This window comes from Spermophilus citellus, assembly GCF_964194105.1.
Source record: "Spermophilus citellus genome assembly, chromosome: 6".
Lineage (NCBI taxonomy): Eukaryota > Metazoa > Chordata > Mammalia > Rodentia > Sciuridae > Spermophilus > Spermophilus citellus.
Genome location: NC_138187.1, coordinates 22,236,176 through 22,305,843, shown reverse-complemented (window position 1 = coordinate 22,305,843; position 69,668 = coordinate 22,236,176). Strand labels below are relative to the sequence as shown.

Here is a 69,668-nt window from a genome sequence, read left to right as displayed (position 1 = left end):
AAGGGAAGGGGGACTTTCATAAGAAAATACTTCCAACAATGGGTCTCAGTATGTGCCAGACCCTGGATATGATCTCTAGCACCACCAAAAAAAACTGTTTGCTCTTGGCTACTTAACTTCTGTTCACCAAAGTTCATGTTCAACAACTGGCTGGCAGGCATAGACAAGTTTACTTAATTCAATTTCACAGGTTGAGTAGAAAAAAATTTTTTTGTACCAAGAATTGAACTCAGGCACTTAACCACTGACCCACCCCACCCCCAAGTCCAAGAAAAATGAGTCTCTAAAGGTCTGCAAGGTCATATGCTAAGCGGTTGGGAGTCAGTGTTATATAACTCAATATCCTACCCACACCAGACTTCCCACCCATAGCAATCATGAATCTTCAAGCCTAAAACCTCAAAATACCATAGGCAAAATATAAAAGTGATCTAACTAGACCAGCCTTCCTATAGCAGATTATCTACTGAAGATCCAATTCCCCCAAAACTAGGTAGCAGTCCACTTTCTCATCTCCTTTAAATACAAGGGACCACCCTCTACATTCTTTTCCCAGCCTTCTACCCACCTCACACACCATCTCCAGACCTCTTCAAAATTTAACATCCTATAAGCATTTAAGCAAACAAGTTTGGGACAGAAGTGTGCCCCCTTCAAAACCTCCTGCACAACTGTATCAGTATTAAAATGCTAATAGAAATGGTATCAAAAGTGTAAACTCAATTCTGATTCCTAATCTCTGATTCTGAGACGGCAACATAACTGCTGCCCCTCATTTTCAGCTTGTAAAGCAAATGGCCTGGTTTTCTAGGGTTTACCATCACAACTCTATAGAACCTCCATTGGCACTAAACAATGGAATGAAAATAGGTACTCTAGTTATTCTCCCAACTTGGTAATGTGCTTCTCTCCCATAGTCAGATTTTGTTTGGGGTTTTTGTTTGGTTTGGTGGTTGTTTATTGTTGTTGGTTTTTTTTTTGGAACTGGGGATGGAACCCAGTGCTTTGCAAATGTGAGGCAAATGCTTTGCCACTGAGCTACATCCAGCCCATCATGGTCAGATTTAATACTGCTCCAAATACAAATCTAATTTGTTTGAACCTCAAGAGCCAAGAATTCTTAAAGAGTAAATCTGCTACAAATGGTAAACAAAAACCATCATGTAAATTGTGGCAAAACTCCCATAGACAGGCAAACCTGGAGCAATCAATACTCATCACATCCTGTATTTTCATTTACCCCATTACACACCCAATTTTGCCATGACATAAATTTAAACTCTACTCTCAAGGATACCACTTGTCCTTTTCTCCCCTAGATCAAGTATCAAATACTTTATTTCTAGTTCCTGCTGGGCAGGAACAAATCATTATATTCCTGCTACACAGCATGATCTCAGAGGCATGCTCTCCACATTCCTGTCACGGACATCAATCCTCCAGGAAAGTGAAGAGGGGGAAGAGTAACAAATTTTAACTAAAACGATGGTTTTTAATGGGAACCAGAGGTATGGCTACAATCATGTAGTCCAACACAAATCCATGGGTGTTCAGGAGGTGGAAGGTTACAAAAAAAAAAAAAAAAAAAAAAAAAAAAAAAAAAGGGTAACACTGGGTACAGGAAGAAAAGCTGTTCCAGAACCTCAGGAGCCAGGCTAATACGGCCTCTCCCTGCGATCCTGTCTGTGCTCACCCCTAGGGAAAAAGAAAAAGTGTCTGTTAGGTTTGAATTACCAGCTTCTCCACCTACTCCATACCCCCAAACATTCTACCAGACCCTCTTAAGTCTCAACCAAGCAAATGCCTTATCTGTAAGTAAAATGGATCTAAAGAGTAGTTCCCCTGATTTTCCTCTTTTCTCCCACCTCCCCACCTTTCCCAGCTCTTTTGACAATCAAGGGACTGAACCCAGTGCTGCCCTACAATCTTGCTAAGCCTCACTAGGTTACTGAGGCTGGTCTTGAACTTGAAATCTTCATACCTCAGCCTGGGATTATAGGTGGATATCCCTATCTCTGTCTGGCTCAACCCCAAACCCCCCCTTTTTAAATTTTTTAATGAGAGTCTCAATTAATTTGTCCAGGCTGATCTCAAAATTGGGATCCTCCAAACACAACTGTCAGTATTAAAAGTATATGCCATTGTGTGCAACTTTTAGCTCTTTACAAAGAAACCATTTTCAACACAATTTTATTACCCCATGTCCTCTGTTCAATTGCTTTATTTTCCTTTTTATACTCTTACTCACCTGGAGTCCATCTTGCCAGGGCCAAAGCCACCTCTGTCCCCACCTCCCCGGCCCCCTCGGAAGCCCCCACGGTCCCCTCCACGGCCCCGGTAGCCGCCCCGATCATAGCCTCCTCTGCCGCCACGTCGATCATCTCCATAGTTACCCCCTAGGACAAAAGAAATATATGAGATCTCTATCCTCCTACCTTCCCCTAGCCTCCCTGCTAAAAACTAAGGGATTTTTTTGTCTTACCACCCATGTGGGAGCCTCCTGGTCCCCCTCCTGGGCCATCTGGTTTAGGAGCCTTACACTGGTTGCATTCATTTCTCCAAGAGAAGTTCATGTTCTCACATGTACTAAGAAAAAGAAGGCAAGTATTTTGGAAAAATACATAGAGGAACAACTAGAATTAACGAGACTTAAGAACAGAAGAATAACCACTAAACCCCAGTCCATCACCTTTCCTGATATAATATTCCCCCACATGCAGTTGTTTCCTATGATCAACCAGTTTGAAAAATCATACAAAATTCCAAATTTTTTAATAGCAGGCTTTCTGAGTTGCAGCATGATGGAATCTCTTTAATTCCACACCATCCTGGACCAAGATTCACACAATTTGTCCAATAGATTTATTCTGTATATATCCTTACCCCACCCACTTAGTAGTCCTCTAAACTATCAGACCCACTATCTCAATATCACAGGGCTTGTTTTCAAGTAAGCATTCAGGATTTTGATACTCTAATTTCCAGCACCCACTTAGGGATCTTGGATCGATAGTTATCTCCCATAGGTAACAGCAGAATATATACCAACCTTATCTAACACACTCTGAATCCTCCCTCAACCATGCAACCCAACTTTCTTAGTTTAGAAATATACCCAAACAATTCTACAATAAGAGTACTAAAATTAAAAAAAAAAAACTTTCACTCACGGATTAGGACATTTCCAGTCCCCAGCTCGTTGCTGACCTCCACCACCACCACCTCCACTGGGGAAACCTCCCCGGCCACCGCCGCCACTGCCACCACCTCCATAGCCTCCACGGCCCATGGGTCCTGGGTGTAGATATAAGAAGTCTGTTCCACTTTCAAGTTTGGTTTACCATCTTTTCCATGCAAGCCCTTACCATCTTCAACATTCACCACCAGGAGGTAGTAGCTCACCTCCTCGCCCTCGGCCTCCACGACCATTGCCACCACCCCGATTGAAGTCTGCTCGGCGAGTAGCAAATGAAACCTTGATAGGATTCCCGGAAAATTCTTTGCCTAAAGAAAATAAAGGACGTATAAAAAAATATTTTAAGTGAGGCATGTAGCTCTGTGATAGAATACCTGCTTAGGATATATGAGGGTTCTACCTGCAGCATCCTGAGAAAGACACTTGATTCAAAAACACTTGGTACAATCTAAGAGTATACCTTCCTAAAAAAGGTTATAATCTAAAACATGAGCAAAAATTAGACTACACTGAAATTATAAACTAAGTGGTGGAAGATTCAAAAGAAGCCTCAAAATGTAACATGCTTCCTAAGGTTAGACACATACCTATGCCCACACATCCTGTTTCCTCATACATACCATCAAACCAGTCAATAGCTGCTTTGGCAGAAGGTGGGTCATCAAATGAGACCGTTGCCTCTCCCTTCAGCTTGCCGGTCTCCCTGTCTGTGTACAAATTAATCATAGGCTGTCCAGTTTTCTTATTCGTCTGAAAAATGCAAAGTATTATCAATTTTGGAGGATAACAATGAAATTTTCCCTTGGTATCCTTGAGGGATTAGGATCTTCCAAAATCCCCCATTATCCATATATTCAATTCCATTACTTAAAAGGACCCAATATTTGCATGTAACACACATGCTCCTATATATACTTTTTATTGGCCAGGGGATGGGGGCAGGGGGAGGGATACTGGGGATTGAACTTGGGCACTCAACCACTGAGCCACATCCGTAGCCCTATTTTGTATTTTATTTAGAGACAGGGTCTCCTGAGTTGCTTAGCACCTCGCTTTTACTAAGGCTGGCTTTGAACTCGCGATTCTACTGTCTCAGCCTCCTGAGCTGCTGGGATCACAGGTATGCGCCACCACTCCTGGCTCCTGAATATAATTTATCTCCTAGACACTACACTGAGCTAGACCCTAAATTCCTAGGATCTAGGCCTATAGCTCAGCGGTATACCACTTACTTAGCACGCAGAAGCCCAAGAGTTTGATCCCAAGCACCACAAATAAAAATCATTGATTATTAATACCTAAGTGTAAATGCTATGTAATTGTTATACTTCTTGTTTACGACTGATAAGAAAAAATGTATGGACAAGTTCAACTCAGACACATCTATTTTTCCAAATATTTTCAATTTTGAGTTTGGCTCAAAGCAGAACCACTGGATCCAGACAGCTTCTGGGATGGCAATGTTTTAAGTGAGGCATGTAGCTCTGTGATAGAATACTTGCCTAGGACATGAGGACCTGGGTTCTACCCCCAGCATCTTAAGACACTTGATTCAAGGACTAACACACCATCTTCCCCTTCCAGAACTGAAGCTTTTATCTTTCTCAAACTACAGCTCTCCCCTGTGGTTTTAAATTAAAACCAGAGTCTACACTGTCTTGGGGGACCTTTCTTATCACTTATTCTTTTTGTGCAATTTCCTAAAAAATGGCAACAACTACTGTTCTTTGTTCACCAAACGAAGCTGGCAACGACCATTAAGACTTCCATTTTTGGGGCCGGGATTGTGGCTCATCGGTAGAGCGCTCACCTAGCACATGCGAGGCCCTGGGTTTGATCCTCAGCATCACATAAAAATAGATACTGTGTCTAACTACAACTAATGAATATTTAAAAAAAAAAAAAAAGACTTCCATTTTTAGGGGCTACGGTTGTGGCTCAGTGGTCCGTCCACCAACAACTAAAAAAGAACTTCCATTTTTACTGCTGGCAATCACTATGACTGATTTTTACTAATGTGTCAAATCCAAATGCCTGCCAACCGATAGAAACTATATACTCTGTTCCACAGTACCTTAATAATACCAATCTGCTTGAAGTAATCAGCCACAGACTCAATTGTAACATTCTCACCCAGGCCTTGTACAAAGATGGTGTTGTTGTCTGAATTATCCTGTTCTGCTTGTTGAACACAGGGGAACATGAAAAATTTAAAAAGGAAAAACCAAGTTAAAATATTAAAAAATTAACAGCCCTTCAATTCTCACATTTGAATATCCATATGGGTTTAGTTTTACAACTATCCATTAGAACATTTTATAACACTGTACAGAAACCAGGACTCAGGAGTTCACTGCCCAAGATCACAAAATTCATCAGCGCTTATCAACTTTCAACTGAAGATCCCTAAGACAATTTACATGAAAAAAAAAAAGTAAAGATTTTTTTAAATGCTGTCCAGTTCTGGAGTATGGTCCACAGATGAATTGGCATCACCTGTGAATTGTTACAGATCCTCAGGCTCATTACAGACCCTCTAAATTGCTGAAGAATTATTCATTTACCAAACATTTCTGATATACTCATTTATGAATTGTTAAGTATATCTAAAACACTCCTCCTTCTCTATCACTGTTTTTTTCAGTTTTTTGTTTTATAAATTTCAAAAAACATCTAGGTAAAGTCTAGATACTACTTTAACAACTTTCATGCCACCACCAGTGAACTCACCAGAATCATGGCGTGATCCTTGATCCCGAGGGCCTTAAGTGACACCAAAAAAAACAAAAACAAAAACAAAAGAAAAAGAAAAAAAGAAAGAAAACAAAAACAAGGAAAAGAGCAACTGTTAGTCAACAGGAAAGACAGACAAGGAAAAAAATTAATACCAAATTCATATTCTCGCAAAGTATCAGTTAAGTGCTCACAGCCTCACTCCAAACCCTGTCCTGGGCCTGCCCAGAGGAGAATATCATCGGCAGGTCTGGGGGAGACACAGGCCCATTTCTTAAGATCTGTAACCTGAGTCCCCACAGGGACAACGCCACACTTCAGAAAATGCTGCCTCCCCCAGCTCAGGCTGGGAAATGTCCTCAGCGCAGATTTGGGGGGGTGAGGGGAATTACCCATTAAAGTTAACAAACCAACTCATAGCTTGGCCCTTTTTCTCTCACCCCAGAGAGACATGGGCTCACCACCAGCAATGTGATGTGCATCCATCCAGTTTCACCAAAAACACTTATCAATTGTGGAACAATTTTTAATTTCATCTTTAGAAACCATTCTTAAGACCATGTTAAGTTTCCCCAAAACCACATGAAAATTAACATACATGATAGCTATTGTATTTTTAAAGCATGTCCCAGGGAACAGACCAGAAATCTTATTTCCATAATGCAGCCTCTTTTTTTTTTTTTTCCAGAGACCATCTTTGACCAATGTTTATCTGAATTCATCATATGCAAATATTGTACCCATACGCAATGACACCTACGTCATGAACCCACGCCTTTGGCTTTAATGTTGAGACAAATCAAGAAACCTTTTGTTAACCAAACCAGAAAAGTTCCAGCTTACTGGGAGACTTCTCAAATTTGCCATTTTTCCATGAATTCAGTTTGTGCTGTTTAAGACCTGGTTATTTCCCATGAGCCACACATGCTCCCAAATCTTTCTTGAAGTAGTCCACACCTTCCTTCCCAGAGCTAGTTTCTATTTGCCCATCTGAGTTAAGTACATTATGTAGAATTGCATTGACACCACTTGGTTACTTAATAAAATATATACCAACTTCACCGTCCTCAGGCAGGGCAATATTTCATGTCCTCACAGAATTAAAACATTTGGAGGTTGTTACACACACACATACACACACACTAGCCTTGGACACATACTGATCAAAAGGATCCTAAAGCCAAGTTGGCACCACGTGTTCCAGCACTCCCCCTCCAGTTTCTCAAAATGGTGGTCACTAAATGCCAGGTATGGCAACACCCCTATCAAGAGGCCTACTAGATACCTCTATTAACCTGGGTCAAACCAATTTGATACCAGACGACTGCTGAGTCTTACCCCTGCCTGCCTCCAGGTTAGCACACATCTGGCAGCAGGGTGGCATTCTACCCCACCACTTTCTGGAGGTGGTTATGGACACTTCAAAACCTTTGACACTTAAATTAACACACTAAGACATCTGCAAATGAACAATCAGACAAAGCATTGCCGGGAGTTGGGAATTTTGGAAACTCTGTTCACTTACCACCAAATTTATTGAAGCCACCACGGTCACTTCCGCTGGAGAAGACAAGTTAGAAGAAAGGACATGAAGCTTCCAACGGCTACAAAAGGGTGTTTTTGATTTTAACATTCCCCAAACATGGGTAGGTGTTTTGGGAAAAAGATACAAGTGGCTACTAAAATACATCCCTTCCTGACCAACCCTTGTCTGACCTGTGAGCATGTCACACACACGTGTGCAATTTCTCAGACACAGTTAGGAATTTTGCTTTAAAAGATTATATATCTATTTCCTCTGGAAAAAAAAAATGACCCATTTTCCTTGGTTGTTCTTCCGACGTAGCAGATGTTTTTTTCCTCGTCGTGAATGTTGACAACCCAGTAGTTGGTTTAAAAACCCTACCCCCAATGTACCCAGAAGACATTTCACACCAGGCTGGGGTAGCCCTCAACACATTTTTGTGGATTTTGCTTTGAAAGCAGCAAGCAGACCCAACCCCATTCCATAAAAAGTCAAAACCAAAGGCAATTTCCCCTTAAAGCAAGACAGACTTAGCTAAGCCCTATCCTAACTACTGAGCTGTTTTTGATCACCCTCCACCCCCGGGGTCACCCCTTCTACACTGTGAGAAGAGCGGAGTATTTTGCAATGTCACCTTTCATACCTGTGGCACATAAAATGCAGAGCAAGTTAACAGTCACATAACAGTTGTTTTTCTTTTTAAAGTTTTGCAATAAACACACGCACACAACAGAGTTTTCCTTATTTTACACATTTTTGAGATTGCCCCCACCCACCTCTGAATACTTACCATATACAAACTCATTTTAAAAAACCTACTTTTTCCAAAAAAAGTAACACTGACATTCCTCCCCTTTTCAAGGAGACAGTAGGATCCTTCAAATCCTATATATCCAACAGATTTGACAAATGTTTTAACATCAAATCTAAGGTTCTACTTCAGCAGAAGGGAAGGAAAGAAGATCCAGTTGGACAAGCTGATGCTTTTAACCAACCAGGGGAAGGCGGACAGTGGAATAAATAGGTGGGATTCCACTGTCAAGCATTATCTTGCCCCAAAGGTCTGCACACTTCAGTCAGATGACCCCATAAACCAAGTCACACACAAAATCAGTCAGTCAAATTAGTGCAAATCACGTTCTTGGATTCAAGTGACTACAGAATACGGGAAGAATAAGTAGCCAATTCCTGGAAGCTGAAGTCAGGTTATCCATTACCAACTCCCCTGGAGAACACATGGGAATGCACATGCCAAGTTTCCCTATTTCCCAGGAGTGGGATCATCGGTTTCCCTTGCAGAGTTAAGAAGTCTTTACTTCCATGTTTCTTGCCTAGGATTATCAATGACTCCAATCCATACACAGCTATATACTTTTTCTTTTTCTTTGGAAATAAAAGCATCATACTCAAACATCTACTCACAGGTGTGGATAGGAATTTAGGCTCCCAAGTTCTCATAAAAATAAAATGGGAAAGTACAAAGAAAGTCACTGCCCCAAAATCAAAGCCCTCACAGATCCCCAGAGAATAAGAATACTAACCATGCACTAGGGACTGGTTTCAAGGGAGATTCATGCACCCTCCATACTCCCCAAAGATACACCCTGACTCACAAGACACCTACCCCATGCCGCCTCTGCCTCCACGGCCACCTCCACGACCTCTGGGTTCATAGCCACCACTGCTGCGGTTATAACCACCGCCACCGCCCCTGCCACGGCCCCCTCGGTCCTGTTGGCCTCCCCCGTAGCCACCGCCGCCACCACCACTCTGGTCCTGGTTGCCATAACCACCACCTCCACCACTCATGGAGGACTGATCTTGGCCATAGCTACCTGTGGGAGAAGAAAAGATACTTTTTTTGTGGGGGCAAAACCAGGCTGGAGATGTAGCTTAGTAGTAGTGTGTGAGTGCTCAGCATGGACAAGACCTGGGTTCAATCCCCAGGGTCAGGGGAGGAAGCCAGGCCAGGCGTAGTGATGCATGCCTTTAAGCTCAAAGGCATGGGAGGGCGTGGCAGGAGGATTTGAAGTTCAAGGTAAACTTCAGCAATTCAGAGAGGCCCTCAGCAACTTAGCAAGACCCTGTCTCAAATAAAAAGCGCTGAGAATGTGGCTCAGTGGTTAAGCATCCCTGGGTTCATTCCCAGGTACCAAAAAAAAGGGGGTAGGGGAAATGAAACATTTGTAAAAGGACCAACAGTCCCAAACAATAAGAGATAATAGAAATAAAAGAATGAGATAAAAATAAAAAGAATTTAAAAAAAACTTTGATAAGGGCTAAACAATAGAATACAGAAAATAAGTAGAAGACACAGCTGAAGACCCCTTCTTACCTCCACCACCACCTCCACCTCCTCCACTGCTACTGTTGTACTGATTCTGTTGTCCATAGCCCTGGGGGGGATTATAGGAGCTTTGCTGCTGTCCATAGCTTTGCTGCTGTCCACCATAGCCAGATTGCTGGCCATAGCCTCCACTTGGGGGTTGCCCATAGCTGCTGCTCTGAGAACTGCTACCATAACTATGTGGGAGAAAAAACATCATAATCTTAGCATATCCATTATTCCCTTTCACTTTCATCCTACCCCATTCTCTTTACTAACAATTCACCCTAATCTTTTGTGTCATCCATCCCCCACTACCACCTTACCTTCCAGAGGTGCTACTGGGAGCTGGTTGCTGGCCGTAGCCAGGATAGGACGACTGCTGCCCATAAGATGATTGGGAACTCTGGCCACTGCCATAGCCACCAGTGGAGCCATATCCCTGGGGAGCTGACTGAGTGCCATAGCCTGCTACAAAGAAAAGAGAAAGGGAGTCGTAAAAGCTATGAGGAAATTTAAAACAAACAAAAAAAGGCAGGAAAAGGGTTAAACATTATATATCACTTTACTTGAAAAGTCAGTTTAGAAAATGCTAGTATCTCAACTGATCAAGTAACCCTCTTTTAAATCCTAAAATTAGCCGAGCGTGGTGGCAAATGCCTGTAATCCCAGCAGCTCTGGAGGCTGAGACAGGAGGATTTAGAGTTCAAAGCCAGCCTCAGCAACTCAGACAGGCCCTATCTCTAAGTAAAACATAAAAGAGCAGGGGATATGACTCAGTTGGTAATCCACTTGTGGGTTCAATCCAAGTTACCAAAATATTATAAATCTCAATTAATGCTCCAATTTCACTCTTTAAGATAGTTCCAGTTCCAATTCCCTTACCTATCCCACCAAAACCAAAAGATCCGTATGTGTTACCTGCATTTTAACTTGCTGGTATGTATACAACATATACCAGACAATCCACGTTCAATCCAACATTCAAGCAAATTTAACCTCCTTGTATACCACATGATGTATGGTAACCTGACTTAAATCATTTCCAAGCCAACTATTTCCTCCATGTAATAATCAGCCTAAGACTCCTCTCCTTTTCATGTCAATAAAGGAAACAGGAAAAGGTCAACATATATAGAAAAGTCTCAATTTAAGGAAAAAAGGAAATAATTACACTCCATAGCACTTTTGGTTTGAAAGGACTAAGTCTCCAAGGAATTTTAAAAGTTATGAGATTGAAAAGAAAATATAGGAACCAGTTTCAACATTTCAGCACTATTCAGGTTTTAGAAAAGCAGCATTCAGAAAGAACAGAAGTAACCCAGAGTAAGAGGGACTCAACTGTTTTGGGTCTGTCCATAAGAAGAACCATAGCTGCTCTGGCCATAGCCTGAAGTGTCTGCTGACTGGCCATAACCACTGTAACTCTGCTGTCCATAGGGCTGATTGCTCTGCTGGGAGTAGCCCTGCCCAGGCTGGGTGGGGTAGGCCCCATAGCTAGAAAAAAAGAAAAAGCTGCACTGAGGAAAAATTACCTTAGAAAAGAAAAAATGAAAAACAAAAAAATACAAAAGGGAGAATTACCTTGACCACCCTTGCCCTTTACAAACTCTGGAAGCCCAAAAATGGCACTCACCTTTGGGTTGCTTGTTGAGTATAGTCTGCAAAACAAAAACACAATCACATTATCTTCTAATCACAGAAGTAAATTCCTCAACTTAAGTGCTAGGGCCCCAGATTAAGAAAAGCCAACAAAATTTTATTGCAAGAAAAGGCATAAAAAAAAATCCCCCTACGAGATACTAATTTGTAGACAAGATGGCAATACAAGTTTTCTTACAATAAAGAAAAACAATACAAATTTCTTCAAAGAATCTGAGCAAGTTCAAAGATCTTGGTGGGCAGCTATTATGTTCTGCAAACTCAATGCCACAAGCTGCTCTAAATTTACATATATTTCATTTTCACATCCGCTTTAGGAGAAAGCTATTATATTAGTTAAGATTCAGCATAAAAGAGCACAGGTTTGAATTCAAGTCCAAGACAATGGTGTTCACAATGTGGCACCCTCAGTAAGACCAAAGAATAAGATTTGTCTCTCAAAAAAAGCCGTTCTTCACCCCTTTGACCAACCTTGGAAAAAGCCAAAGCGGTGTTTTAGCACAGAGGCAGAGAACCAAGACAACAAAGACCTTTGACCCAAAATGTCAAAGACAAAGTGATGTCCTCAGGAGGCAAAGTCACCTGATCCTCAAATCCCCAAGCCTGTGGCTTCAGATTACTGTTTTCCACAGAGATGAAGAGATTCATCAAGCTAAAAGCAGAAAACACTTTCAAAATGCTATATTAAAAACGCACTAGGCAAGATCAGTTCATCTCTCCTGTACAGGAAATGAAGCACTTCCCCCGCAGGAAAAGGCAAAACGACAGGGAGAGGGCGTGGCCTCGGGGGCCGTTCTTTTTTCGGCTCTCACCTCAGAAAAAGGGAAATTTAGGCGGGAAACCGTAGGGACCCCGTCCCCCAGTCCGTTGATCAATTTCCCTGCCCGTCCCCAACCGTTAAGCGGGCGCGAAGCCCCGATCCCGAGCCTCCGCCCCGGCCGCGTGGCAATCTGGGCGGGAACCGAGCAGTCCCGCCCATTCCCTAAGGACCCCAGGGGCAAGGCCCACACCGGACGCGCGCGGCGAAGTCTCCTGAGGGTCTCGCGACAAAAAGTCGGACCAACACGAGGCGGAGAAGTGGGATATGCTCGGCGAGAAAGGGGGAGGGGCCAGCAGAGTGCGTGCGCGCACTAAATGCCCGGATGCAGCACTGCGACAAAGCGGACCAGAGAGCGGGGTTGGGTGGGGGAGGGGGCCTATGCTAGAGAGACTTGGCGTTTCCACCCTTCCTTTATCCTTCAATCACCAAGTCGCCTCCCTCCCAACACTCACCTCATATAAACGCACTGCAAAACCAAGACTTTCAATCCCGCGAGAGTCGCCAGAGGAGCGAAACAAAATGGCGACACCGACCTGCCCCTTCTACTTTCTCCGCCACCTCCCGCCACAAGGGTGCGAGAAGACCTTACACACGAACGCCTCCCCAGGCCCACCGAAAATCAAAAGCCCAGCTGGGAAAGAACGAAGCCCTAACCAGGCGCACCACAGCCGCCTCGCGCCCTTACATACCGTTTGAGGCCATGTCCGCGCACGCGCGTACAGGCCGACAAGCAACAAAATTCCGACACGACTGAGCACCGCCGCCTCGAGGACTGAGCAACCCCGCCTCCTGCGTCGAGGTTTATGTACGCCTCCCCGCCTACGTACCGCGGTGGAATGTACCAAATATGGAAAAGGAAAGGGGAAGAAGGATCGTATTCCCAACATTTTCCGAGGAATAAATGAGTCCAAACGGACAAAAAAGAAATAACTTAGCTATAAATTGATATCCTAATGTATATTATAATTTTTTGACGAATAACTCCTGTTTAGTTTGAAGGACTAGCCCGCAACTCACGTCAACCCCTATATGTACACAATGGTATGGTCTAGCTGCCTACTGGGGGCGGGGCGAGAGGGCCCAGGCGGTTGAGGGCGGAACTGTAGTCACGGCCTGGAGTCCTAGTGTGGGAACTGAAATTCCTCTGGGTGGCCCCTTTCCCTGGCCTCACTTTCACTCTCCGTGGTGTGTTTCTGTCCTCCGTTGCCCTTCCACTGTATCAGACGCCTCGTCCAGTCCGACCACTAACCTCTCTGGTTCTAACGTTTCCTCACTACCCACCCTCTCTCCGTGTGCCTGCTTTTTCACAAAACGATTTCAGGGGCCTTTTCTTTAGTCTTTACCAGGATTTGTAGATTGTGACGTTTGACCTGAAAGAAAGCATGGACGTTAGCCTGGTTTCCTGGGTTTTAGATTTTTAAGCAAGACCCTTTCCACTTAGCCGTCGATAGGGAAAGCCCAGCAGGCCCTCCTTCCGCTTCAAGAACCATTGACGTTAGATTTGGGGTCCCCAGCCTTTTACTGGAAGGATCTACTTTTTATTTTTCTGAAGCACTACCAAGGAGCCAGTGTGCAGATCCCAGGAATTTGTATAAGGCTTAATCAATGGTTTCAAAATGTACCATTGATGTCTTTCCCATCACAATCTTGTTAAAGTAAAAAAGATTTCCATTTTATAGATAAGACCAAGAACAATCTGTGATTATAGTGCAGCTAAGGGTCAGGACTTAAGGTACCGGTTCAGGTGTGAAATGTCCCCCAAAAGCTATGTGTGCGACAATGCAATTAAGTTTGGAGATGAAATGATTGGGTTATGAGACTTTTAACTTAATCAGTGCATTAATCTTTGATAGGGATTAACTAGATGGTATCTAGGCAAGTAGGGTGTGGCTGAAAAGTACCCTGGAGGCACACCTTTGGGGTACAGGTTTTGCCCTTGTTGAGTGGAGCCCTGTGGTGCCTTGTTCCCTGCTGTTTTCCTCCACCACAAACTTCTGTTTTGATGTTCTGCCTCATCTTTGAGGATGGAGTTGGCTGTCTATGAACTGAGACCTCTGGAACTGTGAGCCCCAAAATAAACTTTTACAACTTAAAATTGTTCTTGTCAGATCTTTTGGTCACAGCAATTTAAAAGCTGACTAAAAGGGCTGGGGTTGTGGCTCAGTGGCAGACTGTTTGCCTAGCATGCATGAGGCACTGGGTTCATCCCCAGCACCACATAAAAAAAAATGAACAAATAAAACAAAGGTATTGTGTCCACCTACAACTAAAAAAATAATTTAATATTTATTTTTTAGTTTTCAGTGGACACAACATCTTTTGTTTGTATGTGGTGCTGAGGATCGAACCCGGGCCGCAGGCATGCCAGGCGAGCATGCTACTGCTTGCGCCACATCCCCAGCCCTAAAAAAATAATTAAAAAAAAAAAAAAACTGACTAAAGCAACTCCTGATTGAAATCCAGGTTTGTGTAACAGCAAGACACTCCTTTTGTTGGTTACATGGAGGCCTTAGAATGCTTGAAACCCTGTGTGCTTCCTGTGAAAGCAAGGACAAAATATGAAATTCAAATTAACTTCCAACTTGTGCTCAAAGTTGAAATTCAAATTAAATTTCAACTTGCTTAAAGAAGGCAATTTCAAACTATTGAACAAAACAAGACAAAGGACTCATTCTGGAACACATGCCATACAGCTTTTCCTTCTCACCTTCATTTTGTTTTTGGTGGGGTAAAGTAGGGAGAAATTAGGAATTAAACCCTGGGCTTTTCCCATTCTGGGCAAGCACTCTACCACTGAGCTAGGTGTGATGTCTTTTTTTTTTTTTTTTTTTTTTGTAACAAGGATTGAACCCAGGGGGCTCTTAACCACTGAGCCCTTTTTTAATTTTTTATATTGAGACAGGGCCTCACTAAGTTACTGTGGCTGGCCATGAGCTTGTGATCCTCCTGCCTCAGCCTCCAGAGCTGCTGGAATTACAAGCATGTTCCATGCTCACCATAGCCCATTTTTTAAATTGTGTTCTGAGACAGTCTCCCTAAGTTGCCCAGGTTGACCTCAAACTTGCAATCCTCCTGGCCTCAGCCTCCCTTTCTTTTTCCACCTAACCTTTGGCCTGGGTTCCAGATGTTCCTTTGTAGGTTGGACACGTTTTCCTAGAGAAACAATGAGCTGTGCCCTAGACCTGCCACAAACTACTACTTAGCTACTTATTTCAACCATAAGGGCCCCTGAATACCCCGCTACCTACTCCACCCTATTGGAAAGACATTGTGACTCTGGAGTAAGGGCAATAGAAAAGCTCTTATTCATGAAGTCAACAAATATTTACCAAGTACCTACTATGTTCCACGCACAGTTCAGGGCACTGGGGTTGCATCAGTGTTCAAAATAGATGAAACTGACAATAAAAAAGTTAGAATTTAATAACACGTTATTATAATATTTTTTAATTTGTATTAACTTTTGGTACAGGGATTGAACCCAGAGGTGCTTTACCACTAAGCTACATCCCCAGTTCTTTTTATTTTTTGTTTTGAGGCATGGTCTTACTAAGTTGCTGAGGCTAGCCTCAACTTACAATCCTCTTGCCTCAGACTCCCAAGTCACTGGGATTACAGGCATGAATCATAAAGCCTGGCAATATATATTTTTATAGACTATATAATAGCTCACATGTTGATAAGATTAACTAAGTGGCAGGCACCTCTGAGTGTTTGGAGTATAACTTGTTTTTGTTTTTGTTTTATTTTCTTCTTTCCCAGGGACCCATGTATTTTTGGCAAATGCTCTACCACTGAGCAACACCCCCAGCCCTGAGTATATAACTTGTTTAATTTTATTTTTCACAATAAAATGTTGATATATTACATTTTACAGATTACGAACTAGGCAAAGAAAGATCCAAAACTGTGCCCAAGGCAACAGAGTGGCTCATTCCTGTAATCCCAGCAGCTTGGTAGGCCGAGGCAGGAGAATCACAAGTTCAAAGCCAGCCTAAGCAATTTAGGGAGGCTCTAAGCAACTTGGTGAGACCCTGTCTCAAAATAAAAAATAAAAAGGTCTGGGAATGTAGCTCAGGGTAAATTGCCCCAGGTTCAATCCCCTGGTACCAAAAAAAAAAAAAACAGAAATTGTTTCCCAACCCAGGTGGCTTAACATATTCTTATTCCTAACCATCACACTTCATCAAACATCACTGACTAGTACATACCAACCCTTATAGCCAGGGAGTAAGATGTGAGGAAGGTACATGACCAACAAAGTGTGCTGACATCAAATGTAATTGCCTGGAATATGGAATAAAAGATTTTGAAAATCCCTCCAGGGGAATAAGTCCATCAATCAGGTGGACAATTGCGAAACACTAAAGAGAGATGGTAAGTAACCAGTGCACGTGAACTACTCAGGAGGCTGAGACAGGAGAAGTACAAATTCTCAGGCTATTCTGGGCAACTAAGCTAGACCCTAAACCCTATCTCAAAAAGGCAGGGGTGAGGTGGGAGGATGTCTACACCTGAAATTCCATCGACTCCTGAAGCTGAGGTGGGTTGATCACCAGTTCAAAGCCAGCCTCAGCAATTTATGGGGGCTCTAGGCAACTTAGTGAGACCCTATTACTAAATAAAATTTTAAAAGGGCTAGGAATGTGACTCAGTAGTTAAGCACCCCAGGTTCAATCCCTGGTGGGGGTTGCAGTATAGGGGAAGATGAAGGTGTAGCTCAGAAGTAGAGTGCTTATTCAACTTACACAACGGCTCCAGTTCATACCCAGCACTGGGGTTAAAAAAAAAAAAAAAAAAAAAAAACACCTATTCCTAGGCATGATGACCAAAATTGCTTCTAGGCATTGCCAAATGTCTCTGGGTCAGAAAAAATCACCCCAGGTTGAGAACCACTGTAACAATAGCTTTCCCATTGGATATATATATATTTTTGGGGGGGGGGGGTACTAGAGATTGAACCCAGGACACTTAACCACTGAGCCACATCCCCAGCCCATTTATATTTTATTTAGAGACAGGGTCTTGCTAAATTGCTCAGGGGCTTACTAATTTGCTGAGGCTAGCTTTGAACCTGTGATCCTCCTGCCTTGGCCTCCAAAGCTGCTAGATTATAGGTGTGTACCACTGCACCCAGTTTACCATGAGATTTTTAAAAATAAAATAAGTAGATCAAAGCACATAGCTAGGGGCTGGGGATGTGGCTCAAGCGGTAGCGCGCTCGCCTGGCATGCGTGCGGCCCGGGTTCGATCCTCAGTACCACATACCAACAAAGATGTTGTGTCCGCCGAGAACTAAAAAATAATAAATATTAAAAAATTCTCTCTCTTTAAAAAAAAAAAAAAAAAAAAAAAAAAAGCACATAGCTAGGAATACCACCCAAGCTCTATAATGGGAAGAAGGGGAACAAGGTGCTGAATAAAGTATGATACTACTTTAGGTTTGACTTTGGTATTAAGGATTGAACCAAGGAGCACTTTATCACTGAACTATATTCCCAGCCCTTTTTTGAGACAGCATCTCACTAAATTACCTACGCTGGCCTCAAACTTGTAGTCCTTCTACCTCAGTCTCCCCAGTAACTGGGATTACAGGCATGCACCACCTCACTTGACTCTTTTGGGTTGTTTTTTTTTAAAAGGGGGAGGAGAGTTGCTAACATATTTATTTATGCATAAGGTATCTTTACTAATTCAAAAAGGAAATCAACTCTAACAAAGTCATGGCAGGCAATAACAGGATATTACAGGGTGAGACCACAGAGAAGGGGTAATTCATTTTGCAGTAAGTAGAGTGGGATGGGCCCGTTTTCCCTGAATTGACATTTCAACTGTGAGTTTACAAGGTAGATGAGCATTTCTCAACATTTATGTTCATACCAAGAATGGTATCAACAGAGCCAAGTACACATCTGTAATCCCAGCAACTCAGGAGCCTGAGGCAGGAGGATCACAAGCTCGAGGTTAGCCTCAATAACTTACCAAGGCCCTAAGCAACTTAACAAAACCTTGTCTCAAATTATTTTTATTCTAAAAATTTAGAAAAAGGTTGCAGGGCTGGGGATGTGGCTCAAGCAGTAGCACGCTCGCCTGGCATGGGTTCGATCCTCAGCACCACATACAAACAAAGATATTGTGTCTGCCGAAAACTAAAAAAAAAATAAATAAATATTAAAATTCATTCTCTCTCTCTCTCTCTCTCTCTCTCTCTCTACAAAAAAAAAAAAAAAGGCTGCAAATGTAGTTCAGTGGTAGAGCATCCCTAGGTTCAATCCCTACTACCAAAGGGGGGTGGAGGTATGAACAGAGAGGGACAAGCTTGACAGAGAGTCCATTGTGACCAGTTATTTATCTGGTCCTTGTAGAAGGGCAGGAAGAACAGGCAATGTCCCTCTTCTCAGGATCCTTCACTGACCTGAGGAAGAATGTGGAGGAATGGTGAGAGTACAGGATTTGGGCCAGACCCAGACCCCTTCTAGCCTGCAGCATATCAAAGACATCCCTTCTTCAAGGCAGACTCAGCCTAGGCTTGGAAAAGAGGCAGGGGCTGGATTTCATTCAGCCCTGAGTAGCCCCTCAGAGGCCCTGTGCTATACAACAATTGTGCTATTTTATATCACTCAAAAGAAGAGTTAAAGGAAGCATGGTGGTTCTGCTGTGAATATTAATGATTATTTCCATCTGTAAATCACTCTTATCTGGGCCTAGAATATAGTAGGTATGAATAAACATCCTTTGCTCTCTCATTCTTCCTTCAAGATGTACAGCTTCAAGCAAGAAATAATTGCTTTATTATTTCCTTGGGCAGGCCCAGGACAGGAAGTTTTCCTGCCTGCTTGAGGCCCACTCAGGTCTTGTGTGTCTTGCAAAGGTTGTCATGGTAAACACAACTGGGAAAGTAAATGCCAGGCAGATAATTGGCCTGCGCTATGAAAAGACCTGCTCAAACCAGTTAGAAAAGGGCAACACAGTTCATTGCATCTGAGCTAGAGCCACAGAAAGCCTCCCTGGAGGCAGGGCCAGGAAACAGGAAAAAGAGTGCTGAGCAAGGAGTTTGGTCATGGTGAAGGTGGGAAATTGTCCCATTCTTATGACAGGTAAACTTCCAAACAGGGGCTGGGGATGTGGCTCAAGCGGTAGCGCGCTCGCCTGGCATGCGTGTGGCCCGGGTTCAATCCTCAGCACCACATACCAACAAAGATGTTGTGTCTGCCGAAAATGAAAAAAATAAATATTAAAAAAAAAACTTCCAAACAGGTTAGAGGTCTCAGGGACAAACTGGACATCCCCAAAACACCAGTACCTGATTTATAAAAATGTAAGGGAAAGACTCTGTGGGTGTTTCCACATTTTTGCCTTTTTTAAGGTCTCTAGCTCTGAAGAAGCTGGGTACCATGGTGCACACCTGTAATCCCAGCAACTCCACAGGCTGAAACAGGACAATCACAATTTAGTGAGACCCTAAAAACTTAGGGAGACACTGTCTCAAAATTTAAAAAAAAAAAAAAAGAACTGAGGGTGTATCTCAGTGGGAAAGTGCCCATAAATTCAAAATAGAAAAGAAAGTGAGAGAAGGAAGAAAGGCTGAGAAAGGGCACCAAGTTCAGGTGCTTCCTGACACATGCAAATGAATCTGAAGAAACTTGTCAGATGCTTGACTCTGCAAGTAGATGTTTCAACACAAACATGACAAGTATATATTTATATACATACACACACTTTATTTTCAGATTCATTTGCAAATTTGACAGATTCATGTGAAACTACCAAGGAGAGAGTTCTCCTTTCTCGTGGGGGGCAAGCAAAATGAAAATTACACTTTGTGTGTGTGTGGGGGGGGGGGTAGGTGGGTGTGTGGTGGTGCTGGGGATTGAACCCAGGGCTTATATGCATGCAAGGCTAGCACTCTACCAACTGATCCCTCAACCCATATTTTCTTTATTGGTTCTTTTTAGTTATACATGATAGTAGAATCCATTTTGACATAATTATACAAGCACAGAATATATCTTGCTCTAATTCATACCCCAGTACCTCTCCTTCCCCTTCCCTCTACCCACTGCTGTTTCCTTCCTGATATTGATCTTTCTGCCATTTACCCACAGTTATTTTTTTTATTTTTATTTTATTTATTTTTTTTATGTGGTGCTGAGGATCGAACCCAGGGCCTCGCACTTGTGAGGCGAGCGCTCTACTAATGAGCCACAACCCCAGCACCCCCAACACAGTTATTTTTTAAATTAATTTTCTGTGGATGTGCATGAGCAGGGCATGGTGGCACACACTTGAATCCCATCTACTCAGGAGGGTAGGATTGCAGCTTTGAGGCCATCCTGGGCAATTTAGTGAGACCCTCACAAAATTAAAAGAAAAAAAATAAGGGATGGGGTTCAGTAGTAGAGGGCCCCTTGGTTCAATTCCCAATACCACATTTTTTGAAATATAAAATGAATCACTGAGTACTTCCTATGTTGCACAGGCTAGCCTTGACCTCGAGGTGCTCCTGGGTCAGTCTCCAGAGTCACAGGGATTATAAGTGTGAACCTCTGTGACTGGCTTAAATTTGTTTTGTTTTGCTTTGCTTAAACACTAAATCTTCAAAGTCTGATATATCACCAAGATGACCTGGCCAGGCTGCACGCAAGGAAAGAATGGCAACAAAGAAGTTTGTGTGTGTGTGTGTTTTAAGAATTCTATCCCAAAGCTTTTAGGTGATTAGAAAAAAAGAATTTAACAACTGTTTCCTTTCTTTAGCGAAAGCTTCATATGAAATAATTTTGGAAGATTTGCCTTAGGAAAGAAAAAGACTGGCAAACTGTGACATAATAAAACTGAAGGATTTGCTTCTCATTTCAGGAGTTTTCTTACCTAATCATGCTTATTGAAATGAAAAGATTTTTATTGGTAAGTTTAGCTTCAGTGGTTTTTAGATGATGTTTTTCCTCTCTGTGGTGGAAAAAGAAACATCTACCACATCAACTAAAAACCTGACCAACAGAGTGTAAAATGGAGATAGAGTCATGTTTGTTTTAGTCCACAGGGAAAAATGATGTGGCTCTGCATACAAAAATTGTAACCTGCTAGTTTTCCTGTGGTCAGTGATAGACAAAACCATGTGTATGGGCCAGTCCCAAAATTGTGTGGAAATGTTCTGATAATCATATCAAAATATTTCTAAATGTAGCAAATTTAGCTCACCCTCACCAAAAGTTTTTGTAGTTCAAGACTTCCTGTTTTGGGTCTATGACAAGAAGTCACGTTGATACTGAAATGATTCAAATAAACTCTAGTGCTGGGGATGGAACCCAGGGCCTCATACATGCTGAGCAAGTGCTCTATCACTGAGACCTGAGAGACCTGTCCTGTCTGTCCTGTGTAATCTTGACATTTCTTTAACTTTTCTTTTTTTCTTTTTTTTTTTTTTTTTAATCTGGGATTGAACCCAGAGGCACACTAAGCCACATCCCCAGCCTTTTTCACTTTTTATTTTTTGAGACAGGGTCTTGCTAAATTGCTGAGGCTGCTTTGAACTTGCATTCCTCCTGCCTCAACCTCCAGAATCACTGGGATTACAGGTATGTGCCACTGCGCCCAGCTCTTGAACTCATTTCTATAACTCTTCTCAATGGTTTTATCTGAGATCCATATTTATCATTTAAATATTCCAAAAAGGATCGAAGAGTAATTAGAATATATCAGAGAAACTTCAGGATCTAGGGAAATTTTGCTCTGTCTTGGGTCTCAGCTATTTAATTATTTCCAAAAGCAAAAAGATGTGAAGAACCTGCTTTACTTAATAATTCTCTATAATTCAGATTTTTTTTAACTTTAGCCTCTAATATATCCTTTTTTGCTTGTTTGTTTTTTGATTCTGTTTTGGTTTTGGTTTTGTTTTGGATACTGGAGATTGACCCCAGGGGTGCTTAATTACTGAGGTATATCCCCAGAACTTCATATTTTTTTTATTTTTAGAGTTTCTTTGAATTGCTGAGGCTGGCCTCTATCTTGCAATCCTCCTGCCTCAGCCTCCTGAGTCACTGGGAGTACAGGTGTGCACCATCACACTCAGCTTTGTTTCTGTTTGTTTTTCTTTCTTTCTTTTTTTAGCTTCAGACATTTCTGAGGAATAAGACTTTTAATTTTTAATCTCAGTCTCTAGAAAACCACTCTATCTTACAAAAGGAAGCCAAAGAGCAAATGGGTACAGGCTTAAAGACATACCATGTTCGGTTGTCATTCTGGATGAAACCCAGAGAATTTTTACATAGAAATGGTAAAATAAAATACAATGATATAAATTGTTCCCCCTCAATGTAGAGAAAGAAGCTTCCTGTAACAGAGAGATTCTATGATTTCATAAGTGGGATGATGGAAAAAAATAGGTTTCTACAGCAGGGGTTCCAGTTGATGCTGAAGACCTATGTCCATAAATGACTGATATGCTGGCTGGAACCCTACTGGGACCTGAATGCTGCAGAATCTTTTTTTTCTGATTGCTTGACCTGTGAAAATCAGAGAGGGGGAAAAGGAACAAGAACAGAATGGCAAAGCAGACCTATTAACCTGCTTCAGGAAATGCACCTGCCATCTGCTCTATAAATTATATGAGAATATCTAAGCTCAAAATGGGATGAGCAGGGATGCTCCCCTATAGACAAGATACAAATCTCAAGATAGCACTGTAATTTATACATGAACTTTTGTGTGATAATATGTGTTATAAACCAAATCTATGGGGGAAATGTCATTCCCAGTCATAGCTCTATGGCCAGAACTAGTCACATGGCTGTCACCAATCACAAGGGGACAGGAAGTACCATCCTGCCATGAGTCCAGAAGGGGTGAAAACTTGATGTAGAATACTTCGGGGGAAATACTTGGTGTAGAGTCCTAATAGATACATAAATACATACATATATACACATGTTTATATATAAAAATTTATATATATATTTTTACAAGTATAATAAGACTACCAAAAGAAGCTTTTACAAATTATACATAAATATGTAGTGAGATATAATATAAATTCTATTTGTTTATAATATAAATTCTTTTTTTTTTAAAGAGAGAGTGAGAGAGGGGAGAGAGAGAGAGAGAATTTTTTTAATATTTATTTTTTAGTTCTCGGCGGACACAACATCTTTGTTTGTATGTGGTGCTGAGGATCGAACCCGGGCCGCACGCATGCCAGGCAAGCGCGCTACCGCTTGAGCCACATCCCCAGCCCCTATAATATAAATTCTAATATCTTATCAAATCGACCCAAAATAATACAGCTATTTGTGTAAATTATGATATTTAGCTATATACAACAGAATTCTCACACAACATATAACATGTGCTTAAGACTTACACAATAAAAAGTTATTTGTAGCCAGGCACGGTGGCACACTCCTGTAATCCCAGTGGCTCAGGAGTCTGAGGCAGGAGGATCTCAAGTTAAAGCCAGTCTCAGCAACTTAGTGAGGCCTTAAGAAACTCAATGAGACCCTTCTCTAGATAAATATTTTTAAAAGAGGCTGGGGATGTGACTCAGTGGTTAAGCATCCCTGAGTTCAATTTCCAGTTCCAAAAAAAAAAATTATTTGTCTCTAATTAGAAATATGGAGGTTCCATGGATAATGCAGGAGCTCAACAATAGGAAGGAGGTGTGGTTCATCCTTGAGCTTGCCACCTAACTGAACTAGATATTTGATGTAACTCCAAAGATCACATGTCACACAACTGCATTCCAGACAGGAAGAAGCAGGCAGGTGACAATGATCCTTTCTCCTGGAAGAGTTTATTTACTTGTTTGGTACTGGGGATTGAACTCCGGCCTCAGGGTTTTAAGCATGTGCACAACCACTGAGCTATATCCCCAGCCCAGAGATTTTATTTATTTATTTATTTGTACCAGGGGATTAAACCAGGGTCACTTAACCACTGAGCCACATCCCCAGCTCTTTTTATATTTTATTTTTTAATATTTGCTTTTCAGTTGTAGTTGGACACAATACCTTTATTTTATTTATTTTTATGTGGTGCTGAGGATCGAACCTAAGGCCTCGAACATGCTAGGTGAGCGCTCTACCATGGAGCCACAACTCCAGCCCTTTATATTTTATTTTGAAACAGGGCTTACTAAATTGCTGGAAGCTGGCTTTGAACTCATGAGCCTCTTGCCTCAGCCTCCAGAGCCACTGGGATTACAAGTATGTGCCACAGCACCTGGCAAGATTTTGGTTTTAATAGGGAAAAAAGTCTTAGAAACCCCAGCAGACTTTCCCTGGGTCAGAATTGGACTAATTACTTGCAAACAGGGGCAGTGTTATCAATACCTTATCAAGCAGCACTGGGCTGGGGGACAAGGGACCTATATCCTAGAACAGATTACTGCCCACCCAATGCCTAAACAAAATTGGGGTCTGGTTAACAAAAAAGAGAGAGCTGGACATGGTAGTACACACCTGTAATCCCATCAGGAGGATCACAAGTTCAAGGCCAGCCTCAGCAACTCAGCAGGGCCCTCAGAAACTTAGCAAGATTCTGTCTCAAAATTTAAAAAATAAAGGGGGGTGATGTAAAAGTATTTTATCTAGAGACACGCTCTCATTGAGTTTCTTAGGGCCTCACTAAGTTGCTGAGGCTGTTTTTTTCTCAGTGGTAAAGTGCCCCTGGGTTCAATCTCCAGTGCAAAAAAAAAAAGAAAGAAAAGAAAGGAGAGCCAAGTTTGTTATAACCTTGGTCTGTTTTCATAATACCAATCACAAATAGTATATAAAAATAATAGGTAAGGAAAAGATTTCCATTTATGATTTGACTTGCCAAGGAGATGTCAAACAGAAAATTGAAAATAAACAAAGGCTGGGGATATAGCTCAGTTGGTAGAGTGCTTGCCGCCCACACACAAGGCCCTGGGTTTGATCCCCAGCAACACACACACACACACACACACACACACACACACATTTAAAAAAAAAAAAAGAAAATTTTATTTAATCACAACCGATGCCAGCCAGCTGAAGCCAGTGAACAAATATGGACTTTAAGTGATCTCTGAATGTCAGACTCTTAGCAGACCTAACTGAAGACTCCTTCCCAACCAGTATCTTTGGGACTTTTTTTTAACCAATCGAGTCAGATCTCTGAATTCATTCTGTACAAAGTGTTCAATTTTTTTTTTCTTTTGTATTGAAGATCAAATGCAGGGGGGCTTAACCACTGAGCTTCATCCCCAGCCAGTTTTATATTTTTTGTTTAGAGACATGGTCTCACTAAGTTGCTTAGGGCCTTGCTAAATTGCTGAGGCTGGCTTTGAACTCATGATCTTCCTGCTTTGGCCTCCGAGCCACGAGCCACTGGGATTATAGGCATAGGCCACGGGGCCCAGCTAAAGTGTTCAGTTTTAATTCCTTTTTTGTTGTTGTTGTTGTTAATATTTTATTTACATTTTAGTTTTCGGCGGACACAACATCTTTGTTTGTATGTGGTGCTGAGGATCGAACCCGGGCCGCACCCATGCCAGGGGAGCGCGCTACTGCTTGAGCCACATCCCCAGCCCCAGTTTTAATTCTTAATTAGCATATTATCATGAAAACCCTTTCCTAATGCTCAAAACTCCCTTGATTTTGAAATAGCTCTTGAATTTCCTCCTGCTGAGAATTAAAACTTCCTCCTGCTGAGAACAGATGCCAAGGAAATTAAAGACTGACATATTTCCCCTAGCTAAATCTGCCTCTTCTTCCACTGTGCCTCCTCTCCTCTTATGATGGCTTTCCATGCTGCTGAGTCCCCAAAGGTGGAAATTTGATAAAGAATAAAGCTCTCCTTTAACTTTCTCAAAACCAGCTTTGAGTCAACCTGTTTACTTGCCAACCTGTCTCCCCAGTTTTATTGGAACACAACAAGCAATAAAGCCTCTCCCCCCAGGGTTTCAGTTTCTCCCTCTCAGCAAAATTTTTGGTGAGTCTCTTCTTAGTTTTTACTTTTATGGTCTCTTAAGTGTTTTGTTTTGTTTCCCGTACTGGGGATTGAACTCAGGAGTGCTGTACCACAAAGCTATATCCTCAATCCTTTTGATTTTTTATTTTGAAATAGGGTCTCTCTAAATTGCCCAGGCTGCCCTTGAATTGGGATCCTCCTGCCTCAGCCTCAGATTACAGGTATGTACCACAGTGCCTGGCTTTGTTTTAGATTTTTGTTTTCTTTAATTTTTGTTTTATTTTGTTCTGTTTTTGGTTTTGAGACAGGATTTTTCTACATGGCCCAAGCTGACCTCTAGCTCCTGGGCTCAAAAGATTCTCCTGGCCAGATGTGGTGGTGCATACCTGTAATCCCAGCAGTTTGGGAGGCTGACAGGAGGATTGCAGTGTTCAAGATCAGCCTCAGCAACTCAGCAAGGCTCTAAGTAATTTAATGAGACCCTGTCTCAAACTAAAAAAAAAAAACACAAAAAGGGTTGGGGATGTGGCTCAGTGGTAAAGCACCCTTGGGTTAAATCTCAAAAAAAAAAAAAAAAAAGAAAAAAAAAAAAGATTGTACTGCCTCAGCCACCAGTTACTGTGATTATGGGCATGGGCTACTTCACCTGACCCGGTGAAATTTCTTCTTCCCTTTGTCAAATAAATTAGCGTGTTTTTGTTGTTGTTGTTGTTGTTGTTTGTTTTTTGGTGGTTTTTTTTTGGGGGGGTGTTGTTTGTTTTGGTGCCAAGCATCAAACCCTGAACCTCATAATGCTAAGCACCCACTCTACCACTAATCCCCAGCCCCCTTTTTTTTTTTTTGGTACTGAAGATTGAACCCAGGGGTGCTTAGGGTAATAATATCCATCTCCTTCCACCCTCCTTTTTACCCCCATGCCCACTCCTTCCCACCCCTCTCCGATATCTAGAGTTCATCTAATCCTTCTATGCTCCCGCTCCCAATCGTATTATAAATCAGCCTCCTTATATCAGGAGAAAACATTCAGCATTTGGTTTTATGGGATTGGCTAATCTCACTTAGCATTATATTCTCCAACTCCATCCATTTACCTGCAAATCTGGCCTCAAACTTTGATCCTCCTTCCTCAGCCTCCCCAGCTGCTGGGATTACAGGCATGTGTCACCATGCCCAGCTGTTTAAGGATTTGTATTGGTCTTTGTTGAAACTATTGGACTCTGTCTTTGCAGTACAAAAGCAGCCATAGATCATATGTAAATGAACAGAAGTGTTTGTGTTCTAATAAAACTTCGTTTACAAAAACAAGCTGTGGTCTGGACTTGGCCAGAGAGCCAGAAACACAAAGCCAACTCATAAACTAGAATTAAAGCTACAACACTATGACCTATTAGAAAAATCAGTCTAGAACCCACATGGTGGCACACACCTATAATTCCAGCTACCCAGGAACCTGACGTAAGAGGGATTGCAAGTTCAAGACCAACCTCAACAACTTTAGTGGAATCCTACCTCAAAATAAAAATTTGAAAAAAAAGTTTTAAAGAGCTGGGGATGTAATCACTCTCTGATAGAGCAGGAGGCCTTGGGTTCAATTCTCATTATCCACCTCACAACACACAGCAATCTGAAAGCAGAGTAAAAATTAAGTTGAAGATCTCTAACTGTAACCAAATCTGCAAAAATATAGCCATCTACAGAATGGTCCCTAGCAAATAAGAACCAGGAAGCCACATGGTTTCCTCTACCAACTGATTGGGGCTCTATGTACAAGTTGGCCAGTCATGGCCTAGATAGTTTGTCTACTAACCTAACCAAGGTAGTGGTACTTAAATAGCAAAACATTCAAGACCATTTATAAGGAAAGATCAACTATGGAGGGAGCAAACTCAATTTTAAAGCTAAGATCCAACATGGGTGCCACTCTGTAGAGGACTATAACAAATAGCAATCCATCAGGGGAGGACCAATGAAGGTCACCAGCAGACCCTCCTAAGACTCTGGCCCAGCTTGTGTCAGCTATCATGGTCCAAGAACCAGCCAGAAGGGTGAGATTGTGTCTTTCAATGTGGCCAAGAGTATGAGATTGAAAAAAAGCAATCAGAAACTTGTTTGTGCAGAGCATATAGACCATACTGAGGGATTTAGGTTTATCATATTGTTGCCAAAAGCTCAGTCCTTGTCCCGATACCAATCCAATAAGGAGGACACAGTTTTGAAAAAAAAAAAAAAAAGGAAAAAAGTTTATTGCTTTGCTAGCAAAGGAGAAACACAGGGGACTCTTGCCCCAAGAGCTGAGATTCTGCCCATCAGCAGGAATAGGGGGCTTTTATAGAGGTGATTCAGAGAAAATGAGATTAGGGAGGAGAGATCAGGAAGGAGAAGATCAGGGGAAAGAAGATGGGGGAAGATGATCAGAGAGAAGAAGGTTGTGGGGGACTACATCTCCCCACAAGGGAAGTAGTCGAAGCATCAGGTAAACCCCTATTATAATATGAGCAACCACAGACTTTTTAAAATATTTATTTTTTAGTTATAGGTGGGCACAATATTTTTTACTTTTATGTGGTGCTGAGGATCGAACCCAGATCCTCACACATGCTTGGTGAGCACTCTACCTCTGAGCCACAATCCTAGCCCCTCATAGAAGACTTTTAAGTGGGGCAAACAATTTCTTTTTTCTGGTACTACAGACTGAAAACAGGGGCACTTTACCACTGAGATATATCCCAAGCCCTTTTTATTCTTTTAATTTTAAGACAGAGTCTTACTAAGTTGCTGAGGCTGGCCTCAAACTTGTGATCCTCCTGCCTCAATTTCCTGAGTCACTGGGATTCCAGGCATACACCACTGTACCTGGAAAAGGGACAAACAATTTTTAAATTTGATTTGACAGAAGCTAAGGTTCTACTCCTGGGGATTAGATAGAAGAAAAGATTATCATAAACTGGACAAATAATCTAGAGCAACGCTGCCCAACTGGACCTGCTAAAACAATAGGAATGTTCTCTAACTATGTTACCCAATGTGGTGACCACCAGCCATGGTGACTACTGAGCTTTTAAATTGTGATAAGTGTGACTAAATTCTAGTTAATTTAACATTCTAGTTAATTTAAAATCTGTTTAACTTAATTAATTTTATTTAAATAGCCACATGTGGCCAGTGACCACTGTAATGGACAGAATAGGTCTAGAAGTCCAGCACATGCAGCTCCAGTTCCTTAAGTTCCTTGGGAGCTCTTGAGACTTAATGAGAAACTCTCAATGTCCTTATAATAGTATCTCTTTGCTGCTAAGTGCAGTGGCATATTCCTGTAATCCCAGGAACTCAGGAGTCTGAGGCAGGAGTTTGCAAATTCAAAGCCAGACTCAGGAATTTAGTGAGACCCTGTCTCAAAATAAAAAATAAAAAGGCCTGGGGAAGTGACTCAGTGGTAAAGCACCCCTGGGTTAAATCCCCAGTACCCCTCTAATAATAATGTCTGTTATTATTTCATTTTTTTGTTTGTTTTTATCAGATATTGAACCCAGGAACACTTGAGCCACTGAGCTACATCCCCATCCTTTTTTATTTTTTATTATGAGACAGGGCCTTGCTCAGTTGCTGAGGCTGGCCTCAAACTTGAGATCCTCCCAGCCTCTGGAGTCACTGGGATTAGAGGCATATGCCACCATGCACAGCTATCTGTTGTTTTGGTTTTGTTTTTTTTGTACTGTTTTTTGTTTTATTTGGGTTTTTTGGTACCAGGGATTGAACCCAGAGGGGCTTTACCACTGAGCTACATCTCCAGCCCTTTTAATTTTTATTTTGAGACAGGGTCTCACTAAGTTGCTAAAACTGGCCTCAAATTTTTGATCATCCTGCCTCACAGCATCACAAGTTGCTGGAATTACAGATGTATACCACCACACCTGGTTGTCCCTCTGTTTTTTGATTAAACTAATCCAAATGGCTTTCTGTTATCTACAATTTCCCTCCTCGTACACATTCTTGTTTGAATTTTAAACATCTAAAACAAGAAGAAAGAAGCTGTTCTGAAGAAAGAAGTTGCAGGGTGCTCCCCTACAAAATGAATGGGTCTGGCCTGGTGTGGTGGAGCACACCTGTAATCTCAGCAGCTCAGAGGCTGAGACAGGAGGATAGAGAGTTCAAAGCCAGCCTCAACAAAAATGAGGTGCTAAGCAACTCAGTGAAACCCTGTCTCTAAGTAAAATACAAAATAGGGCTGGGGATATGGGTCAGTGGCCAAGTGCCCCTGAGTTCAATCCCTGGTACCAAAAAAAAGGAGAAGAAGAGGAGGAAGAGGAGAAGGAGGAGGGTGAAGAAGAGGAGGAGGAAGAGAAGGAGAAAAGCTGGACTGAAAAAGCTTAGTGGTAGAGTGCTTGTCTAGCACACATGAGGCACTGAGTTCCATATCCAGCACCTCAAAAAAAAAAAAAAAAAATATATATATATATATATATATATATTTCAGAAATTTATTTAGCAAATAAAAATATTTGAGACAAACAAAAATATTTGAGACAAACAATCAAGAAGAGAAATATCTACTAGTGCATGAATACCAGGGCCCACAAATGCCTTGTGCCCCATGTCTACCAAAGACATCCAGAAATTTTTCTATGCCTCTAAGTCAAAGCCATAAACCTTGTTGTCTCTTACTCTCATTCTCTTCTTCAAAGCCGGCACCAGACCCATTCTTTTTTTTTTTTTTTTGTTTTTGTTTTTGTTTTGTTTTGGTACCAGGGATTGAATTCAGGAGCACTCTGTAACTTCTTTCTTCAGGGCAGCTTCTTTCTTCAGAGGCAGAGGGTCTCTCTCCCAACAGTAAGCTAGCATCTCTTTAGACTCCAACCCAGATCCTTCCCTCTGTCTGTCAGGAACCACCCTCCAAATGCCATACAATGTACAATACATCTCATTTAAAGTGAGGTGCTCTGGTGGTAGGGCAATTCATTTTTGAGATCAAAGTGATGAGTCCTGAGGCAATTTCTGGCTCCAGTAGGTTGCAACTGTTTAGGGGATGTACTAGGGGAAAGGACAGTGGTGACCTGGTGCGGGTCTGGCTCCTGGAGACCAAGAGCTACCAGTAGGGATGAGTGAGTGGGGTGAGCCTATATGGCAGAGTAAAATAAAAGGATGCGCAGTTACTCTTCCTGCCAGGAGGGGGAGCTCCAAGGGTATGTTTTGACCATACCTCTCCAGAGCGGAGTCAGGAGGCTAGGGTTATTGCTCAGCAGTACAGCGCTTGCCTAGCATGTGAGAGGCCCCTGGGTTCCATCCTCAGCACCAGGTAAAAATGAATAAAGTAAAGGTATTGTGTCCAACTAAAAAATAATTAGTAAAAAAAAAAAGAGTGGAGTTAGGATTTTCCCAACTTCCATCAAGTCTCTCAAATATTCAGAGCCTTGTCCCATGGAGTATCATGTGCATGCTAAACTCTCAGCCTAAGTCATTTTGGAACACACCAGACAGTCTTATTCTGCTAAATCAGAGAGGCTGAATGTTATGGCAAAGGGATTAGGGTGACCAAATTTAGTAAATAAAAATATTTGAGACAAACAAAAATAAGTTTTTTTTTCAGTATTGGGCATTGAACCCGGGATACTTTACCACTGAACTACATCTCTAGCCTTTCTTGTTTTATTTTTTGAGACAGGGTCTCATTAAATTGCCCAGGTTGGCCAATCCACCAGCCTCAGCCTCCCAAATCTTTGGGATTACAGATGTGTGCCACTGAGCCTGGAAAACACAAGTGATTTTTAGCACATGTCCAAATTATTTCATGGAACATAGTTATATAAAAATACTCATATCCCCAATTCATATTTAACTAAGCATCCCCTATTTTACCTGGTACCTCTAGAAGAGGTTACACCTGTTTAACAGTTTTGGTTTTTTGTTTGTTTTTTTGTACCAGGGATTGAATCCAGGGACGCTTAACCACACATCCCCAGCCACCCTCCCCCCCCCCCCACACACACACACACAGAGAGAGAGAGAGAGAGAGAGAGAGAGAGAGAGAGAGAGAGACTCTCACTGAGTTGCTAAATTGCTGAGACTGGGTTTGAATTCATAATCCTCCTGCTTCGGCCTCCCAAATCGCTGGGATTACAGGCATGTGCCACTACACCCAGCTGTTTAACAATCTTACAAACTAAAATGTGACTTTCCATGATGGCAACTATTCTAGTATGCATTAGAGCAGATACCCAGCTTCTTTTCTGAAGAGATATATGACCCTGCCAAAAAGATCTACAACACAACAGCCCTGACCAGAGTGGGTGACTCCCATTTTCTGGGAAAGCTCCTTTCACAAGGAAATGCAGCAGCCTGGCTGAACATATACACCTTTGCCCTTAGCCCCCTGAAATGGTCTCCCACTCACTCTGTTCAGCACCATTTGATCACTTCGCTGAAAGACATTTTTTTTCAGTATTAGGGAACAAAACCAGGGCCTAGAACATGTTAACAGTACACTCTACCACTGAGCTATACCCCCCAGGCTGGAAACAAAAATCTTTAAGGATTATCTGAAAAAAATATCTTTTTAAATTTCTTTCTTTTTTTTTTTTCTTCTTCTTTCTTTTTTTCTTTTTTTTTTTTGCAGTACTGTGGATTAAACCCAGGGCCTTAGCACATGCTAGGCAAGCACTCTTATCACTGAGCTACATTCTCCTTTCTGTCTTTCTCTTTTTCTGCAGTACTGAAAAACCCAGGGATGCTTTACCATTGAGCTACATTCCCACCCCATTTTATTTTTTTACACTGGGAGACAGGGTCTCACTGAATTGCCCAGGTTGGCCTTGAACCTGTGATCCTCCTGCCTCAGCCTCCAGAGCTGCTGGAATTATAGGCATTTGTCACCACACCTAGCTAAGAAAATCTTTTTTTTTTCTAGGTCAGTGATAATCTTTTTAGTGAAAAGGACAATTCAGAAAAAGTAATGTTACCAGATTAAAAAAAAAAAAAAGAACTATCTCTTTTATCAGGAAATACAATACCAACAATTTAGATTAAGTATGCTTGCTTTCCCAAATGCCAAACAGCTTCATTCTTTTAGCTCAACTTTTAGAAACTACATTAACATACATGCCCAGAGCTATCTGATGTAATGACTTACCCTTTACCAACATTTTTTGGCAGGGTCATATATCTCTTCAGAAAAGAAGGAAAACATTTTTGGAACTGAGTCATTTGGGTTTTCCTTAACTGACCCTAGAATTAATTTAGTTGCAAAGTGTGTTTTGTCTTTTCTTATTCAGGAGGAACAGCTATACTGTACTGTGCATAGAGTATACTAATCTTAAGGGTACAGCTCAATGAAATTTTGTGCCATATCTATATGCATAACTACTAACTAGACAAGATACAGAAAGTTCCTCCATGTTCCTTTTAGTCACTTTTCCTCCTGTGACTTCGACCACCATTGATTAGTTTTGCTTATTCCTAAATTGCATATAATTAGAATCATAATACATGACACTTAATATTCATATTCATTGAACATAACTTCTGTGATTTTTCATCCATGTTGTTGCATGTATCAGTAATTCTGTGTGTGTGTGTGTGTGTGTGTGTGTGTGTGTGTGTGTGTTAGGTCTTGCTATGTTGCCAAGGCTCACCACAGACTCCTGGGCTCAAATTATCCTCCCACCTTGGCCTCCCTTGTTGTTGGGGTTACAGGTGTGTGCTACCGTGCCCAGCTATAATTTATTTTTTTGTTTTTTGGTACCAGGGATTGAACTTGGGGGCACTTAACCACTGAATCACATCCCCAGCTACGTTATTCCATTGTTCAAATATACCACAATTTATCAATTTTCCTGTTGTTGGACACTTAAACTCTGGGTTTTGGCTCTTCTAAATAAAGCAGCTATGACACTATGCTATGCACATATCTTTTATGTGTGTGATAACTGGGGACCTGAACCCAGGGGAACTTTACCACTCAGCTACATCCCCAGTTTTTTAAAAAATTGTGATACAGGATCTTGCTATATTGTCCAGGCTGGCCTCAAACTTGCCATTCTTCTGCCTCAGCTTCCCAAGTACTTGGGATTAGGGGCATGTGATTGCACCCTGTCACATATCTCTTTTGATGTGCTAATTTTTTTGAGTCTACAGCTAGGAGTCTGATTTTTTGGTCATAATATATGTATATGTTTAGTTCTAATCTCTTCTGCCAAATTGCTTCTCTTCTGCCAATTTACAGCCCTCCCCACCTCCTAGCATTGTGTGAGAATTTCAGTTGCTTTCTGTCCTTACTGATATTTGATGCTGTCAGGCTTTTCTTTCCCCCAGTATTTTTGTTTGTTTCTTATTTATTCACTTTTTGCAGTGCTGGAGATTTACCTATGGCCTTGCTCATGCTAGGCAAGTGCTCTACTACCAAGCTACAGCACCAGCCCTAGCCTTTTTAATTTTATCCATTCTAGTAGGTGTGTGGTAGTTTAAATTTGCCTTTTCTGCAAGGCATGGTGGCATACTCCTGTAATCCCAGTGATTCAGGAAGAGGATCACAAATTTGAGGCCAGCCTCAGCAATTTAGTAAGACACTGTGTCAAACTAAAAAATGAAATAGGCTTGGGATGCATTTTCTCAGGTGATATTTTTATATGCATATTGGCAGTCTGGTTATCCTCTCTTTATACTATTGAGACACACCCACAGCCCAGGTATCCTCTTTTTGTGACATACCTTTTACAGTCAGTAGTAGCTCATCTCCATAGATGACCCCAAATGAATCATGCCTCCTAGTACTCCTGCCCTTTATAGCCTCCCCCTCCAATTGAATCTAAACTGAGTTGTGAGTTGCTTTACCAAAAAGACTGCTTCAGAAGTGACTCTGTGCTACTACCAGGCCTGAGCCTTAGGAAGACATAAATTCCAGCTGCTCTGCCAGACAGACTGTGTGGAGTGAGGAGACTTTGAGATTACATGGAGTGCACAGACAGAAGAGACTTTGAGATTACATGGAGTGCACAGACAGAAGAGACTTTGAGATTACATGGAGAAGGCAAATTGCCAAGGTTTTTAGCCCCAGCATCCTTAAAATCAGAGACTATTTCCTAGTTTTAGGCAGAGAAAAAGGTGTAAACACAAAAGAATGGTCAGAGAAAGCCAAATGGAATGGTGCACACCTGTAATCCCAGCAGCTCAGAGGCTGAGGCAGGAGGATCGCCAGTTCAAAGCCAGTCTCAGCAATTTAGTGAGGCCTGAGCAACCAGAGAGATCTTGACTCAAAATAAAACATAAAAAGGACTGGTGATGTCACTCAGTGGTTAAGCATCCCTGGGTTCAATCCCTGGTACCAAAAGAAGAAGAAGAAAAAGGAGGAAGAGGAGGAGGAAGAGGAGAAAAAACAGAATCAGAAGGGTGAGGGAGAAACAATGCTTGCTTATGGCTCAGAAGATGGAGAAATGGGACCAGGAGCCAATGAATAAGATCAACCTCAGAAGCTGAAAATGGCAAAAATGTATTCTGTACCCTAGGGCCTCCAGGAAGGAATACAGCCCTGTCAACACCTTGATTTTAGCCCAGTGAGACCCTTATCAGACTTTTTTTAATGTTAATCTTTTTTTTTAGTTGTGAATGAACCTTTTTTTATATATATGTGGTGCTGAGAATAGAACCCAGTGCCTCACACATGCTAGGCAAGTGCTCTACCACTGAGCTACAACCCCAGCCCCTGTGTCAGACTTTTAATTCTCAAAATTGTGAGATAATAGATTTGTATTATTTTAAGCCACTAGGTAATTTGTTACATCAGCATCAGAAACACATATGCTGGCTGATCTATAATGTCCCCTGCAGCTAATCAGAGCAGCAGAGAACTGATATATATTAATTCTTTTACCCAAAGGCGCTTCCCATACAACTATTATATTTACTGTGGCTTGATTATGGTATCATTGGCTGATATTAAGCAGTACTATGAAACTCTTTGTGGCTTTTGCCATAATGATGCCATTGAGGAAGGGTTCATTTACAACAGTGTACCCTCCATGACAGAGGAGGAATTTATTTTCGGTCTTTGTACATGGAAGAGAGAGACTCCAGTTTGGGTTTCCCTCTTCGCACTGGCTCCTAGGAAGCTTAGAGCTGTTAATCTCAAGCAATGGCATCTTAGGTGGTAGAACTATCAGAATCACCAAGGCAGGTTTTGCAAACTACACTTGCAAACCCGAGATATTCCAATTTATTTCCCCAGAGGGAAGCATTCTCCTCCTTCCAACAAGATCCATTGCTTTGTTTTTGTTTTTGTTGTTGTTCTTGTTGGTTGGTTTGTGTTTCGCAGTGCTGGGGATTGAACCCAGGGATACTCTACCACTGAGCTCATCCCCAGCCCTTTATATATTTTTTTTATTTTGAAACAGGGTCTCCCTAAGTTGCTGAGGTTGCCAAGCAGTTTGTAGGTAGGACTAATCATGGAATGTGTGTTTTGCATCAAGCGCACCCACTCTTCTTTCCTACCTTGGTTTGCCCATTACCTCTTTTTATGAATGACTTCTATGTCCTTGTGGGGGGCAGACACCCACAGAAGCAGTATTATGGTTTATATAGGAGTTGTCCCCCAAAAGCTAACATGTGAGACAATATAAGGAGGTTCACAAATGAAACAATTAGATGAGCATTATAACCCAATTTGTGGATTAATCCCCTGCTAGGGTTTAACTGGATGGTAACTGAAGGCAGGTAGAGTGTGGCTGGAGGATATAGGTCACTGGGGGAGTGCCTTTGGGGGTTATATATTGTCCCTGGTGAGTGGAACTCTCTCTGCTTCCTGGTGCCATGCTCTGAGCTTCTTTATTCTGCCATGCCCTCATGATGTGCTACCTCACTTCAGGCCCAGAGCAATGGAATAGGTCATATATGGACTGAGACCTCTGAAACAGTGAGTTTCAAATGAACTTTTCCTTCTTTACACTGTTCTTATCAGGTTTTTTGGTCACAGCAATGAAAAAGTTGACTAACACAAGCAGCAAGTTGACTGAGTGCCTAAGGAGATGTAGAAACCCCTGAATAGTGTTGACAAGTCTGAAACTGTTACCACCATTTGCTGTAGACCATCCTAGGATACCAAGAGTAGCAACTGAGACAGGCATGCAAGGCAGGCACTCTACCAACTGAGCTAAATCCCCTGCACACCTGTAATCCTCAGAATGCTGAGGCAGAAGGATCATGAGTTCAAATCGAGACTTAGCAAATTAGCAAGGCCCTAGGCAACTCAGTAAAACTCCACCTCTAAAATATAAAAAAGGGCTGGGGATGTGGTATGGTGGTTAAGCGCCCCTGGGTTCAATCCCCACAGCTGCTGAAGCTGTGGCAGGAGAATCAATTGAGCCCACAAATCTGATAGTTTGAGCAACAGAGTGAAACTTCAACTCAATAGCAATAAGGACAAAAGAGGGGGGACCTTTGAGAAGTTATTAGGCCATGAGGGTGCCACCCTCATGAATGGATTAACGCTGCTTATGAAAGAACTTGAGGGCTGGGGATGTGGCTCAAGCGGTAGCACACTCACCTGGCATGCGTGCGGCCCGGGTTCGATCCTCAGCACCACATACAAACAGAGATGTTGTGTCTGCCAAAAACTAAAAAATAAATATTAAAAATTCTCTCTCTCTCTACCGCTCTATCTCTCGCTCTCTCTTTAAAAAAAAAAAAGAAAGAAAGAAAGAACTTGAGGCCTACAGTTTAATATTCTTCCAAAATAAAAAGGGGGCTGGAGATGTGGTTCTGTGGTTAAATGCCCCTGAGTTCAATCTCTCTCTCTCTCTCTTTCTCTCTCTCTCTCACACACACACACACACACACACACACACACACACACAAAAGATTAGCAATTGAATCCAGTCAATTGCTGTCTTTATTTCCTCCTTCCTTTCTCACTTCCCATTTTCCTCACTCTGGCTGCTGCCCTGGGATTGTACCTCTCAATAAAGTTCAAGCATGCAGGGTTGAGGATTTAGCTCAGTTGATAGAGTGCCTGCCTTGCAAGCACAAGGGCATGGGTTCAATCCCCAAGACCACAAAAAAAAAAAAAAAAAAAAAAAAAAGTTCAAGGGCTAAGGTTGTGGCTTAGTGGTAGTACACTCACCTAGCACATGTGAGGTCCTGGATTTGATTCTCAGCACCACATAAAAATAAGTAAACAAAATAAAGGTATTGTATCCAACTACAACTAAAAAGTAAATATTAAAAAAAAGTTCAAGTATGCAGGCTCTGCCTAGGCCTGTTTTCTAGGCAAATTAGACTAGTAGAGTAATATTATTATTAGTTTATATTATTGGTGAAAAAATAGATATACATGTTGTGTGGGTATTTCTCATTGACCCATCATTTCCACTCTCTAAGCCTCTTCCATCTTGATTTGTTCCTTCCAGAGAACATGGACCAGATCATGAGCTTTACTGTAATTTGAACATACCCCCTAAAGTTCATGTGTGGAAAACTTAATCCTCAATGGAATAGTGTTAAGAGGTGGGACCTAGGCCAATGTGGTGGTGCACACCTGTAGTCCCGGCTATTGAGGCTGAGGCAGGAGAATCACTTGAGCCCACGAATCTTATAGTCTGAGCATCAGAGCAAAACCTCAACTCAATGGCAATAAGGCAGAAGAGGTGGGACCTTTGAGAAGTGATTAGACCATGAGGGTGCCACCCTCATGAATGGATTAATGTTGCTTATAAAAGAACTTGAGGCCTATAGTTTAATATTCTCTCTCTCTCTCTCTCTCTCTCTCTCTCTCTCTCTCTCTCTCTTTATCTATCTCTATCTCTATCTCTATCTCTATGTCTTTTTGCCTTCCACTGTGGAGTAACACAGCAAGAAGACCCTTGCCAGATGCTGGCACCTTGGTATTGGGCTTCTAAGCTTCCAGAACTGTGAAGAATAAATTTCTTTATAGATTACCCAATCTGCGGTACTTTGTTATTCTAAGATAGGCTCCCCAGCACTCTGGCTTCTGGTAGGTATCAGACAATGAGAGGAGCTGGTAGGTGATCAGAGGATGGAAAGAGTGAGATGGAAATTTTTCTTTCCAAGCTCCATCCCTGCTGGGTCAGACTGAGAAAAGCTGCATTTCTCTACTGAAGGCCACAGCTCCTACTGGCAGGCTGTTCCCTACGGCTGCAATTCTAAGTGCCAGAAACGGCTCCCTCTCTTCACCTCTTTGGGCCACCAGGTATCAAGGGCTCTTCATTACTACTAGCCCCAGGTGCTGCACCATCCTTTGATGGTTTCCCTTAATCCTGCGGATTCCTCTGTAAATAGTTCCTTCACTAAACTCTCCTCAATTCCTCTTTGAGGAATCATGTTTCTCAAACGGGCTTTTAATGATATACAGTACAGAGAAGTTGAGTGACTTTCCTAAGGTCACACAAAGGGTAAGTGACAGATCACCTGAGAGTCCCCATGCTAACACAGAGAAAGGTAGAGTCTTTTTTGGCCTTGCCAGCCTGCCCAGCCCCCTCTTGGAACCCTGATGCCTTGCCTGACCTGCTGAAATCTGTGATCCTTTTGTTGGGATAGGATTGAATTCCCCTGGGCTCTTGTCTCAGACCTGGCCAGCAACACCAGTAACCAGAGCTGTGTGAGAAGAAAAGGCCAAGCCATTGGGGCAGCCACACCCCCAAGAGAGGTGAGGTCTCCGGTGAGTAATGCCAATGAGGGGCCTCTTCCCCTGTCCCAAGGGTCACTGCTCACCGAAGCCCTGCTTCACCAAGGACCTAGTACACAGGCTCCCAACTCCCGGCTGTCCTCTTCTTTGACCTCTGCCTATAGTTTTCTCCAATCCTCCCTCCCCCACAACAAGTGTCCTGGAGCTAGGGTTCCTTCCCCCACCCCCAACCTAGGACTCCAGAGATGTGAGATGTTCTCAGAGCTCTGGGTGGGGACTTCAGGCTCCCCATTTCCTTCTTCCAGCCCCAGATCCTCTCAGATTCCCAGAGATGGGCTCCAGCCAGGGAGGGTGGGACTGCTCTTGGGACTATTAGGAGTCACAGGATGCCAAGGCAGTGACAGAGCTGTGGCAGGAAGCAGATCTTCACCCATTTCTGTACGTCCAGCTGAATCTAGTGTGCCATGTCCCAGCACCTGTTTCTCCCACTTGTGATCTTCGGTAATCTCAGGAGATAGGGGACAGTGGCAAGGGGGTTGGGATGCTAGCACCTGGCAGACTGTGAAGCAGGATTCCCAGGTTCTGTTTAGAGAGTGAGAGGTCAGAAGAGGGGGGGGGATACCATGTCAGAGGAGAAAGGAGAAGGGGATGACAGAAGAGGGAAGGGAGGTATCAGAAGGGAGAGGAACAGTGTATCATAGGAGGGAGAAAGGAGGCCCAGATGCCAAGGGCAAAGAGCAGCTGTGAAACGGAGGAGGGAGTCAGGGAGGACACCTACTAAGTGCAGCTCTCCGGCCTCTTCTTGCCTCCTGTCTTCCCAGCCATCAATCCCATCCCAAGAGCCTTCCAGGACTCAGGTAAGGCAGCTGAACTGGGGGAAAGTCATGTGCAGAAGCAGGAAAGTTAGGCTGGGTAGCGTAGGTGCTGGCAGTGGGGCTGAAAGGACAGGGAATTGGGAAGGTAGGAGTTGGGTGGAGAGGAGGAAGATCAGGCCTGGGCAGTGTCAGGTGCTGGAAGTCACCAATTATCTACCTCTTTTTACCTTCTGGTTTCCAGCTCTCAGTCCTACAGAAGAACCTGAAGATCTGGGTAAAGAAAAGGAAGCCCGGGTGTCCTCTGATCTAAAAAGACCTTATGGCTGGCTTGACCCATCATTTCCACTCTGAGGGAGGTGGAAGTGCCTGAAAATTCAGAAGTACCTAGGTTCTCCAGGTTCTTGGTTCAGATGGGCAAACAGAAGCTGGGTGGAGTACTGGGCTCTGTCCTGAGTTACCTGGGCCTCTGCATTAGGGGATCATTAGGTGGGTTTTGACCTCCCAGGGTTCCCTATTGCAGACTGTGGGCACCCTGAGCCCTCTGCCCGCATCATGGGGGGCTCAGACGCTCAGCCAGGAACCTGGCCTTGGCAAGTAAGCCTGCATCAAGGCAGGGGCCACATCTGCGGAGGCTCCCTCATCGCCCCCTCTTGGGTTCTCTCTGCTGCTCACTGTTTCGTGACGTGAGTATTGCCCACTCAGTCCCTGTCCTTCAAAGGCCAACCCCACCCCACAGCTTTATCCCTCACCCTGTTCCCCCTTATTATGGCTAATTTAGAGCGGAGCTGCTCCAGCTTCCTCTCTCTGTCCCCCAAACTAGGTGCTCTGCGAGGTTCTGGGTAAGGGAGATGCTGGGTAAGGGAGGCCATTGTCACCAGACTCATCCCACCACTCCGCTAAATATCACTGAGACTGAATCTCACTTTTACAAAATCCCCAGTCACCACTTCTAAATCAGTCTCACCCCTCCTCTTTTAGAAGTCTGTCTCAACCTCTCAGCCCCAAATCTGAATCTGACTCCGTCCCACCTGGGGACCTCACCACCTTCTCTAGCTTTGAACCCTCATCCACAAGCGGGTCAACCCCTTTCATAGGGTTAACCTAATCCCGACCCCCACCACCACCCCCTCATGGCCTCTACACAGGAACGGGACCTTGGAGCCCGCGTCCGAATGGTCGGTGCTGCTGGGCGTGCACTCCCAGGACGGGCCCCTGGAAGGTACACATGTCCGCTCCGTGGCCGCTATCCTGGTGCCTGACAACTACAGCAAAGTGGAACTTGGCTCCGATTTGGCCCTGCTGCGCCTGGCTTCGCCCGCCAAGCTGGGCCCCACCGTGCGGCCCATCTGCCTGCCGCGAGCCTCGCACCGCTTTGTTCACGGAACCGCCTGCTGGGCCACCGGCTGGGGGGACGTGCAGGAGGCAGGTGAGTGGGGCGGGGCCGGGCGGGAGACGTCGACGTCGGAGGGTCTGTCTGAGCCTACCTTAAGCTCTTCAGAGGAACCGCGGGGGCGTGTCTTAAAAGTTGGCTCTCGCGAGTGGGCGGGGCCCGAGGGCGGGACTCGAGAGAGCGCTCCAGAGACGCCCCAAGGGGCTGGGTTTCTGCTAGACAGCTGGAAAATTTGCACCTCTCTCCATCTCAAACTAAGACCACTGAATCGCCTACACACCCCGTTTCCGCCTCACCTTCCTTCCAGGTTTTCCTTTTCTGGATTTAGGTCCAACCAAGGTTCCCACTCTGACTCTGCTAGTTCAGACAAAGCATTTCTCCCAGTACATTTTCTCCCCTGTAAAAAAAAAAAAAAAAGGAAAATAGTAGTGTTCACTTCATGGGGTAATTGTGTGGATTAAATGGGAAAATGCGCGAAAAGCTGCATGGCTATAATTAATTCATTTTAGATATTTTTGCATTACATAATCCGCGTTAAAGCACCAAAGTATAACACCTGGCATATAGTAGGCGCGCAGAAAATGTTTTTGCTCTCTTTTCCTCCCATCCTTCTTCCTCCCCACTCATCTTCCAACTCCTCACCTCCTGATTTCCTCCTACCCACCCTCATTCATTCAATCATTCTGTTGATTAAGATATTCCTATGTACCAGGCATTGTTTTAGGCATTAAAGTTATACCAGTGAAGCTGGGTGCGGTGGCACACACCTATAATTCCAGAGACTCAGGACTGAGGCAAGAGGTTCTCAAGTTCGAGGCCAGCCTCAGCAATTTAGAAAGACCCTAAGAAACTTAGCAAGGCCCTGTCCCAAAATTAAATAAATAAATAAAAGGACTGAGAGGATGCAGCTCAGTGGTAAAGCACCCCTGGGTTCAATCCCCAGTACAAATGTGTGTGTGTGTGTGTGTGTGTGTGTGTGTGTGTATACCAGTAAACACACACAAAAAAAAATTTTAAAAAAAGACCTGCTTTCTCAGAGCTTGCATTCTAGTAAGTAGACAAAAAAGTAAATCCAGTAAACAAGCAAACACTGTGATGGAAGGTGTGAGGGGATGCACTACTTTTCCATTCTCTGTCATCTCCATCACCCATTGTTACCTTTCTATGCTAGAAAGCCCCCTATATCTGCTATGATCAGATTGTGGCAGTTCTGGAGTATTTGGGAGGGTGCTGCAGGAGGAGATGCTGCAACCTCTATTTGCATGGGCCCCATCAGGACAGGAGGCAACAGGGAAGTCCTGACGAGCACCTAGAAAGTCTGCATGGACATGACCAAGCTACCAGACAATGGGGCCCCAGAGCAGGGGCTTTCTAGGAAAGTTTTATGCAGAGAGCATGTATTTCAGGAAGATAGGGGAAGATGATGGCCATCTTCCCTTGGGACCCTGGAAAGGCCAGGACATCATGCTAGAATGAAGGGTGCTGAGGCAATAAAGGCCTTCAGGTCAGACTGAGGGACAGAGTAGCCCTCCAGCTCCAGAGATCCCTAGGACAACCCCCAAACCTCAGACATCCCCTGACTTCTCAGAACTCCGGGTGGGTAGGGAATGAGTTCTGTCCATGCCTTTCCCTGTCCCTTTCGGTATCCCAAAACCTTGTTTTCATCAAAAGCAGGATAGCTGAGGGTCCATGTCTAGACCACAGGATCCATCTATTATTCTTGGTAAGATCAGGGCTAAGCTGAGAAACATTCCTCTGGTTGTAACAAGTGCTGAGTGGATTAGGGAACAGATCAGTCACAGGAGGCTAGGTCAATCATCCAGGTCCAAGATTATATTTCCTGGACTAGGGCAGTTGCTGTAAGAATGCTGAGAAGTCACAAATGACTTGGGAATTGACTGAGAAAAGACAACTTGAGAAAGGGATTAGAGATGACAGCCAGATTCCATGCTTTGCAACTCAATATAGAACCACATGTAGTCTGTATGACATCTTTGTTCAAAGGATGCACTTTCTGGACCAACAAAACTCCATGTCAGGGCTCAGAGCTTAATGATTTTAGCCCCTACATGTATACTTTGTTGGATGGGACCTTTGTTCAGTGTACAACCTACATTTGACAATTTTCACTGGATGCTTGCTGAGGCTATGCCTGAGATGAGAACATGGGAAGAGAAGCATGATAAGATGTGGTGAATGTGGTAGGCCAGGGTGCCATGGGGATCTTGATGACCAGAGGTAACTGGAGGAGACAAAACAGCCCTGGGGAACTGGGTGCTCTATACCTACCTCACAGTATCTGCTCTCTGCTTCTGCCCCCAGACCCTCTGCCTCTCCCCTGGGTGCTACAGGAAGTGGAGCTAAGGCTTCTGGGAGAGGCCGCCTGTCAGTGTCTCTACAGCCAGCCTGGCCCCTTCAACCTCACTTTCCAGCTATTGCCAGGGATGCTGTGTGCTGGCTACCCAGAGGGACGGAGGGACACCTGCCAGGTGAGGAAAGGACCCTGCACCTACCTGGCAGAACCAGATCCCTAACCTGTAGGAAGCAGCTAAGCAATAGACAAATATTTCTCTGAGCCTCTTCTGCAAAAAGCGGGCAAGATTGCCTATGGAATTAGGGTGGAGGTATAGTTCAGTGATAGACCACATGCCTAGCAGGTACAACGCCCTGCATTCAATCCCCAGTACTTCCAAAAAAAAAAAAAAAAAAATTTTTGCCAGGCACAGTGGTACAGCCAGTAATCCCAGTAGCTCAGGGTTAGGGTTAGGGTTAGGGTTAGTCCCTAAAAACAAGAAAAAAAAAAAAGATTCCCAGCACTTGGGAGGCTGAGGCAGGAGGAACACAAGTTTTAGGCCCAGCAATTTAGCAAGACTCTAATAATGAAAAATAGAATAGGATGGGGTTGTACCTCAGTGGTAGAACACCAAAAACAAAAATCCCAGCACCAAAAACAAACAAATATCCTTAGGCCACAGAGATGCTGACCCTGACCTGGGTTACAGAGATACATTAGGGGCAATGCTCCAGCATCCAATGACCCCAGTGTCTGCTCATTGTAATTCTTCATCCTTTTTGCTTTCCATCTGTCCCATTTTACTGAATAGACAGATTGCCTGTTTCTAACAGCATCTTCCTCCTTAATGCTGGTATTTTTTATTTACTTTTTTAACAACTGGGTGGGGGCTCAGTGGCAGAGTGAATGCTTAGCATTTGTTAGGCCCTGAGTTCTAGCCCCAGCACCACAAAGAAACAAAAAGCAAAGAAATAAATTGAGTGAACTTAGAAATCAAAGACAAGGGTTTATTTGGATTATTTGTTAGACAAGAATCATTCGACTCTGAATGAGATCTTCAGGGTTCTCTTGTGTGGGTTTTTTTGGGGTGTGGGTGGGGGTACCGGGGATTGAACTCAGGAGCACTTGACCACTGAGCCACATCCCCAGTCCTATTTTGTATTTTATGTAGAGACAGGGTCTGGCTGAGTTTTTTAATGCCTCACTTTTGCTGAAGCTGGCTTTGAACTCAAAATCCTTCTGCCAGCCTGCTGCCGCTGCTGGGATTACAGGCTTGCACCACTGCCCCTGTTCTTGTGTGGTCTTTAATGGGTTAATTTGGTGCTCTGGGCTGTGGCTGCTCAGTCTTTGTTTTACAAGGCTTTCTTTTCTTTAGAGATGTAGGGAATACAGAGAACAAGGGACAGCCACTGGAGATTTCTAGAAGGGGCTGAGTAAGGCCAATAAAAGGTGGAGAACCTTTGCCACCCGCCAGAAAAAGCCAGTGCATCCTTGGGCTGGTCCCCCGACACAAATCACCTATTATTAGGGTGACTCTGGGGGACCCTTGGTCTGTGAGGAAGGCGGCCGCTGGTTCCAGGCAGGAATCACTAGCTTTGGCTTTGGCTGTGGAAGGAGGAACCGCCCTGGAGTCTTCACTGCTGTGGCTCCCTATGAGACATGGATCCGGGAACAGGTGATGGGTTTGGAGCCTGGGCCTGCCTTTCCCAACCAGCCCCAGGAATCCCAGACAGGCCCCTGGGAATCCAGGGAGGAGAACTGCACCACTGCCCTGCCAGGTGAGGGGGAAGGAGCCCTGGATGGGAGTTGGAGACCTGGGAGATTTGAGTTGGGGTGAAGACTGCTGGAGTTAAGTAGGGCTCTGAAGCCTCCCTAACCCTGGTCTCTCACTCCTCAGAGTGCGGCAAGGCTCGGCGACCAGGGGTCTGGCCCTGGGAGGCCCAAGTTACAGTGCCAGGATCCAGACCCTGCCATGGAACGCTAGTGTCAGAAAGCTGGGTCTTGGCACCTGCCAGCTGCTTTCTGGAGTGAGTGAGAATCCACAGCACAGGGAGATTCTTGCCTCTCCATCCATCCGCATGAGACTCCATCTAGTTGGTTCAGCCTTTTGTGCCGGGTGTGGAGGGTGGAGGGTGGTGGGGCTGCAAACTGGAGCGCGGGATCAGATTCCAAGGTGTAGGATTCAGCTCATAAAGAGGGGTCCTAATCTAGCTGGGAGGGGTAGAGGGTAGTGTATGTCCGATCCAGCATGCGGGAGTCTGAGAAGACGTTTCGAACTGGGGTGGGGCTATGGTTCCTGTTTGGAAGAGGGATTCTAGCCTGGAGATAAAATCAAAGTCTGGGGTGCGCGGTTTCCAGCCGTCTGTGCGGGATATGCGCACGTCCCCAGCGTCTCCATCCCGCAGCTCGATCACCTCTGATAACCCACCCCGCGACCTCGACTCCTGGCGGGTACTGCTGCCCTCACGTCCGCGCTCGGAGCGGGTGTCGCGCTTCGTACCGCACGAGAACGCTACGTGGGACGACGCCTCAGACCTGGCGCTGTTGCAGCTGGACGCGCCCGTGAACCTGAGCTCAGGCCCGCGCGCCGTGTGCTTACCCTACCCGGAACACTACTTCCTGCCTGGGAGCCGCTGCCGCCTGGCTCGCTGGGGCCGCGGGGGTGCGCAGGAGTCTGGCGCTGGTTGGGGCGGGGCAGAGCGGGGACAGACTCGGCCACAGCACAAGATTCCTGCTTTTTCCCCTCCCAGAACCGGCGCTTGGCCCCAGCGCACAGTTTGAGGCCGAGTTGTTAGGTGGCTGGTGGTGTCACTGTCTGTATGGCCACAAGGGGGCGTCCGTGCCGCTGCCGGGACAGTCACCTCACCAACTCTGCCCCTCCTACCAGGAGGAGGAGGAGCCGGGCCGCTGCTGGGTGAGCGACAAGGGCGGAGTCTGTGGACCCAGGGAGAGACCGAGGGATCTGGCACAAGCACAGGAAGCCTGGCTAAGAGGAGAATGGGATCCAAGTGGGGGCAGAGCCGGATCCTGGGTGGTAGGGAGGGGGTTGGGGCGGACTCTGAGCAGGTGTTGGGGTTTCTGTCTACCCCAAAGTTTAAGGAGAATCCTAAAGTGAGGGCTGAATTCTTACACAAATTAGTACTAGAATCTAGTTTGGAAGAGGTGGGACTTGTTATGTTTCCGAATGGAGAATCTGGGGTTCCGGAAAGCCCCCAGAATGCTGATGTTCTCTACAGGATCAAAACATGTATGCTATTAACACACCTTACTCTTACTGCAGAATGACTCTCATTGGAGCCTTATGTGTCGGGAGGAGGGGACCTGGTTCCTGGCTGGAATTGGAGACTTCTCCAGTACCTGTCTCCGTCCCCGAGCCTTCTCCCCACTGCAGACCCATAGCCCATGGATCAGCCATGTAACTCGGGGAGCCTACCTGGAGGAACAGCTAGCCTGGGACTGGGGCCCTGATGGGGAGGAGACTGAGACCCAGACCTGTCCCCCACACACAGAGCATGGTGGTGAGCAGGGGACCCTTGGGGCTTTGGAGTTCCGGGAGGTGCTTATATCTATGAGAGAGGCTTCAGAGATCACCTGTGGAACTCATACTTAGGTGGCCACTTCTTCTCCCTAGCCTGTGGCCTGCGACCTGAGGCAGCTCAGAAGGGAATGCTATGGCCCTGGCTGGCAGAGGTGCATGTGGCTGGGGATCGAGTCTGCACTGGGATCCTCGTGGCCCCAGGCTGGGTCCTGGCAGCCACTCATTGTGTCCTTAGGTGGGTCTCCCTCATCTCTAGGTAAGAGGCTGGAGGGAAAAAATGAGAGATGATCCAAAGGATTCTTACAATAGCGGGATGTTTTCCTTTTAGGGCTCTTACAGCACAGGGAAGCTACTTTGAGAGATTTTTATTGTCAGTTTGGTTGGGTTTGGATTTTTTGTGTGAGATGTTTTAAGATAGAAGAGAGATTTGGAAAGAGGAATAATGAAGGAGTTAGTGACATAACCATTCTTCCCTTACCCCTGGGCTGGAAAGGACTTTACCAGCAATGAGAGGAACCAGAAGGTGACACTAGTCCTTCTTCCAACAGGCTAGGCTCTACAACAGTGCCCCACATTGAAGTGTATCTGGGCAGGGCAGGGGCCAGTCCCCTCCCACACGGCCGCCAGGTATCCCGGTTGGTCATCAGCATTCGCCTGCCCCGGCACTTGGGACTTGGGCCCCCTCTGGCCCTCCTGGAGCTGAGCTCCCGGGTAGAGCCTTCCCCTTCAGCCCTGCCCATCTGCCTTCACCCAGGGGGTGTTCCCCCAGGGGCCAGCTGCTGGGTGCTGGGCTGGAAGGATCCCCAGGACCGAGGTGAGAGCCCTGGATCATGGGAATGAGGAGTGACTGGAGGCCAGAACCCTGGGACGACCCTCTTTCTTCTCTCTAGTCCCTATAGCTACTGCTGTCTCCATCTTGACACCACGGCTCTGTCACTGCCTCTATCAGGGCATTCTGCCCCCTGGGACTTTCTGTGTCCTATATGCAGAAGGGCAAGAAGACAGGTGTGAGGTACAGGGACCTGGGCATCCTGGTCGGGGGAAGGAGTATTGGGATGCTGGAACCTGGAGAGACCAGGATTAGAATTCTTGGGGGTTGGACCCCAAATGGGAAGAAGCAGTACTTCCTAGCTGGACCTTGGAGAGACCAGAGGCCAGGATTCCTAAGGGTAGAGACCAATAGTGCTTTGTGGCTGGACCCAAGGGAAGGTGCAGTGGACCAGGAGGAAGGATAACAGATCCATTTGTTCTTGGCTTCAACTCTGCAGGTGACCTCAGCACCTCCCCTCCTATGCCAGACTGAGGGAGGCTCTTGGGTTCTCATGGGCATGGCTGTCCGAGGGAGTCAGGAGCTGTTTGCAGCCATTGGCCCTGAAGAAGCCTGGATCTCCCAAACAGTGGCGGAGGCCCACTTCCTACCCTCTAGTGGCTCCCCATATTGGCCCGCTACAGGCAGTGACCTCTGTCCCCCAGACATGGCAGGGGCCTCAAGCTCCCCTAAGGCTGCTGCTTTGATCCTGCTGTTACTGACTCCCCTGATCCAGGATTGAGAGGACCTTGCTTCATGAGCCACTTCCCCTTCTCTTCCCACCACTCAGCATGCCTGGAATGTAGTCTAACCTGCTAATGCTCTCCCAGGCCTGGAGAGGGCCTATCTATCTAGACTGCAGCAGCTTTGGATAATTGGGCCTCAGTGCTATTTTGGGCCCAGGAATCCTTGGGGGTGGCAGAGGAGCAGACAATAAAGGTGTAAACACAGACATGTGGCCTGTGACATCACTAGGGGCAGGCTGAGGGGCTGAGAGCAACTGGGCTAAGAGGGAAACACAGGAATAGGGCTCCTCCCTCTACGGGCATCAGTTGAGTCACATCTCCGGCGCCCAGGAAATGTGTCCCTGATAACGTGGCAGCTGTTCCCTCATTCCTTCCCCAGGGCGGGGGAGTTTAGGTGGCCAGCTGATTGTGTGTCACCTCCCCTGTGGAATTAGTGTCCCTAGCACCTGCAGCATATTTTGGCCCTAGACAGTGCCTTGAGGCCCTGCTAGAGTTGGACAGACTTAGGGTAGGAGAGCCAGCCCCTAATACATACACTGATGAATGATGCCTCAAAGCGTTCATCTCCAGTCCCCAGCATACAGACGACCCCAGCACACAGACAACCCTTATACAGGGTTATAACCACTTGTATATCCATGCTCAGTGCCCCTAGGATTTGGGCCCCTTTTATGTAAATTCTACTACCTCATCCCTGACTAATGTACATCCCTGAATTAATTCAACCATATTCCCTGCTAACTACCAAGTCATGGTGCAATTGGAGTCTGATATATAAGTCCATGTATGTTCACAGTCGAGTGGGAAACACCCCTGGCTGGGGATCAGGAGAGGGTTATAAAGAAAGTGAGCTATGAGCATAGAAAATGGGAAAATAGGGACCTGAGGAGAAGTCAGATGATATGGGTGGCAGAGGGGTCACTCCTGGAGCTAGGGCCACAAAAACTCTAGTTGAGTAGGCAGATAATGCAAGAGGGGTTGGCAGAGCGGGCACAGTGGTGCACATCTGTACTCGCAGCAGCTTGGGAGGCTGAGACAAGAGAATCGTGAGTTCAAAGCCAGCCTCAGCAGCAGTGAGGTGCTAAGCAACTCAGGGAGACCCTGTCTCTAAACACAATGCAAAATAGGGCTGGGAGTGTGGCTCAATGGTCAAGTACCCCTGAGTTCAATCCTTGGTACCAAAGAAATGAAAACGAAGTGCTAAGCAACTCAGTGGAGACCCTGTCTCTAAATTAAAAAAAAAAAAAAAAAAAAGGGCTGGGAATGTGGCTCAGTGGTTGAGTGTACCTAAGTTTAATCCCCAGTCCCCCCCCCCCCCGCAAGAAAAAGGGGGGTTGGCAGGACTCAGAGGAAAGGTGGAGATTCTCACTGGGAGCTTGAGAAGGGCAAAGGTTCTTAAAGGACCGGGCTTATTCTTAGCTGCTAGATATAACATAAAATATTCCCCAGGTCCTCTACAGGGAAGTACATTCCCATCTGTTCTTTAAACCCAGTCAGCTACCCACATGCCACCCCCAGAAACACTGAACATGCCCATCCTCTACTTAAAGCCTCCCACAACTCCCAGTGTCTTACCCTCTCCTCCCCAGTTTTGACCTCTTCCCAATCCAGCGCCCCCCCCACACACACACACACACGCTCACCCACTCCAGGAATTCTTTGACCACCAGCCTGGGCATCCAGTCTTCTGGAAAGAGGGTTGGGAACTAGTAGGGTCTGTTTTTCTTTTGGTACTACGGATCGAACCAAGGGATGTATACTTTACCACTGAGCTACATCCCTAGTCCTATTTATTTATTTATTCAGGTACTGGGGATTGAACCCAGGAGTGCTTCACCATTGAACCACACCACTAGTCTAAAAAGGACTATTTTATTTTGAGACAGGGTCTCGCTAAATTTGCTGAGACTGATTTTGAACTTGCAATCCTCCTGCCTCAGCCACTGGGATTTAAAGGTGTGCACCACCACACCCTGCTTTTTATTTTTTGAGATAGGGCCTTGCTAAATTGCTTAGGACCTCTCTAAGTTTCTGAGGCTGGCCTCGAACTCGCAATCCTCCTGTTTCAGCCTCTAGAGTCGACAGGATTATAGGCATACATCACCACACCCCATGAGGGTCTGCTTTTCCTCAGTCATGAGTCCAACCTATATTCCAAGTGCTATAGATTCACACTCACAGAGGATGTGCCTGACCCCCACTCCAGTCACACCAGTCTTCTTTCCCTGAACCTCAGCCACCTGCATGCCCCACTTGAGAAATTTTTCCATACTTGCCTTGTTAACAAATTTGCTTAGGGGCTGGGGTTGTGGTAGAGTGCTTGCCTAGCATGCAGGAGGTACTGGGTTTGATCCTCAGCACCACATAAATGTAAAAATAAAGATATGGTGTCCACCTAAAACTAAAACATAAATATTAAAAAAAAAAAACACTTTGCTTAACCCCCATAGGTCTCGGTTCTCAAGGCATTTCCAAGAAGGACCTTTCCAGCTACTGGGCACTCACGCCAGTCCCCATTTTTGTCCATCACACAGTAGGTAGTTAGTAAATACCTGTGGGATGATTGGCAAGGCCAGTCATAGTCACCACCGGCAGGAAGTCTGAGGGTTTAGAGAAAAGGCCTGGAATGGCCCTGGCCCAGGGCAGACCCCAGTGTCCGAGGTTAAAATACCAGGCCTAAGGAAGGAGGGAGGCTCCTCCCTCCTTAGGCCTGGGGAGCATAACTGGTCTGAAGGACTGAGAAACCTGGGGATAGTTGGCCAGCCATTGGGATTGCAGGCCTTGCCTCGGGCTGCCCTTGAGCTAGGGAGCCTCACCCTAACCCTCACACAGCCTAGATATCTGAAAAGATTCCAGATCTCCGAGGCAAATACAGCCAGCAGAGCTAAACCAAGAAGGCGGGGCTAAGGGAGGGGCCAGCAGGCAGGTGCCTTGCCCTAAGGAGGCACCTCTCTGAAGCGGTCTCTGCATGACCAGGCTGTGACAGAGACACATCCACCACGTTGGTAGCTGCGGAAATCCCAGGCGTCTCACAACTTTGGCTGTTCCCTGTTTCAAAAGCCTGACTTGGACACCTGATCCACCTCCCCAACCTGGATTCTGGGATTCCTTACTTCTGAGCCTGGTTTTAGATCCTGCCAAAACCAGCCCTAAGTTCCTTTCTTTTCGTGCCTGGTGTTTCCCCCAGGGGCTGTCATCCTGGGCCATGGGCCAGAGGGCAGGCCCAGGACCTGGGCAACTGGAAGCTATGGCCTTTTTGCTTTTTCTTGGATTATTCCAAACGGGGATGGGTAAGTACATGTGAGTGGGGCATGGGAAGGGATCATGCCTAAGAGGGAGCAAACGTAATCCTTCTCAGGTGAATAGTCCTTATCCTGGGCTTGAGAATCCCAGGCCTCTCTGGAGCTGGCTTCCCTCTCCTTTTGGTATTGGCTCTCCTAGGAAAGGGGCCAGTCCTCCAGAGAAGTGGCAGGTGCTAATGGGTCTTGGATCTCTGAGTTTCCTGCTTACCCCTCCCTCTTTCTTTTTTTCTCCAGGAGCTGACCGGACTGAAGGTAAGGCTTTCTGGGAAATAGAAGAGGGGGAAGGAAAGGGACATGGCTTCATATTCCCCAGTGGGTCTGAGGAGGGCCTGACCCTCTGCTGGACTGTCTCACCACGTTATCTTAAATCTCCCAATAGCTCTGTGAGTGGCGCATATAGCCTTCACTTTATGGATTAAAAAATCTTAGATACAGAGAAGCAGTGACTTGTTTAAGGGTATACAGCCAGCGAGTTGTAGAACTCTGTTGAAACCCATGTCAGACTCCAAAAGTGGGGCACTCAAGGTCATTTTGAGGGACACAAATCCAGGGTCTTTTGAAGGCACACACACTGGCTTTGAGTCAGACTGGTTTTCAGCCTCAGCTTCATATTTACTGGCCACATTCCTTTACCTCTAAAATGGAGCTATCTCCATATCCAGGGGCTGTAGTGAGCTTTCTAGGTGATAAAGGAAATGCAAGCCCCATCTGGGCCTTCTGGAACACTCCCTAAGTACTAGCTATTGTCATGATTATGAAGGAGCAGAGGAGTCTGGCTGGCAGTTTTCTCTGCTCCTAGTGACTGTGAAGGGCAGCTGGGCCCAACTCCATACTGGGGCCTTAGTTTGGGAAAGGCTGGTCTGTTCCCAGACACTAGCTGTTCACATCATGGGACCCCAGTTCTGTTCATTTGTTCAACCATATTCACTGTGTGCTTAGGACTGTGCTGAGTATTAGGGACATAGAAATGTCCCTAAGGAATGCCCAGGTTGCCGTGATTGAAAGAATCATAGACACCAGAACAACTGAGCCTGGGCAGGGGCCTAAGAGCTAAGAGCACAGAGGTAATGCCTGACTCAGCTGGCAGGGTCAGCACAGGTGACAGAGAGGCTGCCCTTTGAATGATCTCCACAGCCAAGCAGAGCAAGGAGGGGAAAGGCTCTCAACTGTGAATGTCTTCCCAGCCTGGGTAGATGATAGACAGCTCCCGGGGTTTCAGCAGAGATCCAGAAAACAAGTGACTGAAATGTGCAGGATGGCTGGAGCGGAGGGTAGTGCCATGGAGGGTCTGGAATGTATCTTAAGCCATGAAAAGGTTTTGGAAACCCGAGTGACTTGGCCAGATTTGTGCTTTATAAAGATCTTCAGATTTTTAAGGGGTTGAACAGATGGAAAGCAGGAAGGAAGGCTTGAGGAAGGAGATGGCCATGAGACCTGAATTGGGTAACAGGTAGTTGATAGCAAGGAATAGAAGTGCCCGTACCTGGAGAGCCACCACGGGAACAAAGTGGTGGCTGACCATGAACTTAACCACTTCCCAAACTCTAAACCAGATCTCCTGGGATGGCAGGGCTAAGGACCTGGCATGGGGGCCCTAGAAGGTCCTGACCTCCCTTTCCCTTTCTCCCTGGCAGTCCCCTGTGGTGTAGTTGTTCAAGCACGCATCACAGGTGGTAGCAGTGCAACTCCTGGTCAGTGGCCCTGGCAGGTCAGCATCAACTATGATGGCGTCCATGTGTGTGGCGGGTCTCTTGTGTCTGAGCAGTGGGTGCTGTCAGCTGCTCACTGCTTCCCCAGGTACTACTTGGATGGGGCAGGGTGGGGAGTAGAAAATGGTCTGGATGTCAAAGTAAGCGGGTCAATCCAGGTCAGAGGTTAGGGTACTTGGGTATCAACAAAGTCTGAAAGACCAGTGAGAGGTGAAGGGAGGTTTGGAGGTCACAGGACAAATTGGGCTTTAAAAATGCTGTCTGGGACCAGATTCTGGGTTAGGATCCCATTCAGACAACAGTGATCAGGGTCCCAAGCCTTTGTTCCTCTGCATGCAGGGAACACTATCACACTGATTATGAGATAAAGCTGGGGGCCCACCAGCTAGACTCCTACAGCACCGATATGGTGGTCCGCGGAGTGGCAGAGATCATCACCTACCCCACCTACCAACAGGAGGGCTCAGAGGGCGACATTGCACTGCTCCGCCTCAATCAACCCATCACATTCTCCCGCAATATCCGGCCCATCTGCCTCCCTGCAGCCAATGCTTCCTTCCCTAATGGCCTCCATTGTACAGTCACTGGATGGGGCCATGTGGCTCCCTCAGGTAAGGTGGGGGCACTATATGCCTAGAGGTATGGAGGGGAGCCTGACTCAGGGTAGGAGCCCCTAGGTAAACATCTTTTGCCTCACAGTGAATCTCCAGGTCCCCAGGCCACTGCAGCAACTTGAAGTGCCACTGATCAGTCGTGAGACATGTAATTGCCTATACAACATTGATGCCAAGCCTGAAGAGCCTCACTTTATCCAGCAGGACATGCTGTGTGCTGGCTATGTGAATGGGGGCAAGGATGCCTGCCAAGTAAGTGCAGGGATCCCAGAAGAAGCAATGAGACAAATGCCTCTTGGGAGGTGAAGTTTGGATGGGCTGGCATGGATGACTGGAGGCCTAGAGTCTGGTCCTGACAACTGTTGTATGTTTTTCTCCTCAGGGTGATTCTGGAGGCCCACTCTCCTGCCCTGTGGAGGGCCTCTGGTACCTAGCCGGCATTGTGAGCTGGGGTGATGCCTGTGGAGCCCCCAACAGGCCTGGTGTGTATACTCTGACTTCTAGCTATGCCTCCTGGATCCACTCCAGAGTGCCAAAACTCCAGCCTCATGTGGTACCCCAAATCCAAGAGTCCCAGCCGGATGGCAACCTCTGCAACCAAAGTCTAGCCTTCAATTCTGCCCCAGCACAGAGTTTGCTAGGTCCTATTCACCTGCTGCCGCTGGGCTTGATCCTGGGCCTCTTCTGCTCTTGGCATGAGCTCTAAGCTACCCACTCTGGAAGCTGACCCTGCTTGCAGGACTGACGCAGTACACCAAGAACATATGCCTGTTCCCAGGAGAGAACCTGGCCCCTTGTGACCTTTGGGCCTGAAGTCTGGCTTGGCCACACCTTCCTCCCAAGACTGTGTGAGACCAGGGTACCATCCTGATCTTTGAACCCATTCTTCTGGATTTGCTCTTTGGGATGATCAAAGGTTTTACAGTCTGTAGTACTGGCCAAAACCTTTGGCTGCCTCCACTGATTATCCACAGCTTATTGGTTGGGCTCCTGTGGAGTTCCCAAGAACCTTTAGCTATGAAAATGAGCCCTGACTCCCACCTTTTGGGAAGACTGGGCAGCTACCCAGCTGACTGCCACTGAAGTTCAGGCTTTAGTGCTCCACCTTCCCTGCCTGATGAACCCATTGCTTTGCCATCTTCCTGTCTTCTGGCATGCTTGCCTTTGAGACAGGAAAGGCCCCAATCTTTCCCCATTGGCTGCCAAGCTGCCCTTAAGCTCTGAATCCTGGACTCCGGAGGACTGAGCCCCCACCGGAACTGGCTGGGGCTTTGGGATCAGGGATGGGGGATTAAAAGGAGCAAGAAGGAGTAAAATGTTTTGAGCACAACTAGCTGTGAATGAAGTGAAATAAGGAATGTCAACTCTTGGCCTCTCTCTTCTACTTCCAAAGTCCAAAGCCACCAGCAGAATTTACTTTATTAAAAATGGACAAAACAGGTCTGTACATATTTACAGGCTAGGGGCAAGGAGGCACAGATCCAGCAGCAGGGGCACTGGCTGCTCACTTCTTGGAGAGTTTGACTTGCTTGTGCTTTGGGGGGGCCCATTTGAGGCAGACAGAGTCCACTGTGGGGAGAAGAGGCATGAGAAGCAGGGCCTCTGGGCCAGGCCTGCTCACACCCGGCTGCTCCCGCTCTGGGCCCAAGCCAGGTTTCACCTCCTCCAGGAGAGAACAAAAGGGCAGCCTGAGTTTTGGGGAGGGGGCAGGGAAACCCAGGAATGAGTAGCCTGCCCCAGGCTTCTGTCCTGGAAGCTGGTTTGACTGGTTTGGGATCTTGTGACAACAGAAAGGAGGAATTGGTTTCTAGCAGTCCTTATACCTACCCCCACCACACACACACACACACACACACACACACACACACACACACACATGCAAGCCCCCCCCCACACACCTGTGATGGGTGGTTTCTTATACTGGGCACTTTTGAGGTGTTCCTCTACCAGCTTGGGTGTGACACAGATCACGTGCTGGCCCTTCCAGTACTTGACCATGTTGAGGGACTGTAGAGTACTGATGATGTCATTCTGGGTGATACTGGTCATCTGACTGCAGAAAAGCATTAGAGAAGATGATGGAGATAAGTCTTATGGGGTCTGCCTAGGATAGCAAAAAGGACAAGGAGACAGGATCTATGGCTAATCTTTTCCCTTGAGGATGCCAGGATGCCTTGCTTACGAGGTCCTCAGTGGACAGCAGCATGCCTTGAACATGGTTAGGGACCAGGGCTCTCACCTAAGGTCCTTGATGGACAGTGTGCCCCGGAAATCTCGCAGAATCTCTAGCAGGACCCATGACCAATAGCTTCGATAGCTCAGTTTGCCCAAATCGGAGAGTGGCTTCTCTGGGGATCCTACTGTGCTTTCTAGCTTGGAGAGCTCATAACCTGATAACAAGAGAAGAAGAATCCTGAGGATCCAGCCCACCCTAGCAACCCCTCTCTGTCCCCACCACCACAGGAGCCACTCACTGAAAGCAATGAGAAACTTCCCATAGCCACGGCGCTGGTAGGGGGGCAGGGTCAGGATGCAGGCCACATTGTTTCCATCTGGAGACTCCTTCTCCTGCAGGGGATGGGTGCTCAGGACCTTTGGAGAAACTCAGCCCCTGCTCCAGTTTGTACTTCCCACCCTCCCCCAACCTGGGTTTAGTCATTCAGCACCTTAGAGAAGTAGCCGACAATGTGGGCCCCTTGCCTGTCCACCTCAGTCAAGATGTAAAAGACGAAAGGCTCCACATCGAAGTACAATGTCTTATGGTCCAGGAAAAGCTTGGCCAGTAGACACAGGTTCTGACAATAAATCTGAGGGGTCGGGGAGGGGAAACAGGTTCAGAGAGCAAGTACCATTCCCCCAACCAGCAAGGGCATGAGCAGCCACTTTGTTGTTCTGTACATGCCAGGTTCCAAAGGGCAAGCCAATAGCCAGGTGCAGTGGTGCATGCCTGTAATCTCATATTTGGTAGGCTGAGGCTGACTTGAACTTGCAATCCTCCTGTCTCAGCCTCCTCCCCAACAAGTGTGCACCTGGCCAGAAGAGTAGTATTTAGAACTGGAAGGAGAGCTAGGCATAGTGTAACCCCTAGCAGCTCAGAAGGCTGAGGCAAGAGGATACCAAGTTCAAAACCAGCCTCAGAAACTTAGCGAGACCCTATCTCAAGATAATAAATAAAAAGGGCTAGAGGGGCGAGGGTTGTGGCTCAGCAATAGAGTACTCGCCTAGCACGTGCGAGCTTCTGGGTTCGAGCCTCAGCACCACATAAAAATAAATAAATAAATAAATAAAGGTGTTGTGTCCAACTATGACTAAAAAAATTAAAAATAAATAAATAAGGGCTAGTGATGTGGCTTAGTGGTTAAGTGCCCCTGGGTTCAATCTATGATACCAAAAAAAAAAAAAAAAAAAAAAAACTGGAAAGAGCCCAGGCATGGTGGTGCAGTCCTGTAATCCAAGGAACTCCAGAGGCTGAGGCAGAAGGATCCCAAGTTCGAGGCCAGCTTCAGCAATTTATCGAGGCCCTAAACATATGAGACTTGTCTCAAATAAAAACAGCCTGGAGATGTAGCTCAGTGGTAAAGGGCCCTGGGTTAAATCCCCAGTACAAAAAAAAAAAAAACAAAAACAAACAAATAAAAAAACAACTGGAAGGAGTCTTAGAGTCAATTTCTGATAAATAAGGAAACTGAGAAGTCAGTCATTAGCACTCAACAAGTTAATGGCAGAGCTGGATTAATCATTAACTCACCACTTTTGAGTGCTAAATATAGGCCAGGTGTTTTACATGTATAATCTGGCTCAATCTTTATAGACATTAACTTGTTTCAGAATAGGAAACTGAGGCTAGCCTATGGTTCCATGGCTGGTGAGTGCCAGGACAGGAATTTGCCTGGTATGCGAGTTCTGTCTTGTTCATAGCTGGGCCCCCAGCACCTATCTAAATATGATGCTGGTAACTATCTGCAAAGTGGAGGGCCCCTGCACTTGACCATAAAGCCGAGCTCAGCCTGTCCACACTCACTCTCCTCACCTGACTAGACTCCTTGGCACAGACCCAAAGACCCACGCAGGCCAGCATCAGGAGGGACAATGGGACCTTGAGGTTGGCTTCATGCCATGGCCTAAGTGGACTCTCTGGTTTATGACACCTCTTCAAATCCGCTCTTTCATTTGACCTAATGATTGTGTGAGCCAGCCTTGCTAGTCCCACTTGTCTTAGGAGAAAAGGGAAGCTCTGGGAAGGGAAGCATTTGCGTGAGGCCTCAAAGTTGGCAGAGGGTAGAGCTGGAAAGTATACCACACCTCCAGTGGGAGCCCTTTCTGTCATTGTACCCATGAATGCTCAGCAAGGCAGGCCAGGGCCAGGCTCAGTGTAGGTATTCCCCAACTACTCAACAATAACAAAGGCCCATGTTTACTAAGCATCTACTAACTGCATGCCAGGCACTGCGCTACATACTTGACATTTGTGGTCTCATTCATTCCACTAACAAGCTGATTAGGCAAATAATTATGACTCTTGTCTTATGGATGAGGAAACGGGAACAAAACAAAGTTAAGTAACTTGTCTAAGGTCAACCAGGAAGTGACAGGGCAATTTGAAGCATGCCTTCTTCATCTCATATATAGTGTTCTTCCAAGGGAAACCGGGACATTTGAAGAAACTTTTCCAGGTTGACCACTGAGCAATATCCCCAGCTCTTTATGTGTTTTATTTTGAAGTACAGATTTCTAAGATGCTCAGGCTGGCCTTGAACTTGTGATCCTTCTACCTCAACCTCCCCTGAGCAGCTGGGAACAGATTATAGGTGTGTGTCACTATGCCCTGCCAAAGACCAGGTTTTTTTTTTTTTAATAATAATTTTTTAGTTGTAGATGGACACAATACCTTTATTTATTTTTATGTGGTGCTGAGGATTGAACCCAGTGCCTCACAAGTGCAAGGCAATCCCATCCCCTGGGTTCTTTTTTTTTTTTTTTTAGTTGTTATTTATTTGTTGGTTTGTTTATTTATATGAGGTGCTGACAATAGAACTCAGTGCCTCACACATGCTAGGCAAGTGCTCTACCACTGAGCTTCAACCCCATCCCCAAGGCCATGTTCTTAACAATGGAGAGCAGGCCCTAAAGGCCACTCCCTGCCCCACTGAAGTCATTCTGCTAAGAACAAGGAACACAGCCAACATTAGCCACAGAGCTCTCAGGGAGGAAATCTCAAAACAAAGCTGTCCCCTCCCAGGCAAAAACAAACACCTTTCCTTTAGACCAAAAGAGAAAGCTGTCTAAGAGCAGCCTCAGGCAAGACAATCTCCAATCTGGGCTCCAGAACTACCCAAACCTGAACTACCCCCATCAAAGAGATCCTCAGGGACAGAAAGGAGATGGGCCCAAGGCTGGCATCACGGGAACATGTGTTTTACTGCACACCAACCACAGGCCAAGTGCCAGGCCAAGTAAGACTTCACAGTCCTATTCCCAATGAACACACACCTTGAGGCTAGCCCTGGACCTGGCAGTGGCAGTGAGAATCATCTAGGCTGTGTCCCGAGCTTTCCCTACCTCCCCACTGGCTCTGAGCCACCAGCTCACCTTATGATCTTTGCCATCTACTTCATACACAGAAATGTTGTTCTTTCGATAAATCTCCTTCCCTGGAGGCTGCCGCCACTGACATTGGCCCTGGGGACAGAGATGAAGGAACACAGACTTGAGACCCATAAATTCTCTGCTAGGTGCTTCCCACCCCACCACCTGTGTGGCTCTGCACTTTGTTTCCCCATTTGTAAACCCTCTGCTTAATACTCTAGCTGTATCCTCCCCAGCAACCTTAGAGATAGACCCTATTTCACAGATGAAGAAACTGAGGCAAAGGGAGACTAACAGCTTGCTCAAGTTTCACTCAAATATCTGCTTTTAAGCTTCTCTTGGCCTGGTTCTAGAGGTCATTCATCCATTATCAAAGTTTTCCTAAGCCACATATATTTGCCTCAGACTTCATGCTCTGGGAAACACTCCACCACGCTGGTGATGACAGTGTCCCACTTTTAGTATGGCCCCTTCTTCCCACCTGTCCACACCCCAATGTTCAATTGCTCAGACTGTTTCCTCCTTTACACTGAGCAGCCTGGTACTGGGCTGGCCTTGGTAAACATAATAAAGGGCAAAGAATCTGAGAGACTGTTGTTCACATTCAACAGAAAAGCAGAAAACTGGCCAAGGTCACACTATGTCAGCAACATCAAAGCCAGGCCTGGAATCCAGGTCCCTTCAGGCAACCCCTCCTTGTACTTGACTCCTCTGGACCTGTCTTCCCTGATGCTGCAGGCTCAGTTCACTGCCCCCAGCCTTGATGCCCACCTGCCTCTTTGCCCACTGCAGCCCAGCCTCACCAGATGGAAGCGGTAACTCTTCTCGTATTTCATGTACTTGAGGCAATACTCGCAGAGCCAGAGCTTGGGCTGTTTCCCATAGTCCTCAGGGAATGGTGAGAAGTACCAGGCATCAATTTCATAGTTCCCAATGTGGATCTTGTCCACATACTTCACCTTGGTGATCTGCAAAGAAGGTGGGAATAGGGGCACTAGGTGGCTCAGCAAGGACAAGGAAGCAAAGACAGGGAGTGCCCAGTTAGGAGTCCTGACCCTGCTTACCGCCTCATGCTCCTTCTCCAAGGCTGCTGTTGTGGGGTCCATCTCTGCATAAGTCTGGGCAAGGAAAGAAAAGTGGACAACAGTGGATAGAGGTGGTGGTCAGGCTGTCCCTGCCCTGTCCCAGAACCCACAATGCTTCCCTATCGTCTTCAAGACTCATCTCCTAAATGACAATAATAACCATGATACCAGCTTTTTTACTTGGTTCTGTAGCTGGGTGGTCTAAGCTCCTCCTCTCCTAGCTACCCACCTACCCACACATCTCAGATGACACTGATACCTGAGTTTGGAACTTTTGCAGATGAACAGGGATAGGATCAGGAGGCCTGGTTTCAGTCCCTGAGTTGAAAGGACTGAAAGTTGTATAATGAGACAACCCAACTATCCCAAAGTTGTGATTCAGATGAAATAATGGATCTCATCTTCCAAGTAGAAAATAAGAACTGTCACAGATTCCTCAATATACTTGGACATCTTTCCTAAACATCAGACCCAAGTAGCTTCCTGTCCATGGGACTGTTCCCAAAGGTCCTCCCCACAGATGCCTAGAAAGAACCTCAGTATTCCTCTCAGCAAATGTGTTCCTCCTTCTAGATCTCCCTTCCACTGGGAACATCACCCTTGGCCCAACTGTTCAAGACAATAACTGGGCCTGATCTTAGGACTCCTCCCTCCTTTTAAGTCTAGCATCCAATTGGTGACCAATTCCTAATAGGGTGGATGCCAACTCTACCTCCTTGACATCTCTGGAATTCTCCTCCCTGTCTCACTCCAAACAGTCACTGCCACCATTTCAGGTCTGAACAATTAACTAGTTCTCCTTAGATTCCTTGCCTATTTCAGCCCCTCAAACCTACAGATATCAACAGCCCTTTTTCTGGCCTTCATGCTTTTGCACAAGATTACTTCCCTGAGGATGCCCTTCCTCGTCTTCAAGCTGCCAGAAAGCACTTCCTCAATCTGGCAGGGCCTGAGTCAGGTGAGTGCATGACAGAGCAGGGCTTTGTGGGCTATCATGTGTAATTGTTTTTACAGTGTTTTCTTTTTTCCTTCTCCTTCAAGGCCCAACATCCTTCCCATCCCCTCCAGGAAGCTTGACTAGATTTTTCTTTTTTTTTTAATGTGGCTTTGATTTATTTATTTATTTATTTAGACTTGATTTTTCTATATCCTAACACCCCCTCCTTCCCAGGTCAGACGTGGTTAACACAAGCCCCCCAACTTCTCCCTGCCTTGTTTTTCCCTATTTTCTAAGTCCCCAGAAAACAAAAACTAGCCAGGTGTGGTGGTGCACCTCTGTAATCCAGCGACTTTAGGGGTTGCAGCAGGAGGATCTCAAGTTTTGAGACCGGCCTCAGCAATTTAGTGAGATGCTGTCTCAAAATAAAAAAAATGGCTGGGGATGTAGCTTGTGGTAAAGCACTCCAGGGTTCAATCCCAAGTGCCCTGCCACAAACCTCCCCCCACTGCAGCCCAGTCTTACCAGATGAACAGAGATATGATCAATATGTTTTTGATCCCCCCAATAAAAAGAAAGCAGAGACTAAAAGTTATGTCACACAGCATATCCTGTTCCTAGGCCTGACTCTGAAGGACAAACCAAGCACAGCCTGACAAGGGAGACCCTTGAAGGCCTATGGCCTATAACAGAGTAAATCTGCTCCATAGTTGAGAAAGTAGCCATTGTTTTACCTAGAATGCTCCTCTACAAAGCATTTTGCTAATATGGACTCAATCAGCCTTTTGATGGAGCATTCTTTTTCCAATTTCACAGAGTCGTAAACAGGCAGGGAGAGGTGAGGTCACTTACCCTTGGAGACTAACTAGCTGCTATTCATTCTAAGTGTCAAATACTCCATGAACATTATTTCATTTAATCTTCACAGTGAGGCTTTGAAACAAGAATGTTTACTAGCCTCATTATACAAAAGAAGAAACTGAGGCACAAAGAGGCAAGGTCACAAAATTAGTACTCAGCAGAGTTGGGCCCAAGTTTCTGGTTCAATTTCAAGCCTGACCACTGAAACTGAAGGAAGATATTCCTTCTCATGTTTCTTTAAAATGTATTTCCCCGATTTTCACAAAGCATAATCTCTACAATAGCATTAAAGGACTACAAAAACACTATTTTTCTTAAATGCTACAATTTATTTAGAATTAAACATTAATTAGGCTCTGAAGAACCTTGCTAATTGTTAACTTGCTGATTATTTTATTACCCCATCCTTTTTTGTGGGGGTGGAGGGTGGAGGGCGGGGATTACTGGGGATTGAACCCAGGGACACTTAACCACTGAGCCACATCCCCAGCCCTTTTATTTTTGAGATAGGGTCTTGCTAAGGTGCTTAGTGCCTTGCTAGGGTGCTGAGGTTTATTAACCACTATCACTAGAGCTTGGCCCACTATCACCCTGATTGCCAGCTTAGAGATATATCTCTGTCCAATGCAAATTAGTTGGGGAAATAATAGGATCTTAGACCTGTGCTGTCCAATAGAGTAGCCACTAGTCACTACATATACTATTTATATTTAAATTCAGGCTATAATCCCAGGGAGGATCCCAAGTTCAAAGCCAGCCTCAGCAACTTAGTGAGGCTCAAAATTTTAAAAAATTTAAAAAAGGGCTAGGGATGTGGCTCAGTGGTTAAGCAACCCTGGGTTCAATCCCCGGTACCAAAAAATAAAAAGGGCTAGATATATAGCTCAGTGGTAGAGGCCCTTGGTATAATATCCCCAGTACAAATATATAAATTAAAAAGGGCTGGGGAGGTAGGTTTGAGCACATGGCCTACCATGTGCAAGGCCTTGGGTTTGATTTCCCAGTACCTACCACACAAAAAAAACTCCTAGTCATACTAATATATTTTAAGTATTCAACAGCCACATGTAGCTAAGGTAGCTCCTGTACTGAAGAGCACAGCTGTAGAATATTTCTATTATAAAAGGAAATCAATTGGATAGTGCTACCCTAAACTGGAGGAGTTTTCTAGGTTAGGGAACTTCAATTTTTTTTTGGTGGGGGAGCATCAGGGATTTAACTCAGGGGCGCTTAACCACTGAGCTACATACCCAGTCCTTTTTATTTTCTGAGACAGGATCTCACTAAGCTGCTTAGGGCTTCGCTAAATTGCTGAAACTGGCTTTGAACTTATGATCTTCCTGCCTCAGTCTACTCAAATGCATGTACCACCAGGTCTGGCTGCACTTTAAATTTCATCAAATCCATACTAGGAGGTATAGTTGGCACTATAAACCTGTCAACATGTTTTTGTATATGTACATATACATGTGAAACAAAAGCTTCTCGAAACAATACTCATCCTTAATAACATGCAATGAACTCTGATATTTTCTCTTAGCCTACTTCTTTCTTCCATTAAAAAAAATTTAATGCTAGCCACACCTACTGAATTGAGTTTACAATCTACTACTAGATTGACCTCCAGTTTGAAAAACATCACTGCAAAGCACATAAGTGCTCAGAAAGATGAAACTGAAGGTTGAAACTAACGACTGCTTGATCAGACCTTGATGAATCTTGCTCTTGTTTGTAGTCATTTTTTAAGTCAAGAAACTGAGGCTCAGCCAGGCACGGTGGCACACGCCTGTAATACTAGCAACATGGGAGGCTGAGGCAGGAGGATCACAAGTTTGAGGTCAGCCTGGGCAACTTAGGGAGACCGTGGCTCAAAATAAAAAAATAAAAAGGACTAAGAATGTAGCTCAGAGGTAAAGTGCCCCATGTTAAATTCCCAGTACTACTACTACTACCACTATAACAACACATACACACACACACACACACACACACAGAGAAAGAAAGACACACACAAACTGAGCCTCAGACTGGAAGGAAAGTAACCCCCAGGGATAAGTCTAGCTTGGTGGGGAAAAATAAAAAATCCCAGAAAAACCTAAGTTTGAGAGGAAAATGACCTGGGTTTCTAGTATGTATCAAACCATGGTTAAGGACTTGAGCTCTGAAGCGGGACAATCTAGTTAGCAGATTTAATTTCTAACTGGGTTTCTAAACTGTGCCTCTTCTGTACACTGGGTATAATAATAATGCTTACCTCAAAGGGTTAATGTGAAACAACAGTGAGATCATGTACTAAAATATTTAAACCTAATACTCTGGCTCAAAGAACAATGTATGGCATAATTATTCTAATTCCAGCCCCTTTTTTACTAGCTGTGTGACCTTGAGCATGTTACTTAACCTCTCTGAGCCTGCTTCCTCATCTACAGAAAGAAATAATTATTCCTGTGGTGGTAAATTGTCAGGAAGAATTTTATGAGCTTGTACATGTATTTAGAATGGTGTTTGGCAATAGGCAGGTGTCCAATATGATTCATTCTCCTACTTCCCTTTAGACATCAAGTTGTTCTGTCTAATATGACACAGCCACAGGAGGCCTCGAAAGAGGGAGCAGGAAGTCTGACTTCCAGGCCCAACTCTGCCAGTTCCTTGCTGTCAGGTGGGAATCAAGCCCTTTCACTTTCTGAGCCTCAGTTTTCTACCTATAAAGAGTAAATTAGACAGGTGAAGTTCCTGATACACTCACTATAAGAACTTAAGAAATGGAAGTAGCTGTGGTTTTGGCACTGGAACTCAAGAGGCCCAAGGGAGCTGGCAGAAGCAGCTGGGCCACTGGAGTCCTGGGGAACGGGAGGGGCCCGGACCTTCTGTACGTGGTTGATCTCATCATGCTTGCGTTTTTGGTTTCGAGTTATCTTGCGCTCAGGCTGCTCAGCCAGCTCACTCAGGTACTTCTCCGAGTTCTTCTGTACAGCATCCTTCACTGTCTTGGTCAGTGCCAGCCGGTTCTTATCTACCCATTCGTCCAGTCGCCTGTTAACTGTTAGGATAGGCCATGAAGGTATTGTCCTGCCACTTCCTCCTCCCACCCAAGCCGAGAGGCCCCAAAGCACTCACAGCCCACATAGTGTACATAGAATTCCTCTCGGCCCTCCTGGTCATTCACTCGAGACTGGATCACTTCTGCAGAATCTGTAAAGAAAAAAGGCTAGGATCGTCAGGAAATGTTAAAACAAGAGGGATCCAAGACATTGTGGAGCAGTTTTCAGGTTTTTAGCAGTTTCCAGATTCATCTGTCCACATCCAACATTGCATTTATACCCTTCACAATCCTGAGGTGAGCCAGGTTGGAGCTGTTATTCCTATTTTACAGATGAGGAAAAAAAATGAGGCTTACCCAGGGTCATAGATTTGAAAAGTGATAAGAACTGATACTTAACTGAGTTTAGCTCTGACTCCAAATTTCAATGTTCATTTTACTGTATACACTCAGTAATTCATTTGTTTGGGGGACATGAGGGCTGGCACAGCATTAACACAACCTGAGTTTTATAATTCTTGCTCCCCATTTCCTAGCTAAGTGTAACTGAGCAAGTTGTCTTGACTTCCCGAGCTTCAGTTTCTTCACGTGGAAATAGGAATAATAGTGCCCACCTCAGAGTTAATGCATCCAAAATTTTTAGTGCAGTGCCCCACAAATAGCATACATTCAATTAATAAAGTAACCACTGGGTGTTTGGTCCTACACTGTATTTTTGCTGGACACAACACTGAATCACAAGAGATCTTGCCCTCCAGAAGTTCCCAGTTTGATGGGGGAGGAGTCCACAAACAGAGGATTACAACATTATGTTACCTATTCCATGACTGAAGTATGAAAAGAATGTAGAAGGAACATACAGATGGGAACAACTCATTTTGCCTGAAGGCAGTTAAGAATGGCAAGACAAAAGATACAAGCTAAAAGAATGACAGGAGAAAGGGAAGACATTCCAAACAGAGAGCAGGGTGTTAAAAGGCACATGGTTTTTCGTAGCCAATAGCATGTTCTGGTCTAGCAATGGCCTTTTGGGGGGTGGCTAGAAACCAGAGAGGACACAGAAATGAATGCCACTCGAATAATAAGTTGGAGTTTATTTTGAAGATGACAGAAGATTATAGACCACAAAGGAAAAGGTGTTCTGGAAGGTCCTCTTTACTACAGGGGAAGACAGAAGGGAAAGACAGAGGCAAGAGACCAGTGGAAGCAGAGTTCGCAAGAAAAGAAAATGAAGGTTAATATTTAGCAAGTAAGTGGAACAGGAGTTCTGTATATACTAAGATCTTCGATATACCCTTACGGGTGGCTTTGTAGGAGGCACACGCATAATGAGAGAATGACAGCCTCCATTACTGGGCTAGTTTCTCAACCCCGGCAACTCCGAGTTCTTACCTAGAAGTTCAAAGCCCCGCCCCCGCCCCGCCCCCCACAGCTAAAACCCCCAGGCTCTAGGCTTTAAGGAGGGTAAGTTCTCAAATCACGCCCACCACACAGCCCGCCCCTGGGCCCCGCCCTCACGCCAGGTGCTATCTGGACGCCGGCACAGGTACGTTTCTCCGATCTCCACTGTGACTTCTGGTTCGCCGCGCGCGGGCGTCGGCGGAGAGACGCGGCCCGGGGATGGGGCAGTCCCCTCGACCGCTGCATTCTCCCCGGGCCCGGGCTCGCTCTCCCCTACGACCCCCGAAGTCGCTGCTGCAACCGCTGCAGCAGCTCCCTGTGCCGCCATGGTGGTGGCGGAAGTGACCCCAGAGTGTAGCGCCGCGTAGGATTTTTAGCTCCGGGTCAGCCGTGCGTGGGGGCGGAGCCTCGCGCCTGGAGGTGGGGTCTGTGATGTGGCAGAAACTAATTGGTTCCTGCGGCCTGCTCTGCTGCGCTGCTGCTGTCCGTAGGCCCGTGGTGAGGGTGGGCCTGAGTTCCTGATTTTCTGTGAGGTGACAGTTTTTCCTAATGTGATGACTCAGTTATTTTTTAAAAGGCTCTAATGCTGCCAAAATGTGTCAGTTTTCAGGGGTGCTGTCCTCACTAATGGGACGAAGCCAGAACGGTCTCTTCGGTTGCGGAGCTTCGGGATTAAGTCTGGAATTAGCAGTCCCCCACTGCGCGGCTCAGTTGCGCAGGCTTAGTACCGGCCACCTCATATTTGAAGATTGAAGAGACTGCTTCTCTTGTTCAAGGTGGGAAAAAGACACAGTTGAGGTGGAGAAAGAACGGGTTTCCAGGGTTAGTAAGTAGCTTCAAAATAAAGGCAGCGGATACAATGAAGAGCGTCTTGGCTATGAGTTGAGGAATCTTTTGAGTTTGGCACCTCCTTGGGTAATATGACAAGTATGTAGATGCACTGAGAATCGGCAAAACTTAAACCGATGTGTGTATGTGTGTACATAGATATATACACATACATGCTTGTATATATCTCTGTATGGTTAAGCTATATAGAACTGTATAAACCATAACATCTTGTCTGTATATGAAGCCGAACATTAATCTGGCGCCAGACTGCTTATTTAGCTTCACATGACCCTGGTCTTCCACAGTAATTAATTTAAGTATTTTTTCTACTATTATCCTAGTGGTGATCCGCAGAAGGGCTACCCTCTCTAGCCTGATCGTTGTATAATAGGCAGGAACTACATGTGGGCAAATGAATAAATAACAATAGCCTTAGGGAAAAAAAAATGATCTTTTGTCTTGTTTTGTTTAGTATCAGGGGGCATTCGACCACTGAGCCACATCCCCAGCCCTATTTTGTATTTTATTTAGAGACAAGAGTCTTGCTGATTTGCTTGAGGTCCCCACTAAGTTGCTGAGGCTGGCTTTGAACTCACATTCCTCCTGTCTCCGCCTCCCAAGCTGCTGGGATTACAGGCATGTGCCACTGCAACCGGCTACTGATGTTTGTTGAGATTTGCAGAACTAAGAAACACTAGGTGATTTGGCCATAAACCTACACCTGCGAAAAGGTGCCTACCAGTATGTGATCACCCATCTCCTATATGAACTGCCTCTAAATTGGCTTCCTGGCAAGATGTCTCTTTAGGGATAAGAATCTCTATCATCTTCCAGCCAGCTAACTTATTAGAAAAAAAAGTTCTTTACAATGGTATTTTCTCTCAACTAATTGGCTTCTGT

The 69,668-nt window shown here is 45.2% G+C and overlaps 4 protein-coding genes across 11 annotated transcripts; 2 read left to right on the top strand and 2 right to left on the bottom strand.

Moving 5' to 3' along the window:
- Positions 1–952: 952 nt before the first annotated feature.
- Positions 953–13,164, bottom strand: FUS (FUS RNA binding protein). 2 transcript variants are annotated; one of them, XM_081299549.1, is made up of 15 exons: positions 12,952–13,081; positions 11,417–11,441; positions 11,123–11,277; positions 10,107–10,251; positions 9,790–9,977; positions 9,079–9,289; positions 7,455–7,489; positions 5,927–5,959; positions 5,271–5,374; positions 3,817–3,946; positions 3,403–3,504; positions 3,171–3,294; positions 2,483–2,586; positions 2,249–2,396; positions 953–1,695 (listed from the first exon to the last, which is right to left on the bottom strand). In XM_081299549.1, exons 1-15 carry the CDS (start codon positions 12,962–12,964, stop codon positions 1,656–1,658), a joined length of 1,557 nt encoding a protein of 518 aa, XP_081155675.1. In that variant the 5' UTR covers positions 12,965–13,081; the 3' UTR covers positions 953–1,655. The 2 variants fall into 2 exon arrangements, with proteins under 2 accessions (XP_081155675.1, XP_081155674.1); XM_081299548.1 differs by lacking the exon at positions 11,123–11,277 and having other exon boundaries at positions 12,952–13,164.
- A 27,815-nt stretch (positions 13,165–40,979) lies between these two features.
- LOC308651957 (polyserase-2-like) lies at positions 40,980–42,491 on the top strand. Its single transcript, XM_081299555.1, has 3 exons — positions 40,980–41,310; positions 41,773–42,053; positions 42,325–42,491. Exons 1-3 carry the CDS (start codon positions 41,180–41,182, stop codon positions 42,441–42,443), a joined length of 531 nt encoding a protein of 176 aa, XP_081155681.1. The 5' UTR covers positions 40,980–41,179; the 3' UTR covers positions 42,444–42,491.
- A 1,936-nt stretch (positions 42,492–44,427) lies between these two features.
- On the top strand, positions 44,428–56,382 carry LOC308651950 (prostasin-like). Of its 6 annotated transcripts, XM_081299542.1 has the most exons (13): positions 44,428–44,506; positions 45,839–46,088; positions 46,208–46,337; positions 46,716–46,972; positions 47,061–47,224; positions 47,591–47,828; positions 47,942–48,083; positions 48,397–48,662; positions 52,939–52,956; positions 54,339–54,501; positions 54,753–55,024; positions 55,113–55,279; positions 55,410–56,365. In XM_081299542.1, exons 1-13 carry the CDS (start codon positions 44,462–44,464, stop codon positions 55,731–55,733), a joined length of 2,436 nt encoding a protein of 811 aa, XP_081155668.1. In that variant the 5' UTR covers positions 44,428–44,461; the 3' UTR covers positions 55,734–56,365. The 6 variants fall into 6 exon arrangements, with proteins under 6 accessions (XP_081155668.1, XP_081155669.1, XP_081155670.1 ...); XM_081299543.1 differs by lacking the exons at positions 47,942–48,083; positions 48,397–48,662 and having other exon boundaries at positions 55,410–56,374; XM_081299544.1 differs by lacking the exons at positions 44,428–44,506; positions 45,839–46,088; positions 46,208–46,337; positions 46,716–46,972; positions 47,061–47,224 and adding an exon at positions 47,245–47,344.
- Positions 56,383–56,402: 20 nt separating this feature from the next.
- KAT8 (lysine acetyltransferase 8) lies at positions 56,403–68,289 on the bottom strand. Of its 2 annotated transcripts, XM_081299551.1 has the most exons (11): positions 68,055–68,289; positions 66,614–66,688; positions 66,361–66,536; positions 61,678–61,731; positions 61,417–61,581; positions 60,617–60,706; positions 57,694–57,834; positions 57,502–57,595; positions 57,267–57,417; positions 56,926–57,080; positions 56,403–56,596 (listed from the first exon to the last, which is right to left on the bottom strand). In XM_081299551.1, exons 1-11 carry the CDS (start codon positions 68,263–68,265, stop codon positions 56,532–56,534), a joined length of 1,377 nt encoding a protein of 458 aa, XP_081155677.1. In that variant the 5' UTR covers positions 68,266–68,289; the 3' UTR covers positions 56,403–56,531. The 2 variants fall into 2 exon arrangements, with proteins under 2 accessions (XP_081155677.1, XP_081155678.1); XM_081299552.1 differs by having other exon boundaries at positions 57,267–57,595.
- Positions 68,290–69,668: the final 1,379 nt, after the last annotated feature.

Excerpts from the sequence above, each read along its gene's own strand:
- LOC308651957 (XM_081299555.1), top strand. The coding sequence starts at position 41,180 with ATGGGGGGCTCAGACGCTCAGCCAGGAACCTGGCCTTGGCAAGTAAGC. Across the intron at positions 41,311-41,772 it reads GCTGCTCACTGTTTCGTGAC|GAACGGGACCTTGGAGCCCG; the intron begins GTGAGTATTGCC and ends GCCTCTACACAG. Across the intron at positions 42,054-42,324 it reads GGGGGACGTGCAGGAGGCAG|GTTTTCCTTTTCTGGATTTA; the intron begins GTGAGTGGGGCG and ends CCTTCCTTCCAG.
- FUS (XM_081299548.1), bottom strand. The coding sequence starts at position 13,149 with ATGTTGGGAATACGATCCTTCTTCCCCTTTCCTTTTCCATATTTGGTA. Across the intron at positions 3,295-3,402 it reads TGGAGGCCGAGGGCGAGGAG|GACCCATGGGCCGTGGAGGC; the intron begins GTGAGCTACTAC and ends ATCTACACCCAG. Across the intron at positions 2,587-3,170 it reads GACTGGAAATGTCCTAATCC|TACATGTGAGAACATGAACT; the intron begins GTGAGTGAAAGT and ends TCTTTTTCTTAG.
- LOC308651950 (XM_081299542.1), top strand. The coding sequence starts at position 44,462 with ATGCTGTGTGCTGGCTACCCAGAGGGACGGAGGGACACCTGCCAG. Across the intron at positions 46,089-46,207 it reads CTGCACCACTGCCCTGCCAG|AGTGCGGCAAGGCTCGGCGA; the intron begins GTGAGGGGGAAG and ends CTCACTCCTCAG. Across the intron at positions 55,280-55,409 it reads GGGGCAAGGATGCCTGCCAA|GGTGATTCTGGAGGCCCACT; the intron begins GTAAGTGCAGGG and ends TTTTCTCCTCAG.
- KAT8 (XM_081299552.1), bottom strand. The coding sequence starts at position 68,265 with ATGGCGGCACAGGGAGCTGCTGCAGCGGTTGCAGCAGCGACTTCGGGG. Across the intron at positions 66,537-66,613 it reads CTATGTACACTATGTGGGCT|TTAACAGGCGACTGGACGAA; the intron begins GTGAGTGCTTTG and ends CTATCCTAACAG. Across the intron at positions 60,707-61,416 it reads AGAGTTACCGCTTCCATCTG|GGCCAATGTCAGTGGCGGCA; the intron begins GTGAGGCTGGGC and ends CTCTGTCCCCAG.